The 60948-nt window shown below is 39.3% G+C and overlaps 1 long non-coding RNA gene across 1 annotated transcript; it reads left to right on the top strand.

The window, feature by feature from the left end:
• Positions 1-4082: 4082 nt before the first annotated feature.
• On the top strand, positions 4083-45066 carry LOC139827738 (uncharacterized). Its single transcript, XR_011738658.1, has 3 exons — positions 4083-4207; positions 39185-39288; positions 41276-45066. It is a non-coding gene; the product is annotated as an uncharacterized lncRNA (long non-coding RNA).
• The last annotated feature ends 15882 nt before the right edge of the window (positions 45067-60948 follow it).

Raw genomic sequence — 60948 nt, 5'->3', positions numbered from 1 at the left:
GACTGGAAAGGATTGCTTTTAATGAAGCTGCTAGTTTTTTTTCTAGTTTCCATTTAAGAAAATAATGACTAAATATTTGTGAACATTAACTTAAATTCTGTGAAGCGATGGTACACTTTTGTCTTTTACACAGTGTAGTGAGATTTCTGTACCTAATCAAAGCCATTAAAATGTTACGGGCACTAAATTTGTGTTAATGAGGTGTTCACGAATGCAAGGAAGAACAATAGCTCGTCACTTCTTCATGAACTGATCTGACAATTATGAGGTACTTGGGGTATGAAAAAAAAAGCTGTAGAGATGTTGTCATTAGTAAGATTTATAGCGGTAAAGGCTATGGTGACATAGGCCTGTTAGGATTACAATTAGATGTAAAAGATCATTCAAAAGAGCACAATTGCAGGCAATTTATCTAATCAAGCATGTGGAAGTGACAGTTTTCAGAGACACACCGGGGAAAAATCCTGTTCTCCTGTGATGTTGTTTACACATGGTGCTAGTGGTCTTAGTGTTGCTTCCATAGACATAGATATATTTGTTTCTCTGTAGCATATCATTTCTTTCATGTTGTTTTGGCTTTTTTTTTTTTTCTTCTTTTAGCCTATAAATAAAATGACTGTGTATATGTTGTGTGTGAGAATTAGTCTATGCTGTCACAAAGATATCTTTGTCTCATACTGGCCTTGAGTCCTTGACCAAATAAAGGAGTTCTCATTCAACTAAATGTTTTTTTTTAGAGTAGCTTTGCAGCATGTTTCTTATCTTGCTTTTGTTCATAAAGGATGCTTTATGGCCAAAATTATGGGTTCTAGCATCCTGAGTGACAGTCCACTTCCCTGAGAGCTTTTCAAAAAGGAAATACATTTTGCACTCTAGATGTAGCTCAATCTGAGCATCTGGTTGTCACTGAATATTGAATATTGAAATAAATATTGTAATCCAAGAAGATTAGTTGCTTCTCTGAGTAAACAACTAAAATAGCTAAGTTCATGTTAGAAAAAATAATGGAGATTATCTTCTTTGTGCTTTAGGGTATAGGCTAATCATTTTGGGAAAAAAAAATAATCCAGAGACATATTGATTCATAGTTGGTCTCACTTTGGGTAGTTAATTTTTTTCCTTGGAAACACTTGATAATGATCAATACTAGAAACAATATACTGATTTATACTGGTCTGCTTATGTATTTTTTATACTTATGTTTTTGAAATAACTTTTCTAATAAATAGTCCAATGGATTTATATTCTTCTTACATTAAAAAAAAAGAAAAAAAAAAAAAAAGAAGTCATTTTCTACCAAAATCCAAAGACTGTGCAGTAAGTGACTGGAAAGCATAACATGTGATTATGAGCTAAAACAGTTTAAACTGTAGTGAGTAAAAGTTTTTCACTGTCTTATTGCTATTACCTTCTGTGGTGAAGAAGGAATAAACAGGTACTGAAGATATTTCTGAGTGAAGTACCGTAGATTCCTTTTGCATTCTTAGACTAGGAAAGTGTGAAAAATTAATTTACATTCCACTCAAAACTGGGAAAATGAAGATGTGCAGGTCTGTCTTCTCACCCAGCAATAAAATTCTGAGGACACCATCTATATCCTTTATTCAAAGTACTGTATAAGGTCGTGCATAAAACTGCATCCCTTGAGGGTATAGATTACTCATAATGAGGAAACCTCTTGAGGCATCTACTAGGAGTTCTAGTCTTTGAGAGCTTAAAGTTATCTCAGAAAATGAGTGCAAATGTGATAAAATGTCATTCATCTCCTTTGAGTTGCTCTGCAATTCCTCCCATCTTTCCTTCAGACTTATTTTTTTCCAAAGAGTTATGCCAATATATTTTGATTCCTTGTGTGGATGCCCATACTTTTCTATAAGTGTCTTCTTTTTTGGTGTCATTTAAACTCCTTTCCAAGTTGTATAAGTTATGAATAAAATCACTTGATTATATTTTTGAAAAACTGCCTATACATTCACATCTTAGTTCTTCTGGTTTATGAGCAAACTTACAAATAAGAAATGTATTAGAAACTTTGGCTGCTGGAAAATCTTTTAATCACAGAACATCATATTTCAGAATTAAAGTCATACCAGTAACATTGTGGAACCTGCAGACAATGAGGGCAAGTTTCTTCTCGTCTGCCATCAGCCATTTAAATGTTTGGAGATTAATGATTCTTTTTAAATTTAACTGTGCAGAGGTTGGATGTGCCTTCTTTAAGGTTGTCTTGAGGGTTATTTTTATAAGCAGTGGAGAAAGATTGGGCAATCCCAGATAGATGTTTATCCCACTTACTTTCTGATGAAATGAATCACCCTTGGGAACAGATCAGCTTTCCCCTTTCTAAATTATAGGGAATCCATTAGTGTCAACCATATGCCTACGTTTTAGATTACAAAAGCGAGATGAGAGGAATCTCACATAGAGGGTCTATATACTTCCTAAGGCACTCAGTAGGCATGCTGACTAGATCTTATTTACCTTAGGATTAACACTACTTCAAGACTGTAATTTTAAATAAGGGGTTTGGGTTGCCTAAAAGCAAAGTCAATGCAGCTAAAATTGTTCTCTTAAGGTATAACTTGTCCTCAGTGGAAATTTGTGGAAATCGCTGGCAACATAAACTAGTGCAGATCCTAGTATTTAATTTCAAAATCTAACTTGAACATCTTGCTTTTACGCCCTGCATGGTAATATCCTTTTGAAAGATGTCTTTCTATTATGTGCAATTACCTCTTTTGACAGTGATAATAGACAGTGACCACCAACTTAAATATTTTGCTTCTACCTACATTATTTTATGATTCATGTTGTTACATACGATATTTAAGAGTGCTACAGAGAAGTGATGGGAGAGGGATTCTTCCCTGTTTCCTAGCATCCCCTGTCCTTGTTTTGTTCTTTAGTCCATGTTTCCACTACCTGTCTCATGCCTGTTATCATGGTCAGTTATATCCTAAATCTGTCATAAACACCATATAGTCCTAGGGGTTCATCTGTGTAAAGGTTTGTTTGCAGGATAGGCCATCTAGGACTCAAACTGCTGGGTTCTGTTTGATTTAGAAAGTGATGCCTGAACCCACTGTTATTAAATGTGACAGGGCCTGACAGAGCCTTAATCAGCTCCCCCTCTTGTCTTTTTCCACAGTGATCAGTGACAGAGAAAAAAAAATAATTGAAAACTGTGGTCATAAAACTCATGGAAAGTGGCAAAATGAAATCTAGACTATAAGCAGTACATTAAATTTGTTTTATTCCCTGTTCTTATGTGTAGGAATAATCAAACTTCAGGTCAAAAATGGTCCTTTAGCATTATTTCCACTGCATCAGTAAAAAATAATATCAAAGCCATAGCCCTTAAATGTTCTGTATTATGAAATATAACCCTTTTTATATAATGAGAATTTGATAATAAAATGCACACATAAAAATGTTGTGCTTTGTAAAACAGTTCTTCATCTGTCCAAGTTATTTACTTTATGAAACAAAGTGTTTGAATTTGGAAATAAGTATGTTCTGTAAGGAAATTATCAAGAGTTTCCAGACTAACACTGATTAGGCACATGTGAGAAATTATGACTGACAGGTAGGATTTTTTTTTTTTTTTAACATGAACATATATGTAAGGGTCACAGGTTGTATATTTGCAAAGTACCTGGCTATGGTACCAAGTGGTGAAGCGTCATCCCATGTAAATTTAGTGTGAGAGTCAGCAGAGGCTGATTTTCTCATCTTTGGTCGCTGTGCAGGGTTCAGGATTGCTTCCCCATTGACTAATTTGTGAACTTGTACGCTTTTCTTCTAGGGCAGCATTTGATAGTCCCCAGCTGTCTGCCAGAAAAGGAAGCTCACAGCTCTCAGGGAAGGTTCATGGATTTCTCTGTTTGTCTTTATAGCAGATGCAGTTCTTTACCCTGCCTGAAAGCACCAGAGATTTCTAGATCAATGGACCACTATGGTCATGTACACGCCCCTTGATTGACAGACAGGGCCCTTGACCAATGAAATGCCTTGATTGAGAGATGTGTCTAGATCTCTACCAAAAATGGCCACAGCTCAGCTTCAGCTAGGATATACCTGGAACCTGCTGGATGTCCTTCCTGTGTTGATCTTTCTTAGTGCAACAGGTCTGTAGTTGAAGACTCTCCTTAGACTGAGACACCATCTGAGGAAAGTTCCTTGAGGACTGAGACACTTTGCCTTACTGGTAAGCAACCTTTTGGGTACCCTTGGGAGTCCTCACTTTTTATGAGTGGGAAGATGCACTTTTTGAATAATCATTCAAGAGTTTTGGGATCCCTTGAGTCTGAATTGGCTGTTTACTAATTGAACTCCTTACCGGCATCCGAATTTGTGTTTTATAATGTTGTTGGAGTGCTGAATAATTTTTGATAAACTCAATTTCTAGTTGGTTTTCTGCTAAACAGTTCTGGTTAGAATAAAGTCTGCTTGGAGCTTATTGCCTGCCTAAATTGACTTTTGGGGTGCGTCTCTGACAGCCTTTTCTGCACACATCTGTTCCAGACATGGGCACAGGTGGTTCTTTTTCTGTCTGGAGTATCCTAATTTATGTTTTTACATTCATTGTTGGCTACAGGTCCTTCTTGGAGTACTGGAGTTGTAGACAGAGAATGGTCTGAGGAGACGATCTTACTGTTTCAATGGCATTCACTTATATGTACAGTATATGAATGGGATTGTGATATTTATGAGTTTAATCTAAATTAATACTATGCATTTGACTTGTGCCTCTCTGCCCACAAACGCTTCCCTGCCAGATTTATTGGCACATTCCCTGAGCAGCTTCCAGTGCCTGTGGTAGGACAAGACCATTAACAACGCTGTGGTTGGGATGTTTGGCTGTGAGCTGGCAATGTCAAACCTCAAGACAGAACTGAACTGCAAGATAACTGCTTAAAATAGTAACATTTGTCACAGGAAGGAGCAATTCTAAGAGAGGTATAAACCCACTTTTACCTAGTGCTCCAAACTTCTCTGGGCCAGAAGATCATTAGGTAGGTGAGATTCCCAGCAGATGCTACTTTCAGAACCAGATGGTGCTTGGTTTGAGTTAGGTTCTGGTTTAGAAGTTACAATTTCTCTGTTTTCGTTACCTTTACTCATTCTAAGCTAACAAGTTTTTATCAAAAAAGCAATATCAAATTCATTTTTTTCTGAAGTGCAACATGTCAGCAAGTATAGTCTGTTTCTGTAGCTGGCATATTTTAATATGTCCCCCAGGTGTAACTCAGATGTTTAGTATCCTTTGAGTGTTTCTGTCAGATTGTCTTAGCAGTAGCATCTCGTCTCTCCTCAAATTGGAAAGGCTCCTCCATGGAAATGTGAAAAGGCTGGAAGGCTGATGCTTAAAATAAAGAAGACAGAACAATCTTTTTGTAATGATTGCAGTGCCCATCAGTGCTGTGTGAATGAGAGCAGCATGACTAGCAGCAGTACTGAAAGTTTGCTCTGAGGACACAGTTCGTGGCAGGCAGCTGAGTGAGTCTGCAGATGGATAATGTAAGGTTAGGCACACTTGTTGGTTACTTCTCCCCTCACCTCTTCTTTCATCATAAGGATAATATTTTCCAAAGCTTTCCTGAGAATAATTCAGCTAAGCTTGTGCCATGCCTGAGGCAGAAAGGAGCTCCAGTAAAGCGTGTGTAACGCACTGGTGAAATCAAGTAATTTCTCCTTTGTGCCATAATAAAAGTTAAGCAACTGGTAAGGAAATAGGCAAAGAAAATTTACTGGTAATTATGACTGTTTTTCCGAGCTTTAATTCTGAGGAATGGGTTGGCTGATGTTTACAACTCAGCAGTTAAAACTTTCCTGTCTCTACTGATAATAGCTGCGAATTGTAATAAATGCAGCAGGAAGATGCCCCTCTTTGGCTGCAATAGTTTTGCAAAATTGCTTGTTTGTAGCTGGGCTGTATTCTAAGGCATCAATATCAGCTTTAAAAAAAGGAGGTGTCTCTGATCTTCTTTGAGAAGTCTTTTGTTTTCATTGTTTGAGGAAAATCATCTCAACGTTGCGCATCAAGTCTTCAGCTTTTGTGTAGAGCCTAGCAGTGCAAAACAAAATTTATGTCAGGTACAGCCTCAGTGACAGAAGATGTCTCTGGTTAAGCTTCATAAATATTAGTCTTAAAAGTCTCAATAATAATTATGTCCCCAGCTAACATCAAAGACAAACCCCGTATCTGTGCACTTTCAAATGAAATAGGATAAACCAACTAACTCCTGTTTAAATATTTCAGGATTCATGAGAAGGTGAATGTGTGGTCTGTACTGTTCAGATGGCCTTGGCAGGGTTGCTCAAAATTTGTTCTCAGCTCACCTGGGTGCACATGGACTAATCACTGACAGGAGTGAGTGTAGAATGAAGTGCAGGAGCTATGGATATTTCATTTAAAAATATAGAAAATGAGAAGAAAGAGTAATGGTGCTCTTCTACATAAAACCTTTGAAATCCCTGGAAATGTGAGATATCAGTCAATTCCTTCCACAGCCTTGGAAATGTGAGGTATCAGTCAATTCCTTCCACAGCCTGGCAGTGTGCCATGAGCAGTGGGGTAGGATGGTCACGCGAGAGTTCTCCAAAAGTTGAGTTACTCTTAGAGGTTTCTGTCTCTTTGAATACAAAATGAAGCCTTACTTGGCTGGCATTTGTGTCTGAATTTGTGCACCCATGTTTGCAAGAGCCATGAAGCAAGAGAGAGCAAGCAGAGGGAGCATCCTTCAGCCTGGTGCCAAGCATGCTGAGGGAGGGGAGTGAGTGCAGATCCTGCTCCCACTGCTGCTTCATACTTTACCAGTGACTAGTGCACAGGCTGACTTGGGCTGTGATCTATAGGTGCAGAGCACTGCCACCTTAACACCGTTACTCCTTTTTCTCCTTCCAAGAAAGCAAAGAGGGAAGCATTCATCGCATGTGACAGGGGTGGCTCATAGCAGGAGACTGAGGAAACTGATCCTGGGCAGGTGTTCCCTGAGCTCCTGAGGGCATGTTCCTCCAGCACCAGGGCATGACCAGCTCAGTGGGGATGTGAGCACAGTAGATGGCCATGGCAGCCCATGGGGTGCTAGTGGTGAGATTCATCCCTCCAAATGATTTCTGATACCATGAGATCACTTGAACCACTTTGTAGCAGGAATCATAATTTAATAAGGAAACTATCTCTTGAACTATGAGTCCTTCTCTTTCCAGCCTTGTAGCTCATGCCTGTTTGGATTAACATAGTTTTTTTGTGATAACATAACAATTGCTTACAAGGAAAACAAACATTAGGAAGACAAGACTGATAATACAAGTACTCTGTGCTTACACATTTATGTGCCTGCAGATATGGTCCAGTATTTATGATTTTAGTCCTTTGATTTAATAACCATAATGTTTAAGAAAACAGTTAATACTATGATGTATGCAAGCAATGGGAGCACAGTTTTGGCTGATCACATTTGTCATGTTATGTAATGAAATTTCTTGTTCTTCTAAAGACCTTGTTATCTGCATCAGCATTAAGCATGTGTAACATTATTACTTAATGCTTGTAATGTTAGTTGCTCAGGGGCCCCAGTCAAGATTGGGATCCCCACTGTGCTAAGTGCTGTGTAAACATGCACAATTTAAGGAAAGATGAGACCTTAAAGAGAAACAAAGAAGACAATAAAATAAATCTGTTTTGAGATGATACACATTTGTACTGTTTAATTGTTGTCATAAGTTGGTAGATGGCCTCATTTGTGCCTCAAGCCATCATTAATTATCTGACTCTTCTTCTTAGAGGCAAAACAGCAAAGATGGATTTTGAGCAGTGATTTGGATTAAAGGATATATGTGTTGATATTGATTAGGGCATTCAGTGTTGAAATAGCTTCTGGGCAGGAAACTCAGACTTCTGGAGCATCTGGTAACGTGGTCTGCTGGTAGAACAGGAAAGCGAGGGAGAAGCATGGCAGGATGCAAAAGTCAGGCATCCGCTGGAAATACTAATTTGATTTACTGAACCACTGGGATTCAGTGGAAGATGTAAGAGATTAATTCCAATGTGTTGTAATTAGAATAATAGAATGCTTTGGTTTGAAAGGCACCTTCAGAGGTCATCTAGTTCAAGTCTTCTGCAATGAGAAGGGACATCTTCAACTAGATCAGGTTGCTCAAAGCACCGTCCAGCCTGACCTTGAATGTTTCCAGGGATGGGGCATCTACCACCTCAATTGGGAGGATGGGTTAGAAAAATGAGTTTGAAAGGTGATAATTTCCCTTGATTGGAGAGATACTGCTCAACACCTACAGATCTCTCCCAGGTGAGTGGATGAGAGAAGGACTCACAAGGCTACTCAGTGCTTGTCTGGTAGGAGTGAAGACCCAGTGACACAGGCAGGGACGCTGGACACCTGTAAGTGCAGCCGTGTTAAGAAGATCACTGGGCCTGCTGAGCTCACCTGTATTTCAAGGCTTCAGGCAGGCACGGCCTCCCACTCTTTCTCACAACAAAGCAGGAATCTCAGACATAGTGATAAGGTGCCTCGAGTTTCTCACAGGACTATGTTACCTAACACATAGGTTCTACTCATCAAGCACACAAGGTCAGTAAAACAATTAGTGTGATGTATGTGCTTTCTCTACAGACAGGTGCAAGTCACTTGACCTATTTACATTTAACTAATCTCCTCGCCAAATCTTCTGCTATATTCCCATACACAGTTTTAGATAATGTGGGGACCACTGGGGTTTCTGCTTTGGGTGCTTGTAGCTGATGATGAGTTGTTCAAGGGTAGGTGTGCAGCAGGTAGATAGATGAAAGACAACAAGGTATGGTGATGGTCAGAAACAGCCACCACAGTAATTGGGAGCTGGTATTGTTTCAAAAGGAAAAATGGAAATTACTGACAATTCAAATGCAGACAAAGCCACCAGATTATTGATACCATTTAAGATTTTTTTTTTTTTTCTAATGCTACAAGTGTAAGAAAGCTAACTAAATTTGAGAGGTTATTTTGTTACTTGATTTCAAAACTTGTGATTTATTTAGTTAGATTATGGATACAAATGTACTTGCAGACCCATATTGACTGGAAGCAAGGACCAAAAACTTGAGTCCAGAATTTGGAAGGTTTTTGCAAGAGTGTTTGTCACTACAATAACTGTACTATTACAAAAAGACAGTGGTTGTTTTGTCAGTGTGACATGATTGTCAGTGCTAACACACCCCACAACTTAATTTATCTGTTTTCCGGCAGCAACAGAGACTAGTTAATTTTTTATTTTGTTCCATCTTTCCTTCTGGCAACAAACACATCTCAAAGGGGCTGCCAAAGTTTAAATGATCGTGGCATTTATAGTGATTTCTTATTTATGGATGGTTTTTCTTTTTCATTTGTCTACTCATTTCATTTAACAAATTTGGTTTTGTGACTCATTTGTTCATTTGTCTCAGAGACAGGAGCATAAATAAGGGGAGAACACAAAACTCAGCTCTTTGAAACAGAAATCTGTGGAGTGTCTTTCTGGAATTGTGGGAGAGAGACTGAGAAAGGACACCAAATCTCATCAGTCTGATAGTTGTTCCAACTAAATAAATAAGGCTGACTGACATACAGAAGTTGTAACAGAAGACACACCTCTATTTAATAAGGGTGCATCAGACTGAGATAGGAAAAAGAATAATTTTTTTGTAAAATCTACAATGTTGCTGAAAACTTAGACTAGAAGTAGCAAGGCAGAGAGCCCCTGGTGATGCGAGAGTTGTGCTGTGACCAAGGTATTAATTCTTCCTTTAGCTGATCTGTGGCACCTTGTAGAGTTGATAGTTGGTGTTTTGTATGGAAAGAATAACTTCTTTTCTGGAAAATATTAGGAATTTCATCTTCTGTTATTTTAGATGAGGAAGCAAAGAACATTTCTCTGGCAGTGCGTGTGTGTGAGGAATCAACAGTATGTTTGAAATATTAATAATGACAAATGTATAAACATAGTACTATATCGGTATCAGTTCATATGGATCTCACTCAGTTACCTGTCAGAGTTTAATGTATGGGAAACAACATTCTTTTTGCATTTTAAAAATGTTATTTGAAGTGTTATCTGAAATTTTTAAATGAAAATTAGATGCATAACGAAGTTACTTCACTTTTTAAAATGGTGAGGAAAATTAACTCCTCTTGACCCCTGGATATTAATATAAAGGATTTATTCAGACTTTCAAAGGCCTTTGGCATAGTGTCTCATTAAGCTGTTAAAAAGCTGCTCACCTGAAGTGCCATCATGGCTTGCAAATTAAAGACAAATGAGGATTAAAAGATTGATTTTCAACATGAAAAAACATGATCAATTGTTTGTCCTGGGTGTCTCTGAGGACAAATCAGAAGTGGCCAAAAATAAAATATAAAACATGATGTTCTGAAAAGAGTAGTAAAGAGAATCAATGCAAGTGATAGTAATACATTATCTTTCATTGCTAGTAATACTGTGTTTGGCTCTGGTATCCTTATTTTTATAAAGAAATAGGAATGTGAGAAGGAGGTGATAAGAAGTAGGTGATAAGCTTTACGAGCTATGAGAGAAGACTGTATTTTCTTCTTGTGGTTTAGACATCTAAAACAAGAAAGGAATGTTCTTGTAGTTTAGAAGGGAAACAAACAGTGTGGTAGAAATAGCATTGAAGAAGCATATCCAGTAATTGATGCTACAGGGAAGATAAATTTGAGGCTCAAAATGAAAATCCAGATGGGATTCACTGGTCTAAGTCATCACTGAACAAAATGAACAAAATCCTTCTCTTCCCAGATACATCTTGTGAAGCTTTTGTCTTTTATTTCCTCCATGAGGAGGGACCTCTCTCCAAAGCTGATATTGCTGAAATATGTTTCAAGGCACGGTTGGCTTTTGGAGCTTGTTTATCAGAGAGTCATTTAATCTGCTTTTAGCTGTACGATTTGTCCATCTGATCACAGCAAGTTCTGGCATATTCACCCATACAGGGTGTCTTGTTTCCGTGAAGCATCTGGTATTGGCCACAGCTGGAGGTGAGATCAATGTTTCTCAGACTCAGCTTTGATGCTTTTGAGCTGACAAGGGGTGGTGAAGTGGGGAGCTTGTGGTACCTTAGATGTCAATAGTCAGCAAGAAGTCGGTTGTCCCTGGTTTGGCAGTGTCTCAGCTCCTCCAGGATATTGGGCCAGCTGTGGTGACTGGCTGCACCTGCGCAGGGTAGTCAGCAATTGCAAGATGTACACCAAGCACTGGTGGACATGGACAGCAGGGATGACCTAGTTTTACAGAAGGATAAAAATACAGAGATTTGGGCAGAGAGCTGAAGAAAAGGATTTGTGGTGAGCAGGGAAGATCAGAGAGAAAGTAGTGCATGGAGTAAAATCCAGAGGGGCAAGTTTTAGAGAAAAGGAAAAAGAGAACCACGGAACTGAGGAATTAGGCAGTCCTAAGGAAAGCAGCACAGAAAGGCAGAAGGGCAGACAAGAAGAACATCAGCCACTTTCACAGTAAGTGGTTAACTTTCTGTGAACGCCTTGTTTCCCCAAACTCTCTCCAGTTTCCTAGGACTCGCTGTCTGAGTACTTTGAACATGTTTGTGTAAGGTCAGGAGATGAAAAATGACCCAAGCTTCTGTTCAGATAGACTTTAAAAATGTTAAAACCACTCAGTCTGTTGGGTCTTAATTGATTCATCAATAGCTTGTGGCTCATGCTTAGTTCAGTAACAATCAGTAGTTCAAGATCTAAATCTCAGACAGACTGTTCCTGAGATTAGTTCATGAAATGTTGTACTGTATTTTGTCTGTTACTCAAGAAGCCCCAAGATCCAGCTTCCCTGATGAGAGTCCTCAGTGTCACAAAGCTGTTCTTGAGATAGCGGCTGATCTGCCTACCTTTATGGTGGTGCTTTCAGATAATTTTTCATCTTGTAGGTATGAGTGAATCAAGTGGATAGCTGACCTGGTGTATGCTGTCTCTGAAAATGTGTCTTGCACTATTATTCATTTTGCAGTGATGGCAACTAATGGTGCTCAAAACCTGCAAATGGGTGCATCATACACACCTTTTCAGCTGGCAAAGCGGATAACAGCAGCAGTATTTGATACATACAGATGTCATGGAGGACAATTAGACTGTAATACTTGGTCTGTTTCTCATACTGACAACTCAGTCATAGCTTTGAGGGAGTGTTTCTTGTTTAACCTGGTGCTTACAAGCACTTAAGGTGTAGTTGTTGACTTATTTTTGGTGTTGTTTGGCAGATATATCTGCATAGGAGGATCTGTAGTTGTAACGGGGAAGGAGAGGGACAGAATTTCTGAATAGCTGATATGATGACAGGTGTCTTCTTTCCATTTCTTCAGGATGATGGCTAAGTTTCATCTAAAAGACTGTAGAACAAGAAGCCGTTAGACCATCATTGCAAATTAAAAGTTTACCCTTGCAAAAATGCAGAAGACTATTCAAATTGACAGAGACTGTGAAAATATTTTCCCATTTGCATTATATTTTGCATAATCCCCAGTTTCCTGAGCAAGTGCTTCATCTCTTTGTTTTGACTTTTGTTATAGGAAAAAAAAAATAGAGGTTAAGAAATTTCACTAGTATAAAACCTATAAAAATGCAGGCAGATGTGTTGACTCCTGTGATTGGAATGGAGTGATAGCACAGGCTGGTATCCCCACATGTGGAGGAACAGGGAGGGATATAAACTGACTGCCTCATTAAGTGCAACAAGTCCCTTGTGATGCCTACAGCTCATGAGCAGTTAGTTCACTGCTATAGCAGCACTAGCTCGATTTTTAAAGCTAGCAAGGATTATATGTGCTATATAATCATAGTTCCAATTGCAGGGTAAACCCTCTAGTTTATCAAGACAACTTCTAACTCATATAATTGGTCTTAGAAATTATTCTGTTCACATTGATGGTGTCCTTTCAGATGACCAGCCTCATTTCAGAGTATTGTTTTTTGTGACTTAATGAACTGCATCCATTTGATTCAAATGTTTTCCTCATAAAGTCTGCACTTTATATTGATACTTATCTTTTGATGTATTAAAATGTGCCCTTTTAATTGTTTTCCTCAGAGTCATAAAGAATAGCTTTGTATTGTTTTACATTACAACAAAGGATGTGCGAAGTTTAGACTCCTCTGTATTTCTGCAGCATTAGTAAAAAGGTCTTGAGAACGTTTCAACAGACTCTGAGAACGTGCAGTCTGCTGCTGATCGTGTGTCCCCATTAGTTCTGGTTGTTTGGGTCACCAGCAGTTTACTCATGAGAAGTTTCATATGTTTTCACCTGAGGAGGTTTTCAAGTTACTAGTTTGTACCTGAGGAATGTTTTCTGTTGACTTGCGTTCTCTATGTTGTTGTTTTTCCTGATGCATAAATGGTGTGTAATACAGGCCACCAATCATGACTTTAAGTGAAAAACAAACAATAGTGAATTGTTTTCTGACTGACCAGTACATTGAAATCTGTATTTGAATTTACTAAAGAACTCACTGATAGATCTGCAGTAATCATGACCAATTTGCGAAGGGTTCATGAACAAAAACTGGACTTTTGTCATCAGGAATCTAATAAAGAATGAGTCAATCAGCCCTAGTATTGTGAGGCAACTTGTACTGACTATCATATTGAATAAGAAGTTTGCACTGGTTTGCATGACTTTTTGGCTGCTTAAACATGTGTGAATGAATACTGTCTAGGTAGCTGTAGTTATATTCATACTTTACAAGAACAACTTAGTACAAGGAGAAGCTTAAATAGGAATAATAGGCTAAACTGAGCAAAAGAAAACCAAGGACGAATACCTGCAAGTAATTACCAACAATAATTTCTGAACATTACAGTTAGCTCCAAGAGAAGTAGCTTGCATAGCTTGGGTTAGACTGAACAAGTAATTAATGAGAAGCAAAACTGCATTAGCAGAAGAATAGGGAAGATAGATTGTTCTCATCATTATTCAGGACAATCTTAAACATATATTGCTGGTCTAAACATCATATGCATTTCCTGGTTTTGAATTACTCTTTCTGTACAGGCATTGGTTTCTTCTATAGGTAACTTAAAGGTAAATGTTAGAAATACACATTTCAAGAAAACTAGTTCAAGTATCTAGATGATCATAGAATCATTTTGGTTGGAAGAGACCCTTAAGATCAGCGAGTCCAACCATAACCTAACTCTGACACTAAACCATGTCCCTACGAAACTTGTCTAAATGCCTTTTAAACACCTTCAGGGATGGTGACTCCACTGCTTCCATGGGCAGCCTATTCCCACGTTTCACAACCCTTTCTGTGAAGAAATTTTTCCTAATATCCAATCTGAACCTTCCCTGGTGCAACTTGACACCATTTCCTCTTGTCCTACCACTTGCTACTTGGGAGAAGAGACCAATACCCACCTTGCTACAACCTCCTTTCAGGTATCTGTGGAGAGTGATAAGGTCTCCCCTCCACCTCTTTTTCTCCAAGCTAAACAGCCCCAGTTCCCTCATCTGTTCCTCATCAGACTTGTGCTCCAGACCCCTCACCAGCTTCATTGCCCTTCTCTGAACTCCCTCTGGCACCTCTATGTCTTTCCTGTAGTGAGGGGCTCAAAACTGAACACTATTCAAAGTGGGGCCTCAGCAGCACAGTGGGATGGTCACTTCCCTAGTCCTGCTGGCTGCACTATTCTTGATGCACACCAGGACACTATTGACCTTTTTGGCCACCTCGACACACTGCTGACTGGTGTTCAGCTCATGATAGAACTGTTCAAAGAAGTTTTCTGCTATTATGCTGTCATACAGGAGTAGTTAATGAAATTTTGATTTGCTAAAAGTTGATGATAACTTGCACACATTTTCTAACTGTTTGCTAACATAGCAGGTGAAATGCTATTCTTTGAACTAACAAGTTGCTATAGGGAGGGGTAAGATAATTTTAGAGGACATTAGATACTGGAATAAAAAAGAACTCTTTGGAATATTTTTATGGGTCACTGCAAGAATTATCCTTGCAAAAGCAAATGTGACTCCTTTCGAAAAGAAAGTGTTTCTTCAGAGATTAAAACTGTATTGACAGCCTCTATGATTCAATAAGATTTTTTTTCAAGATAAGGCCTATGTAATTTCAGATATTGCATGATTTCCTCTGGATAAATGAATGTCAGAAAATAGAAAAGGCTCATTTTCTAAGCCTGAGTGGCAATTTTCTTATTATGCTGTCATATGAATAAAGTACTTGCCATTCTGAATTGTGCTGGCTCTTTGAAAGCAAAATTTGGGCCAAGATTAATGAAATCAACCAAAATGATGTTTGTTTTATTGGGCATTCTATTGACATTCCAAAATGGCCTGTCAGGTCTCTTCCCTAAAATCATTAGCTTGTTGATATAGTTTGATCTCTTATTTGAAGAGTCCAACCTTCAAAAGTGCCCTCCTGCTGGCTGTTTCTGTCAGCATCTTCTGAAGGACCTGAATCTCGTCCTTGGAGCCCACTCTCTCAGTAGTACTCCTTTCAGATGATGAACAGCCCTGGACATGTTAAAATATTTTGGAGAATCTGGCAAACTTTACATATAACTTCAGGAGTTGTGGTAGATCTGGTTGCTCACATTGAGGCTCCAACCAGGGATAAGTTGAAGATGTGTGAAAAGTTAGTCTGTCTTGGCAGCTGGATGCTGAATGCAGACATGACCCCACTGTGCTGCCCGGATGTGCAGAAGAATAGGAACTGTATTCAGAAAGGATTGGTGCCTACCAAGTGACTTAAAAACAGTAAAGCAAGGAGGAAATAATGGATTAATTTAAAAAGTGAATTGCCCTAATATCCATTGGCTCTAAAGGGACCTGAGGCAGACCAGGGTCTGCCTTGCTTCAGCAGCAAAGTGTAGCTGAGGTTAAATCAACCTATACTGCTTGCGTGAATTTCATTGTATTTGTTCACTCTGCCATTGAAAGTGACATGGATGTTGTTCAGGTGAACCACATTCATCTCTATACCCTGAGTCTATTTTGAGTGCATGAGGACTGAAGTTGAGAACTTCATCAGAAGTGAAGGACAGGGTCATTGGGATGTAGGGCAGGAGAAGGGAGTATGACTGCAGTTTCAAAGTCACTCATGCTGATGCTGTTAAAAATGTCAGGGTGGGCATAAGGATAAAACTATCAGGGCATCAACTTGTTGTTACAGGTAGAAGTGTGTTGGAATATTGATGTCAAACTGGCATGCAGTTCATAGAATCATAGAATAGTTTGGGTTGGATGTGTACTCTTACGTACATACAAGTGTTTGTGGTAGAGGCATATAATTTTTTTTCAGGAACATCAAATGTCTCTCTGCCCATATGAGGCAAAAATATTTATCTGCAGGGGCTTGTATGATGTATCCAGGACAAGCTCATGAAACATAGGGACAGAAAAGCCAATTGTGTATGGATTCTTGCTCTTATTATCAAGAAAGCTTTTGAGGTCAAGGCAGGGCTCAGCATGGAAGTAAATCATACACTGAAACCAGAAATCATGCATGGCATAATAATTTGAAATAACAGCTCATAAAATAAAATTTGCCATTCGACTGTTGTTGTTTAGCACACTTACAGCATGTGTTTTTAAAGGTATCTCATACTTGTCTTACTGTAGTTCCCCCTAGAGCTATGGCATAATGTGATATGAAACCTTCAGTGTGCTATACCAAAGCAGACCATGACCCAGCATAACAGGATAACTTCAGATGGAAAAGCAGACATCCTGGCGTAACAGTGTGGCTGATAGAAACTGAGGCATGGAATAAAAAAGTGAATCCAGTAATATCTATCTTTTCTGTAAACTCTAATATGATGCCAAAGTTGACTCTTCACTGCACAGAGAGAGCCATGCATTTTGACAGTTTTTTTCTCACATTTCTTATGACAGATACAGGTAACCATGCATATCTCTGTGTTTGCAGTGGCCTAAGGACTTCAGTGACAACCTAATAAAATCTAAGGGTAGGTTTCTTACTAGAAAAGCTCCTCCTTTTTTTTTTTTATTTCAAAATAAGTGTTTTGCATGATGCAAATATTATTTCAAATTTTCTGTGCAAGTTTACAAGCTTCTTTCCCCTGTGATTTTACTCTTTACACTTTTTTGGAATCCTCTGAACTTTTTGATATCTACTGCAGTTTCTCCAGAGTTTGGCTAGCCTTCCAGCAGCAGATATAAGTGCAGCAACTGGTTTATTATCAAAACAGAGGTTGTCATTCTGCAAACAAAGTGTGTAACTTCAGTTACTTAACTACTCTGACAGAAGGTGTGTGGTGTTTTTTGTTCTTTTTTTCTTACAGTAACTCAAAGGAACACGAGAGATTAAAACTCTTCAGGTGCTGCTGAAAAGGAGTCCAGGGGAAGCAGAAGGGAGGGGGAGGCTCTTGCTTTATTTATTTGTTTTGTCCTAAGTTGCATTTGTAGGTGAAGCCTAGATATTTGCATTAAAAAGCTGCTACTTCAGAAGGAGGAGAAAGCTCAATTTTATTAGTCTTTGTGTCACATTACTAAGTCTCTGACAATTAGAAGACGTGTGTGTCATACATATGTTCATGACACCATTCTATACAAGGATTAAGAGTATCTGTGGCCTATATAAACAGCTGTTTTATGACAAGTAAATTGGAAGCTCAAGATGACCAGATTATTTGTCGTTTATTTTCAGAAGGTGGCAGAACGACAGGTAAACCCCATTTTCAGCTGCTTTGAAATGGCAAGGCTCTGTGGACACACATGAGACTCACCGGTGGCATGGTGACCCTCTGTAACATGCTGCAGGGCCTGGCTTCTTACATTTGAGTTTAGTAAATTCGGGGTTGCAGCCTCACATATCGTGCAAGGCTTCCCAGTGCATGCAGAGGGACTGCGTGACTGGTCTCACTGCTACTGTTATTGGCATCCCCTCCCTCTGTATGATGTCTTTATAAAGCTTTTTTATTGTGCCAGTAACTGCAACATATATGGACAACCTGGCTGTAGCGCAAATAATGTGATGATCAAACCCAACTTGGCCAGTAAGAGCAGAGGTTTGGTTAATCACCAACTACAGCCTATATGAGTCTTGGTACTGTCAGACCTCATCAGATGTTTGCTGTGTTTTAGAAAGGTAAGAGCAGTTGTACTGGGTTGGAGCAGAGATCCACCTAGTTTGGCATACTGACTCCAGCACTGGCCAGGACAAGATCTGTGGGGAAGTGTATAAAGAACATAGAAAAATCATTTTCCCTAGTGTTCTCACCAGCTTCTTGTGCTCTGCAGTTTAGGGTTTTCTCAAGCCAGGAATTATATCTTTGTGTGTCAGCTTTCAGTACATCTTCCATAACTTTTTCTAATTACTTTCAGTATGTTTTATGAATATAAAAGATAATTATCACATTATTTCTGATTTTTGAGGTATGTTTCATTTCCTTCAAAACAAAATTTAAAGTTTAGAGCTTATGGGGTGGGGGGAAGAAAAAAAAAAAAGATAATTCCATACTTTTTTCGATTTGGCTGAAACCTAAGTCTGTTTAACCTAAATAAGATAAGCAAATAATTCAGCTACGCTGCTCTGATTTTTATATTGAGACCAGAAATAACTTCTAGAAAGCTATTTCTTATGTGCACTGAGAATAAGACAAAGCATCAGTGTGTTGATTTATCCAGGTTCCCAAGCTGCCCCTGCAGCAGTCTGCAGCGTTACCCATCACTATTACTTTGTGGTGACTAGAGGCAATAGCTACCTTTTGGAAAGGGAAAATGATATATAGAAAAATGTGTGGTTTGAAAAGGATGAAAAAAAGGAATCAGGCAATTATCTAAGAGGAAAATATCCTATTCTCACTAAGTGTATAGGACTGGTCCTTGTTCTGATCTAACTTCTCTGAAGAGTGAGAGCCCACCAGTATACTGACTGCAAAAGGAGTGCAATTGTTTGGTGGAGCAAACACATACACAAACAAGCTGTTGGCCAAGAAAAAACGTGAGGGAATGTGGAAACAATAAAAATAAAGGAAAATCTGCGGAGTAGATTTTCTTCTTTGTCACGTGATATTTTCCTTGTAAGCAATGTTTACCCTTTCCCCATTCTTTTATGGGAAAAATGGGGAGGGATGAGGACAGACTCAGGCATGGCTTCTACTTTTTCTTAGGGCAGTCTGATGCTGCTCCTGGTGGCAGTGATTTCTCCAGCTCTTGCACTGCTGCTTTGATCACCTTCACCCTTCCCTCTTTCTTGCTGGATAGGTGGCCCTTTCTCCTCCAGGCAGCAATCCACTGCCCTCCCCACAGGCTTGGGCAGCTCACCTGAACTTGTGTCCCAGTCCTGAGCCGAGATTACAAAGCTGGCTTGGAGGGTGGTGAGAGGTGGTTCTTCCCAAAGCACTGGGCAAGCTGACAGGAGCTGAGCATCTGGCTCTGTCTTAATGTTTTTACATGTGCCCCATCCCCCTTCTTGCCCTGTCCTTCCCCAAGCATCGCTTTTGTCACTGCACACTGTCATTGGTAATTGAAACTGTTGTTTTACTTGACACAGTCTTTGACTAATAAAGAGTTATAGAAGAAAAATGAAATGCTCAGGTGTTAATGTGGTGAATGTCACTGAAGAGCTTCAACTGAGGATTTGCTGTTTAATTAAAAAAAACCCCAAACAGTCTGTATTATTCAACACCAGAGCATTCCTCAGGTTTCTTGTCTGCCTGCAAGCCCCAGGCATGTCTTAATTTCATATTAAGATGAGTTGTTTGTCTCGCAAGCTTCCACTCTATATTCCTGTCTTCCCTTATCTTATTTCCTTTCTTGCCTCCTCTCACTTATTTTTTTCAGGCAGAAAATTCAATGTGTGCCCTGGCTGGGAGCTCTTGCTCTCTAGGTAACTGTCAGTTGGAGTGACCAGGGAAACAGCTGCTGGATGCACTGGACATCAAAAGAAGTGTGTGCATGCATGAAAAAGCAACTTCCCCCAAAAAAGCCCACCAAAGTTAATGCATTTTCCTCCGGCAATTGTAAATTCATTTTGCTCTCCTCTTCCCCCTCCTCCCAACTTGTGCCATTTTAATCAAGTTTCTGTAAAATAGTGTTCTGAATTATTATATGCTGTGAGACTGATTATTGGTTACATGTAGAACGTGAGAAAGGAGTAGGGAAGCTGATTTTTGCTGTTGCTACAGGAGACTGCGTCACTTTGTCTTAATCCTTGGCACATAAGGTCACTAAGCAGAGTGTTATCATTTGATAAGAAAAGTAGGTACACTATTACCTTTGAAATGGCTAAGTGATTGGAACCTAAAGCACAACCATCTCATAACTATAATAGATTGGCCTCAAAGATGCAGTGTTTAAGGGAGGGGCAAGCCCTCTTCTGTACTAATCTGGGCATAAATTCCGTTATTACTTAAGATGCCTAATTTTTGAATGCCAGAACGTCTTACTGTGTATATTCATTAAAGCTGTATTGGTACGCCAGTCAGCCTCTAAATATCCTCAAACATCTTAGCAATCACACTTGTACACTGCCTCTGTGTACTGATGTGCTAATATAAGCTTTTAGCTGTCATTTTGATGTTTTAATGTTAGTCACTACACAACTCACAAATATTTAGAGAAAATCCTCAGTGTCAAACCCTTCTTCCACATAACAAAGCTCATTCAATATTTCTCATTATATACTTGTTGTTCATTCTTTTAACTCTCTATAAATCCTTATCCTGATTTTGAAATGATATCATACATTTGTAACAAATTCCTGTTGATCTCACTTTTGAGTAGTTTCTTTCACAATGGCAAAGGTAATAATCATATTTATTTTGCCACGTACATTCAGTGTTTACTCTCCCCGCTGTGTAAACACAGAGAGAACTAGCATTAGGAACATCCTGTTTTTCTTGTGTATGTGCCTGAAAAATGCCAGGTCATAACAAGTTGAAACACCATTATGAGTGTTTACTGAAGTAATTGATGGGGACAGAAATTCTCCCTGCAGGGCGTAAGCATGCAGGTCTGATACAAAATACACACCCCTGCATAAGGCAGAACCCATCAGCAGTTTGCCTCTGAAGTTTTCCTGCCTCAGTGCAGAGAAAGGTTGTGAAAAGCTGTGACCCATGGTCTGGCAGCACACACAGACCCTGCAGACTCCTAATGAGCAGTTCACCTGAGTGAAGGTTCCTCTCCAGTGCACCAGGCTTTGGTGCAGGGCAGCTCAGCGATGCCCCAGCAGCAGCTGCCTTGGTCCCTTGAATCTTAATTAAGAGGGTTCAGGCCACAGGTGAGAGGTCGAGGAGATGAACGTGCTAATGCAATGAAACCCATGAGGTTTCACTTTGCACAGATTTGAAGGGAAATGTATGTGTTGATCGCAAGACAGTCCAGGTTTTTAAGAACTGCACAAGGAGCCAGAATGTCCTGCCTTTAAATTCAGTCTCTGACATTTTCTCTGTAGATACAGGCAGCCCATTTAGCCTTTTCTGTGTTACTCACCCTGTGTGCAGCATGGGAATAGTATCTGGTTGGTATTGTTACAGGGTGTGTTGGTTAGCATGAGTGAAGATGAGAAAAGCCAAGTAATAGTAGCTTAATTTTATGAAGCTGTCCTCCTTCTTTCTCTATCCACCTGAGATTTGTTTCATGTGCACCTACCTAGATGCTTTTTCATGCATATTATCAATTTATATAACAGAAATTTACAGTCTGTTCAAGTTACAGTCTATTAAAGAACAAAGAGAAACATCTTGGTGTAAATTTTCCATGCTGTTGTGGCAGCATATTTGTTTGTGCAGGTATATACCAAAAAAAAAGCTTTGTTTTTTGTATAGTGTTTTATAGTGTTGTAAGAAACAACTGGAGTCCAACACCTATAATTTAATTAAAATATTTTGTTGCCAATTCATAATATGATTTTTATTTTTCTGTCTAAGTGGAACAATCCATTAAACATTTTCCTCATGACATGTCAGTTTTAATCTTGTAGTGGTATTATTTAACAACATGCATGCCTGACTCTCCCCTTGGTTCCTAGTTGCTACCATCTGACATGTCTGTATCATAGCTGCTACCCATTTGAATGGCATACTGGCACTTTATATTTTCAACCCTAATACTGTCCCCTCCACTATGGCTTTTAATAAATGGCTTTTCCTGCTGAATCTTCCAACACCCTTATCAACTGCTGCTTTGCTATTTTTGTTCCTAACACACATCTGGTTGTGAAAAACCTTATTTTCTACCCCACTGCAACCAGGTCAAATCCTGCTGAAATGCACAGTGCAGCAATAGGAATGGAGATGCTTGTTATAAGCATTAAGGCAATAAAGTTGCTTTAAAATATTAGATAATACTGAATTTCAAACCTCTGTGGACTTTCAATTTGATTAAAGCTTGTTTGATAAGACTTTAGTTTACTTCAGTTGCTTCTTTCGAAAAGTTTGAGCCATTGCTTATTGGAATCAGTCTTTCTTTTTACTCCAGTGTACTTTGGAAACTGACTTTAAGTGAGGTACAGAGTCTGATGTAGTCAGGTGAAGTGTTAGTATTTTTGACCTTTAGTGGAAAGAGAGGAAACTCCATAGTGGAATTTCCTATATAGTATTAGCAACAGGTGGCTAAAGAAATGTTTTTTTCAGATTTGCTGTGCATTAACTCATCATCTTGTGAGGCTAATGGACAGGTCAGTAAGTTCTGGTTTCACTGAATGGTTGTGGGTTGACAACAAGTTTCAAAGCAGAAACTGTAAAGCCAAAGATCTCGGTGCCTGGTCTTTTTTGTAAGAATAATTATTTTTGGGCTTTCCCAGTTCCTCAGTGCTGACTTTCTCACATGTGATTCCTTGACTTTCAATGACTGTTTTCAATATGGATGAGGGCATATTATTACTAATAAATTTCTTTCAAGCTATTTTAAATCTACTTTTGTTTGTAATCATCTTGGATGAGTTTCACTGTATGTTTTCTTGTTTGTATATGATCTGTTGTAAATTACAGCTGTAAAACGACATAAGTTATTGGAAAGTGTTTCAATCCCAGCCAAAAATTCTCTGCAGCTGCACATGGTAATTGGAAATGTTTATCTTATAAGAAAAGTGTGAGATGGGGGAATGACTGAGAACAGATAACAGCATACCTTTTTTTTTTTTTTTTTAATATAAGGTGATATGAGTGACATGTTATGTTAGGCACCAATAGTTCTGAAAAATATGGTTTGGAGTTCTTTATCATTTAGTTGTGTAATAACACAATATGTAGAGGTGATACTGCTGTGATAAAAAGATGAAGGAACAAATTCTGCAAGCTATTCTGATGAAAAAGGAACTACATATTTCATCCTAGTATTCATCCTAGTATCCACTCAGATGGGAGCAAAATGTATAATTTGAGTCTTTGATTAAAAGTTAAGGTAAACCAAAATATTTAGGAGCGAGGGAAATGTATAAAGGTCAAAGTCTGAGTTATGTGAATTTGAAAGAGCAGACCTTGAGAAAAACATCAGTCTTTTCCTTAGGATTTATATCCTGGATGAAGCTAGAAAAGACACTGTCTTCTGAAATTTCAAGAGCAAAAGGATAAACTTCCAATATAAATTTGCATACCTCTCAACTTCTTAACTGAATTTTTACAGGTTTTCCTTGTGAGCAAAGTTAGGTTTCCTAAGTGGGTGTATGAAGAAAGGCAAAAAGGTACCAACATGCTTAAAAGCCCAAATGGCAGAGGCCCAAGTTCAGGGATTTGTGGTATTTAACATGATATGCTCTGAAATAATGATGAATCCATGTTAGATGTCCAGTTGTTGTGTAGTGTTCATCTTTCTTGTCAACTTCTGCAGGCAACCAATTTGTACCTTGAAGCCCAAGATTTAATTAGGTATCTTACTGGTTACTGCTAAAGTTAAAATGTCATTATGTCTTCATAAGATTATTGAACCAGAGTACTTGGCTCTTTGCCTTCAGATTAATATTACATTAAAAATTAAATACAGTTGTTCAGGCAATTTAAGGTAAATAACACACCACCATGTTTTTTGAAAGTATATAATGCAAGCAAGACAAAGGATCAAAGATGAAAAAAGCTTTTTTGGACAATTACTGATAATGATGCTCTAGTGTTTCTACACTTCTAAATTGCTAATCTCTCTAAAGTAAGGACTGATGCTTTTCTTGCTTTCCTTGTTATGATGTATGTGTGCATGAATGGTGGCAGCAGCGATGTGAGTGCACCACATATAACTAACTGTGGAGCCTGCTTTTCAGTGGGCTGAATTCCTTGGAAGAGGCAATCAACATCCTCACTACCACCTGTAGCTCAAGGTCTTCAGCTTTCCAAGGGAAATGATGTTAAATTTTCTGTTTCTGTGGAGCAGCCTCCTTGGATAACGTAGAAGTGCAGGCCTCAGAGGAGATTCAGAAGATTAATAGCACGTTTACCAACCAGGAGGCAGGATCAGCTAGCTGCATGCCAGTAATTTTCCTTTTTATTTTTTCTTTTTTTTTTTTTTTTTTCCTGAGGTCTAATCTGAATCCTTCTTGCTGCAATTTGCATATTATTATTGCTTGCTTTATCTACCGCTGGCACAGAGATTTTCTCTTTCGCTTTGCAGAAACTTTTTACATACTTGAGGCTACTCAGTCACTTTTTCTTTAGCTTAGGTAACCTTAGCTCTTTCAGGCTTTCCAGCCTTGTGGTTACTTTTGTTGCTATTCTTTAGATCCAGTTACTCAACAGCTTTCCTCTGGTATGACCCCTGAAACTGGATACAGTGTTCCAATGGGAGCTTTTGCAGAATTAAAGAGAGGAACTCGACTATTTCATGTATCTTCTGGGCTACATTGGTGTAATCTGATCCCAGGTTGGTATTGGGTTCTTTCACAGTGGCATGGTGGTGTTGGTGCATTTTCAATCTGAAACCCAAAAGCACCGAGACTAGAAAAAGTTAGAGAACACAGCAGAGGCAGAAGAGGCAGAAACTGTCTGAAGAACCACACCTGAAGCACAACTTTCTGAGATCCAAAGCTAGGTGTGTGGTCAAGCTGAATCTGGGTAGAGAAGGAAAAGCAAATGCATTCCTAAATTGAGATTCACAAGTGTCATTTCTGAAAGGAAATGCCTCTTTTCTGCAGCTGAAAAAGACCCATGTGACAGTGACACCTGGCAATGTACCAGAATCCAAAATCCAAATGTTAATCATTTTTTACTGAGACTGATCTGTTGAGTAAAGAAATCTTTCTACTTTTTTCCTACAGGCTGTAAACTTAGCTAGGAGATGGGATGTTGTGGTGACATCTGTGCTTTGTGCAAAGGAACAATGTAATCCATGCTCAGAATGTAATGAGCCCAGGTCAAATAAGCAATCATGGCACTGCTTTTCAGGTCTAGGTGTCCTGAATCCTGAGCCTATTAGCATGGCTCAGAGCTCCAAGAAATTAAGAAGAACACATTTGATTGTACCAGTAGCATTATTTGTGTGTGATTTTCTATTTTGGTGGTGTTTTGCTTTGTGTTATTTTGTGCATGGCAGGCTTAGGCAGCTACTGTTTCATACGCCTCCCTTAACTCCATCTTTAACTCACCGACTTCAGAGCTTCTGAAACAGACCAGTTCAGCTGCAAGACAGGCACTAACTTGGTGTTTCCTTCTGAAAAGTACAGGGAAGCTCAGAGCAGCCCCTAGTCATGGTGATACTGATGAAGTTGTAAAGCCAAAGTTAGATTTTGACTGCTACTATGTCAGATTATTCCCTCAGGTGAGATTGGGACAATTGTCCTTCAGACAAGACTTGAGTTATATTTAAATTAGCATTAACAGTGTCATTATGGCAACAGAAAACTTAGTGTGGGATGCTAAACCTGTTCAAGTGTATGCTAAGTTTTCCACAGAGGTTTTATAACCTGCATTGAGTGAGAAACACGGTGCTGTATCTCTGCTGCTGACAGTTATGTGAGAAAGTGATGTAGGATATTCTGGTTATACTGGATGGTAACTGCAGTATAGACATATTGTCAGGTCCTGTAGGAAAGTGATGTCTCCTACCATAGGTTCCTACCTAGGGGGAGAAATATCTCTTTTTTCCTTTACTTGTCTTGGATAGGAATCTCTGAAAATATCCAATATATTTATTGGTTCCTCTGCAGAGGAGTGACTGGAAAGGAACTGGTTTTTAAGCTCTGTTCCATTCATTGCTGTTGGTACCTGGAGATGATAATGTCTCCGTTCACATCTCAACAGTGAGCTTACCCAGGTACGCCTAATACCTGGTAGCTTGCTTGGGCTTTATCACTACTGTTCCATAGTTTCTGTTACTTTTTATGAGAACACTGATAAATGCTGTGAGAAAGACTTCAGTTGCCCACAAGGAACTTCTACATAATCGATGTCATCATTGCTGATCATGTTAGCGTAGAAAGCTGCAGACTGCAGCATGCTCGATGGTGAGATCCCACCTCTCGGGCACAGTGATTTGCAATTAGTTTCTGAGCGTGCCAGGTGAGATGGCTGGCCCTCGAGGGCTGTTTCACCTAGACAGCAAAAAGCTATTCAGGAAATTAGTGCAACACATTGATTCCACCCCCCCCCCCCCCCCAGTAAGGTGTTAGACATAAAATAAATGTCTTTCATTTCACCTGTATTGGGTGGTCATTACAGCTCTAGATAATAACAATATTAATAAAAAGAGACAGTTATGGCCAGTTGAATTGCCAAAAGTGAGAAGGGGTCAATATGGTCCTTTTTATATCACTATAGGCTGCTTTCTCAAGGGTATCAGTACAAAGAAAATAATTCTAAATAAAATTTCTAATTGTTTTTACCTTTATTGTGTATGATGTCAGGCATTATCAATGAAAAGGCACTGCATATCTGTGAATGTTTACCTGTGAACATCTAACTGTAAAGTCTTTTAACCATGATTCTGTAGGGTATTGTCTCCTACAGTCCTAAAACCCAGCAGTATTTTAGTTTTACGTAGATTTCTACATATTAGTTTTAGATGTGTTTTTCCTTTTGCACTTATGCTGTTAAGAGTGTTAAGAAAGCCTTGTGCAGGGATTCTCACAGTAGCTTGGGGAGTTGGATAAATAAGTATCAATGTGATCTGAAGACAAAAGTAATGTTAAAATTGTCACAGTCAACTTTCATGATGAAAGAACCAAAGAAAAGTGAAGTACAACTTCTAAGCTGCTGAGATTGTCACTTGTTGTGTATTAAAAAAAAAAAAAAAAAAAAGAGAAGACACACCTATAATATATGCCAGTAGTGGCTTCCTCCTCTTTCCCTCCTCCTTCCTCCTCTTTCCCTCCTCCTTCCTCCTCTTTCCCTCCTCCTTCCTCCTCTTTTCCTCCTCTTCCAGTTTTTGCAGTTTTCTCAAGTGTTTACCATTATGAGTAGTGCTGGTGGAGGAACAGATGTGCTAGAGAACAATTAATGAAAAACAGAGGGTTTCACTTTAAGTTATTTCTCTGAGTATGTTTCATCTGGATAGTCATGATAGGTTATCATCTGATGAATATTTGTCTGCTTCTTTGAAAACAGATGGGAGATATAGCCCTGTTCCTTGGGGAAAAGGGTTCTCACTTCAGAAACTTCACTTGGCACTTTGTATGGAAATGAATGAGTCTTCTAGATGATATCAGAAAAATATGCTATAGCACTGGCCTTGTGAGGCTGGAGGATCTGAGCCAGAGGAAAACTATGAGGAAAATCTTGCAGGATAAAAATCAGATTTACTTTTTTCCATTGGTTAATGGTAGACAAAAGCTTTGCCGATGAATCATGCCTGTGAGAGGAATGGAAATATCCCCAGGTGTCAGCACCTCATCTTGTCCACCCCTCACCAGGACTCACTTTGAATGGGAAATTTTGCCTTTGATTCTTGGTTCTCAGCTATGGTGTACTTTTGCATGTGGATCACCCTTTGCCAATAGCACAACTGTGAGCTTTGAGTGTTTTACCAGTGAAAGTTTAAGTTTTCACTATAGCTTTTAGCCCAAATTTTATTCCATTTGTTCTTCTTTTGCTGCAGATCTCCTAGAATCCTGGAGCAGAGACTTTTACACAATACCTGACAATTTTTCCTCTTTCAAAAAGCCCCATCATGAGGGAGCTCAAGCCATTTACCATATAATCAATAAGCCATGCTTCTAAATGTTTTTATACAATAGCACATAACTACTTTGATATCCTTTCCTTCAGGAAATTACTCTACAAGAATTATTCCTTTACTGAGTAACTGTGCTCAGTCCAATACAGCAGATAATTTTGCATTCAGTTGTTTTCTGTGTGTGCACACAGAGATCTACTTGTAAGCTGTATATATAATGCTTCATGAGTTTTTATTCCATAACTTCTGAAATCATTCTTGTAAATGTTGTCTCTCTCGGGAGATTTAGAAAGAATGGTAATTCCTGGGCTACATAGACCAGTCTATTGCATTATGAAATGTCAGATCTCTTAATCTCTTTTCTATGTGTGGCAAGGTCCACGTTAGAGTTGCTAAGTTTTCTTCTTCTGTGTTTCTATGGGAGAACTGTTATTGACCCTCAGGTCTTTAATGAGTGAGAAACCTTCATCTGACTTCCAGTTGAAACAAAATCCTGACTACCTGACATTTTTTTTCTTAGCAGTTGACCTTCATCTTGTGTGGCTCTTTTGCACTTATCCACCTTATGATAGCTCTGAGATTTTTGTACTGACCTGTTGTACTCAGGAGTAAAGATGGATATCAACACAGTTTTTCAGAGACTCTGAATCTCTGAATCAAAACCATAGAAGGTATTTTGTGTAACTTCTTATTTGACACCCCACTCTCCCTTAAAAGTTTAATTTGGCCCAGAATGAAATGGCTTTCCCCTCCCCACCCCCCCCCCCTTTCCAGTTGAAACTACTTTGGCAAAACTCTCAGGTTTTTAAAGCAAGAAGCCAAAATTTTGGTGCTTTTCAAAACATCAAACCAAAATGTTCCAACATTTCATTTTAAGAGTGGCATGACATTCCATCTTTATGGAGAGATCAAATCTATAATTAGTTAATTTAGTACAAGTTATAAAATGCCCATCTGTGTTTAGAAATCTGCCACAGCCAGAACTCCATCTTCAGTGTGTGATGTCAGTGAGTCTGAAAGTTAACTGGCTGGTGTTTCACAATATATTTGTAGATAATCTACTATTACCTGCAAATGCTACATTAGCAGCTGAGAAATCCTGGCTGCACCAGCCAGCTCCATAGGTTATTTGAGCTACATTTTGGTAGATTTTACTGAGCAGAGAACTACAGAAAATGTAAAGTCTTGAAAAATCTTTTGAGTAAGCAGCTCTTAGTATTTTTTCTGGTGCTCATGTGGACATTCAGGCTGAAGGCATGGAAGGAAGTAAAGAAGCTAAATGTGCCCTAGCCTGCTCCAGGTTCTGCAGTAGATCAAGAGTCTCATGTGGAAGGGAAGATAGTGCTGGCAAACCTCTATCAAAGTACTGTACACCTCAGGGAATTTTATGTATGCATGTGAATAAAAGGATGACTTCAGAGCTTTTCTTCAGAAAATGGCTTTGTAGGGCTTGCTGAGATTTGATAATGTTCCATCTTTTTTCCTAACATCTGTGGGCTCCAGTTTATTCTGGCAGAGTACTAATGTGAAGAGTTTTGCATGTTTGTTAGCAGGATATGGGATAGATTTGCTCTTGGTAGGTCTAAGGTGGAATTTAATGGTGTTATTTTGTACCTTCTGCTTTTGGGTTATGTGATATCAGAGGTGACACTGAAAAAATAATCCAAGGGTTTCCTTTTTGTAGAGAGGATTGTGGTGATTACAAAAAAATTTTTTAAAGGAGGAAAAAAAATTCAATATCTTGATAAGAACACAGCTGATGTAGAAAATAAGGACTTCAGGAGCTTTGTGTTTTCCTTTGGAAATGCTTGTTACTGCAAAGCCTCTGTGTATGGAGACTAACATGGCAATTAACCTTGCTTGGGTCAAGTACAATCTGCAGGAGTGATGTGATCACTCCTGAGTACATGCTGGTAATTTGTTTCATCGATATGTGCTGTGTTGTAGGGCCATTGAGGAAACCTCACAGTGACTTTAATACTCTCCAGCCTAGTGTAGGCAAGACCTTGGTCCTTGGTGCAGTGCCAGGTAACTTGCTCCTACTCCCTGAAAGAAAACAGGACTGACCACAATAAATTAATATGCATCTGGCAAGTGACTAGATCCACTTCTCCACTGTTAGAAGCCTGGCTTTTGTATTGTATAATACTTGTGACAGCAGGAAGATCAAACTTACAGAAGAGAGATTTGTTAGGACTGATGAGGAGCAGCCACTTAGTACTGACTGAAAAGCAGTACAGATAAAGATGCTGAATTTGAAAAACTCTGATAAAAACCTCACTGAACAGTAGGAAGCATTTAGCAATCACTGTGCTTAACTGCCCTGTCATCATTTACACAGAGAGTTGTTCAAAAGGGAAGACAGAATTACAATAGGGGGAACCTGGCAAAATCCTGAAAGCTGCTGCTCTTTTAGCTTCCAAGCAGAAATGCATCTGGAATGTATATTTCCACATTGTTCTCTATAAGGCTTTAATTCTGAATTCACATATGGTACTTAATTTGCGTTTTTCATACAGTCATTAGTGCCTGGTGAACTTGAAAGGTCTAGAAAAGTGTTCAAAGGCTTGGATACTTCCCAGAAATGTGTTCATGCTGTATTGGCCTGGAAATCTGGCATGAAATCTGCAGCTTGGATGCTGACCTGGGATTTAGTTTTTTTTCTTTGTGAGGTATTTTAATAACAGAAGGCTTCTCAGGCTTGTTGTATGTTTTAGGCTGTTTCTTATACCTGTGAATCATTTTTCTGCTCATACCATTTTGATCACATTTCTAGAAGAGGCCAAATATAAAGGAATGTCAAGAACAGGGAACTCCAGGGAACCAGAGATCAATGCACCTTGAAAGCTAGGAAGCAGATTTAGGGCTTGAAACTCCCCTGGAAAAAAACCTGCTTTCTTGATTCTTGATCTAAGCCAGAAGAAGCAGGTCCTGGACCTGATAGGGTTGACAGCAGACTCCCATCCACATACAGGAACTGCAGTGGTGGCCGCAAGGCTTGCAAGGAAGAAGGTATGAGAGCAAAAATGCTCTAATGCAAGATGATATATTGTTTTCAGAGGAACACACAAGATCATTGGGTTTAATTCTTTTATTGTGGGATATATTCTCAACTGAACAGCCTTCTGGTACTAGGCATAGTGCAGCAACCTTGACCAGCAGCAAGAAACTGCTAGATAACATGGGAAGCTGCCTCTGCCAAGGGGAGACAATGACCTGCTAGGAAGATGTGACTGTCTGAAAACAAGTCTTACAGTGTGTATCTTGGAAATAGGGTGTAATCTTAGTTTCAGAAACTAAAACAAATCAGAAAATATAATAAGGAAACTCATTCTTCTTTTTCTTCTCTTCTTTTATGACTTCCTCCCCTCCTCCTGTCATAGACCCCAGCCAGTGGCACTGAAGTTCAGAGAGTCTATTGTTCTGCTCCTTCTCTTTTCTTTCATCTGTGCAGCTGTGTTCTCCATCAGATACCATGATGCTGCCACAGCTACTCTTTGGAGTGGGGGTAGGTGATTTGTTAACTGTTTGTCTTGGAGTAAACTACTTGGTCATGTGAGTTAGTCTGACAAAAGAAATAAAGTAATTGGTAATTATTCCCTCTATGCCTTCCCTCGTCTCAATTTTTTAAAAAGGGATACTTTTACAGCAGTTTTGTGTACCTATTTAATCACTTACACCAGCTGATGAAAGAAAAGCTCTTGTCCCTTGGCCCCTTGCAAATTATTCTTGTTAATTATTTTTTAATTATCCTTCCATCATTGCTCCTGGTGCCACTTTCATAATTTCTACATCAGTGGGTGCAGACATGACAACTCTAAAATGTTATCACAGAGAAATATTGCTGCTGCTGTACCACCTCCAGAGGAGGGACAAGAGGTGGAGTGTGACCCATGAGGACTCTCTCCTGTCTTACCTCCCCATTGGTGATTCCTCTGCTTTGCTGTTGGTGAGAATCCCTGTTTGGAACACACACTTACTCACGTGTACGGACACACTTGAATGAGTGTCTACACACACTCATTAATTAGCTCAAGTTTCGCATTAGCAAGTTAATATCTGACTGTTTTCAGGATGCTGACAGCATATTAATCAGAACCACATTTAAACAGATGGGCACATTATAGCTCTCCCTAATCCAGACAGGGAAGAAAAGATTCCCAGTGTGGAAGAAGAGATTGCAGATTGCAAGGCTTTGCAATTAGTTTCTAAGGGATAAAGAGGATGAATTAATTTTTTGCATCTGGAAGAGTATACTGAAGAAGTCAACATTTTGCTGTGCTATATACATGCAAGTTTACAGAACCTCTGTTTACAGAATATAGGTCCTGTCAGAATTTCTCCATCTTCCTCACCTTTCCATTTAAAAAAAATAGTGACAGAAATGGCTAGAAGATAAACCTAAAGCAGAAATGAAACCCTAAATGTGGATGTACAATTGAGGGAAAAGGAAGGAAATGGAAAAGAATAAGTGTCTTTCCCAGGGGCTAGAGATATTAAAACCAAAATATTTTCAGCATGCGTGACAAAAGCAAGTCGTGAGGCAAAGAAATAACTAGGCACAGTATTTGCATCAAAATACATACTTATTCCCTGACCTGCATTTTTTTTTTTACCCTAGGCAAATTACTTATAAACAGATGTTATATTCTAGTGTTGTTCCTCAGAATTAGTTGACAGGTGGCTTATGCAAGGAAGTTCACTCCCTAGTCTGCCTGCAGTGATTTACCATCACTGTCTACCTGAGGACTGGGATAGCTGTATGTGAGACATACTTTATATAGAGTTTGATGGTTTTGGTCTTTGATAGGAATTTCCATAATTTAGCTCATGATGACCACGTGGTGCTATCCCCTTCTGTTTGCATGGCGATTGCCTAAACCACCAAATTTTAAATCAGTGTATTTCCTATGTTGTCTTTTATCGAATAGTCTTGCGGAGATGTTTCACCTCCTGCATTTTCCCAACTCCAGTCTCTAGAGGACACTTTGTGTGACATTTTTCGTAGCCACAATAATTACTTTCCTTGGTACCTTATAAACACAAACCAACATAAACCAAAACACTATTACTCTTATAGCTGACATTTTTGTATTGAGTTTTCATGGAGGTCACAGGTTATTTACATTGTCCCTACAATGGCTTTGGAGGCCATGAAAGCATCACATCAGTTGTTTTTAGCTGGAAGAGTAAGATCACAGAGGTAACTGAAGTGAGCAGGGCTCCCTGCTGACTGCTCACCTTCACATGGTGCACAGCTGTGAAGGTCTGGCTAACTTAGGGTCACACAAAGAACACTTTCATAGTGTGATATGAGGTGGACTGGATGCTATGTTTTTGGTCATCTCACATTATTTTCCTGCTTAATTTTTTCGTTAATAAGGTTTCTCTCTATTCGAATAGCTGGTGCCCCCATAAAATGGGATGTGTGGCCTAAAATTTATCCATACTATTTCCAAATGCCTGTAGCTTGGAGATCTGTACCTAGATCTGCCTATTAAATGGGTAAAATATTTCTTAAATATTAGCAACCAGACAGAGTTTACAACTGTCTGGATTTTCTTGCTGCTACAAAGTACAAAGAGTTCCCTTTGTTCTTTCAAATTTGTCCTCTCATAGCTCACATTCATCAAAAAACTTAGTCACAAAGTAATTTCTCTCAAGAAAATCCTGGGGGCAAGTCCTAGCATTAAAAAATACAATGAAGAGGAATTGGCAATGATTAGACTTTCAGGTGGGAACTGGTTTGAAGATTCAAAGTTGGTTAGAGTCATGGCTAGTTTCCAGAAAGGAAAAGAGAACAGTGACTATGAAGAGCAGACAGGAGATGAGAAAAAGGTGAGGAGGTGAGCACAATACAGGAGTTAGAGGAAAACCTATTACTTAATTCTGAAATGGTGTAATAAACCAGTCTCTCATGGATTGAAGGTAATAAGAGGAGGTGGTAAGAGCACACAAAGTATAAAAGAAACAGAAGAGTCAAATGTGTGATAAAGAAAGACTGTAATTATAAATTACTTCAAATTCTTATGATTTTTGTTGCCTTTGTAACAATAGGTAATGAAAGAAATGCAGATCAGGGATTTAGCTAACAAATGTTACTTCATAGCTACTATGCCAGCAATTCAACCTACCTGTGATTCAAAACCAGATCTGATCTAGTTTCATGATCATAGTATTTTAAATCCAATTAACTAACTCACAGATCATGATGTAATTACTGTTGATATCTCATGACACTAAAGGATGTGTACAAGACCAAGATGCATGGCTCAATATAGACCTTAACTCTCTTGAGGAGAAACAAGAGATATGGAAACAACTGAGTAATTTTGGAATTCATTATTTATTCTGAATGTGCACAGTCATTTTTTTTTTTTTCTTGGGATAAAGCCACTGCTGTCACTTTAATTACATTGGGAGTAAATGTGACCTGTCCCCCCACCAAGCCTTCTGTAAGTGTACAGTTTCTAATAAAGTTGTAACAGATCAATCATGAAAAGGTCTTGGCAGAAAAATCAGTAAGCAATAAAAAAGATAAAGGACACTGAAATGAATAGAGTGACATGCTTGGGATATTGGCTTTATGAAGACAACTTTGTCCAATAAGAAAAGTTAGATAGTGGCACAAGACAGGAATAAGTGGAGGACTCCTACTGCTTGCCAAAGAGGCTTGGTGCTGTTTCTGAGTACAAGATGTTGTGGTGGGAACAGCAAATGCTTTCAGTGAGAGATGCTGTCTTAGCATTAGAGTTATTTAAACCAAATTGAATGGACATGTCGATTATGCAAAATTTAAGGATTATCCATCCATCAAAAAGGTGATGGTTGGACTTGCATTTAAAGTGCTAAACTGAGGCCCACATACTGTATTTCCTGTTGGGATCTGGAGCAGAGACCAGCCAGTGCTCTGTGCTCTCCACAGCAGAACCTACCTGCCTTATGCCTCCCGTTGTGCAGTGAGCAGAGCAGTATTGTACTGTGATTTGAATATGCTGAGCACTGTGGAATTGCTAAATAAAGTCAAGATCAGCTTAACTGTATGAACTGCTAGGTTTGCTTTGAAAGCACTTAATCTGCATGAATTTGTGTGCACTCTGCTGGGTTGTGGAAGAGCATGTTGCCGTTGTGATGCCACACACACCATTTTATTCTAGCTGGGCTGTGTGTGTGGGCGAGGGGAAATACATGCCACTTTCCTGGAGGAGAGCTGAGCAAGTTTTTCTTACAGCAATACTTACTTCATTTGTTTGCAGCTGCGCTTGTCTGCAATTCACCACATTTGTTCTGTCCCCTGCATCTCCCTGCTCCTTTCCTCTCTAGCTCCTGTGGATTTTTCTTCCTGTGGATTACCTTTCCCTCTCACCACTGCTGTCATCGCTGTCCTCTTGCACTGCCTTCTTTGGCCTTGTGCCCATCTGGTTTCCTTCTCTTGCACTCTCCAGAAATTGCCTTGCTCTCATTCAAAACAGATTAATTCCCTCTATCACCTCCTGACTGCTGCTTTGTTGATCTGAGATCCAAGATTACCCAATTGCTTTTACACCTCCTTGCTTAGTTTTCCCTTATATTAGACCATGGCAGGGGATGCTCAGCTTGCTCCATTCCAATCTTCACTCTGAAGTACTGCTGCTTCCTTTTCCTGGTCCTGCTCTTTCTCTGAGCAGTACCACTGGTGCTACCTGGTACTACCAACAGTTTGCCTCCTAATCAGTTTTCTGTCCTAAATTCAGTTTTGGCCTCTTCCTCTCCATACTGTTGTCATAACTATAATAGCCTCAAGGCACTGGTGAGGCTGCATTGCTGATGAGACTCCTGTCTCACTGCATTTGCTTTCCAAATTTGGTTCAAAGCTGTGTCTAAGTCATCAGAAAGAATGCATAATACTTATGAAGATCTGTTTCATTCTTTTTCTACAGAACAAGTGCAGGGTGAAGCTTTAAAAAAATCAGGGGAGAACAATATCCTTAAAAACCTGCATACAGAAAGAAAAATCTGGTCAACAACGGTTATATTTCCAATGTTTTGGGCATAATACTAAGTGATGTTGTTATTTCTATTTGTTGGATCTGCCTTGCCAAGGTGTCTAGACTCTTATTATTACTGTAATCTGAAATACAGACTGGTTACTGTGATGGTCATGCTTTTTACTTCAAACAATGCATTCTGACATAGTACATTCTGCCTGCTGTGCTGCTGCTGTTTGATAATTTAAAAATGATCTTTCTGATATTATGATAAGTGAATATGGGAAGTGTTGGGAGGACCATAGCTTGGCTATCAAGGAAATTAACTTGCTTTTAGGAAAGATGGGGGTACCACCTAATGGTAAAAGTCATCTTTAGGAACCACACAAATGAAGAAAATTCCTTCTTCCTTTTGAACACCCAATACTCAATTTTTTAAAAAAGTATTTTCCTACTCAGACCTTTCTTTTCACTAAATTCCTAACAACATTGATAAGATGCCCAAATATGTGCAACAGGTATCATTACTATTACCTAGGAAAAATAAATGGAAACATAAAAGCTGAATTCTGATCTTCCTTACATGGATGTAAATTGAGAATAGCCCTGTTGGTTCAAACTAAGTGGTTTTGTATTGCATTGAAATAAATGAGTTATATTGAAATCCTTATTTGCTGAAGAGAAAAGGAGGGTACCCAGAACTTCCAGTTGGGCAATTGTGTTTTGCTTGGTTTTTAATTAGGAGTTTTCTTCCCTCCATAGCTCATTTTTATGGTTGATATTGCTCTTTCAGTGCCATCTTCATGATGAGTTTGTAACATTTATGTTCATTTGCATGATGGGGAGCTGAACTGCCACAAGAAAGCATTGTATTTTTGGAGGAGGGTTAACAGGAGAAGAAACTGGGTCATAGGAAAGGAAACCACTTATGCAAACTGCCTCAAATATCAGAAAATGAGATTAAAAAACTGTGGTGAACACATTACTCTTTGTAAAAGTGTTCTCTTTCTGCACCTCAGTTTTGTTTGTTTGTTTGTTTGTTTGTTTGTTTGTTTTTTCCTGCTATCAATCTCTTATTTCAGAATAATGCAATAAAGACTTTGCAGATTTATATACTGACTTAATCCGTCAGAAGTGAATTACAACACACAAATAGAACTTGATTGTAAAGAAAAAAGCCTATTTACATCCTGATTTAGCAGTTAATTTAAGTGTGGGCTTACTACATTGTCTGAGACCTTAAAAAAACCATATTGCTGACCAATAAATAGAACTTTTTTGAGGGTAAGATACATTCCCCAGCCCATTTTCACCCATTACATAATGACTGAGTGAAAAATATAAGTATAGGTCTAATTTTAAATGTATGTTTGCATTCAATTAAACTTATAATGACCTTTGTAACCTAGATGAATCGAGGCTAAATACAGAACTCCTGTTTTCCTTAAAATTATGTGTTTGACTTGTAAGACAAATGGAGAGCTTTGGACCGATGTCACCTTTGCAGCCAGGTGCCCGTTCTCATGTTTATTATGTAATTTTTCTTGACTCAATTGCTTTGGCTACATTGGGCTTTTGAACATTGTTTTTGTTTGTAAGGGGAAGGGAAAGTCAGGTGATTTTGTGATAGAACCGTAATTTACAAAACTCTGATCCTCCTCATGCAGTAGAAATGGATAACAAAATAGTTCCCCAGTTTAATAATCCAAGATTTCTTTTTTTTCCTTCTACCACTTTCCTCCCGATTTGTTTCTGGACCCCATAAGTCTGTATCTGCCTGTCAGACTACCTGCCACCCTTTGTGTTTATGCATTTGACATTTTAGGCTTTGGTTGTGTAATGACAGCTTCTGCAAACAGTAATCAGATCTCTGAATTTGCAGTATGTCCACGGTGAATATACTTGTTCTTCCTCCACGTAGCTCAGTTTCTTACTGGCATTATGTGTGTCTGGCTTTATGGGCAGTAGCAACTGCTGCTTCCATTCACTTTGAGATAAACTTAATTGCATCTCACATTTCTCCCAAAAAATAGCTAATCTTTCCAAGAACAGAAGTACATGACCCATCTTAGGTATAAAAATACATGTCTTCAATGTATCTATTAATTACAAATGTGAAAGCTTTGTACCCAGACTGTAAAATGATATAATAATGATAAATATGGCTGGAAGGGTTCTTGAGAAGTCCTATGGTCCATCCTTCTTTTGAGACAGATTCAGTTATACTGAGAGCCTTTCTCATACATATTTGCATACTCTGTTCCTGAAAGCATCCCAGTCAAGTGGGTCTATCACCTTCCTAAATGTTCCTCTATTCTATTGCCTAATTATGCTTCCAATTATAGAGGTCTTTCCTCCATCATGCTTACCTTACATGTTCTTTTCTTAATTTAAACCCATTACTTATTTTCCTTTCACTAGTGAACACAAATAACATTTTATTCCTTTCCATTTTATATATCTGGAAATTGTTACTATGTATTTTGTAATCCCCAGTTCAGTAAACTGAACTTCAGCTTTTCCCATATTTCTTCAGGGCATCTATTCTCTCAACTTTTTCTTTTGTTTTGCTTTCTCTTTGGACACGTTCTGGTTAGTCTCTTTCTTGAACATTGGTACCCAAAAGGACACAATGTGAATGTTGACTGTGGACAGTTCCTGAACTTTTTAATTCTCTTGGCCCTTTTTGGAGGCCTGATTGTACCTGATTTTTCCTGTGTAAGAGTAACAGTTTGCACTTGTCTTTATTGAACTGCGTGCTATGTATTTTTACTCCAATGACTTTACATTTGAAAGTATTTACAATTCCCCCTCCTCCATTATTTTTCTAAGCAAGTATGTGAACTCAAAAGCACAGGATGAATTGAGCAAGAGGCTTGAGAGATTCTAAGTTTTATATGAGATCAGTCTATTAAATTATCAATGCAGAGTCATGATTTCTTTGGGATGATGTATACTGTTCTTGCAAAAAAAACACTTGGCTTGTGGAAATATTTGACTAGATGCAAACCAAAACCTTATTCAGCACACCAAGGCACCTGGTCATTAGTGAGGGATGGAATGACTCATGATTTACTGTATGAGCTGAGTTTCTTAATCTCACAGAAAGTCATTTTTCGTGTTTGTCCTTGCCTAGATTCATCAGTTTTCACCTCTAAGGAAGCAATACTCTCTTTCCATATCCTTGTTTTCTCTTCCTCTGAATGGCAGTGAAGTTACATCTTCCAGCAAGGTGGAACTGTAAGTACAGCTTTCCTGGTAGGTGGTTCACTTGAGACCTTGGATATTGTTGACCATTTTGACACAAACCACTCTTCACTACCCAGCAGATGCTGTTGTGCTTTTCAGAAACCTGCTACTGTGCATGGCAGTGTCACATGCTTGTGATCAGAATCTGTCCTTTCTCCTCTGTTTACTGGAAAGCCGCAGTCTCTCTTTGTTTTCTAGGACCACTTTGTACCAGTTCTTTGTTCAACCCTACTGTTATGAAGTGGAAAATTCCATCTCAGGGCTGTCAGTGGTATAGAAGAATTAATAAAAGGCTTAGTTTCCATGTGATCAGTGGGAAAATATTTTATTATTTTGGCTATGAGTTTTATGTGTGTCTAGAAAACAGCTTTTATCTCATTTCCTTCATACTGGAGGTTTTTTCATCTGTATTTCAACTCCTCTTCCAGCCACAAAGCTTCTAGTAGTTCCTATAGGGGTGCTTACAATTTTTGGAGATAATTTTCAGTGATGTCAGGTATATTTAAACATCTGTGGAATCTTGAGATCTCAGCTGCTCTATTTTGCTTCCCGTTTGGCTTTTTTTTGTTAGCAAAACCGACAGACTTGTCAGAGATCAAAGTTCTGAAGACTATTTACTGGAACAGGTTTAGAAAAAAATGCAGTAAATCTTGAATTTTCTCTTTTGCTATCTAAGTTGATCATGTATTTCAGCAGAAATATTGTCTTTGTTCTTGAAGGTTGAAGGAACTGGTTATAAAACAAAACCCAAAAGAGCTTATTGTAACAACAAAAAAATCTTATTGTAATAACAGAAGAGCTTAGTGTAACAACATAAAGCAAATCAAACCAGGAAAACCTTGCTCCCTTTCAGGGATTTGATGTAGATGCTGACACCTCAGTCCCCATACAGAGGTCGTAATGAATTAAACTTATCTATTGTGAATCAGATACTGCTGATCAGATTCTCTCTTCTGTGCTACACAGCACTACTGTATTTGTGTATGGTGTGTAGTTTATATTTTGGAATAGTACCTGTCTGATTGACACGACTTTGTGTATTTATACTACACTATATTTTATAATATATATCTCTCTATATAGCTATATATTTATATATATATAGTAATATATATTTATATTACACCATATTTTATAATAAGATCAACAATGCCAGAGTGGAAGATGTTTCCCCTGGGGCAGCATCACTACTCCCACTGCTCAGAACATGTAACATCAAGCACCTGGAAACAACTTCTCTTCTAATAAATAGAGTTTGGATCTAAAAAGTCAGGTAGCATTTTGCCTTGAAGCCTTTTCATAGATGGATTTTTCTTCCTTTTTAAAAGATAAAGATTTATTATAACTTCTCTCAAGAGATCTCCTACTTCTGTAACTCACCTCCTTAAAGAGGCAGTCACAGAAATAATAGCTGTATTCTATACAGGAGATTTGGAAAATGGTTGCCAATTTCTAAATTATTATCATTCATTGGATTTGAATGTATCTTTAGATACTAACCCCTTTACTGCCACATTACTTTTTATGCCAGAGGTGACCTCTAACATTTTCAGTAAGCTAATGATTTTGTCTTAAGGAAAATCTTCGGGGGGTTTTATAGTCACTGTCTAAATTCAATTGCTCATAGCAGTGCATTTATGTAAAGCAGAGCTTTAGTAGGAGATGATACAGGGCACACAGAAAGAGAAGGCTATGAAAATTTTGTAGATACGGGATTGAATGGGAACTTTCCAGGGAGAACAGAAACACATTCTGGTACCTGCAGTCCAAGATGCCCTGGGGAACTTTCCAGGGAAAAGAGAAACATGTTCTGGTACCTGCAGTCCTATATGCCCTGTCAGGCAGAACTTGGTAAAAAAGGCAGAAAGAACTGACTGCTCCCTGCTGTGGGGCAGTGAACAGATGCTGCTTCAATCAACCTTTTTATTGGAGCAAGATGCTTGAATATACTGACAGTTTTCATCTTTTCTTTCCTTAGGTTTCTGCATGAGACACGCAAGCATTTACCTGCAAGGAGAAGAACTGCTTCTCCATTCTCTCTAGGCTATAGAAAGAGCATGAAGACACTCCTCATGCATCACATGAAGGCTTGCACTCCATTCATGTCTTGGGACCACTGACTTTTTACAGTTAGCATGTTTTACAGTATGTAAGAGTTTCTACAGGACGGTCTCAGTGCAGATGTCAGTGCAGTGGCTGCCGTTGTGTGAAAGTCCAAGTGAAAGAAATCATCTTGTGTTTTTCCTCCTCTTTAGGCACTTTCTGCATTCAAACCTGTTTGTCATGGATAGTTCATCTTGTATCTCTGTTCTTACTTTATCCTATGACCTTCTAGTCTTTACAGGCATCTATCTAAACGACTGCATCTTTAGACTAAAAAATTCAGTCTTTTAAAAAATTTTTGTGGTAGACTTTTATGTAGATGAGGACAACAATGGTTTTATAGTCATGAATGTCAATGACATAACTGAACAGTGTACTGTTGGTGCACCAGAAGCATGCTTTAAATTTCATTAATACTCTTTTCCATTTTCTATTGCATAGTTTTTATTCTTAGACTTCTAGCTTCCTTCCAGAACTATTTCTGCTCATCTCCTGTTATGTCTTGCCCCTTGCCATATCCAATGAAACCTTTAAGGAACTACAGGCCATCCACAGGGACTCTAACTGGTATTAGTATCTGCATGGAGGAGAGGCTGCTGGCGGTTTGCATCTCCTTCTGCCTCTTCTCCAGCTCAGCATGGACAGACAAATGTCATGCTCTGCCATGAGTGGTGAGAGTCAGGTGCAAGAGCTGGTGAGGGATGTGGAGCTGGGGCTGGAGGGAGTCACAGCACTTTCTTTTAAAAGAGCATTCAACAAGGACTTGTGTTGGGATGACTAGGGCACCAGTGTCTCCCTTGTAAACTGGTAAATGGGAAAGGCCTGTAGTCATAATAGTCAAGGGGAGAGAGTTGGAGCTTAAAATGATTGTCAGATTTTCCTAACTATTAATGAATCGATTAAGATAGTGTTGCTTAAATGGTAGTTCACATTTCTATAAATCATTTTTATCCTAAAGGTTGTTGGCCATCATGCTATCTTTCCTTCTGTAGGATACCTGTGTATGCAGTATGTACTTACAAACTGTTTATAGTTAACGGACTTTTTGAGAGGAAGTAAACATGACATTCACTAGAATTTACAAAATATTCAGAGTCAGCCCTAAATGTGCAAAGGCTTTGGTGAATAATTATGGTCATCTCCAACCTTGTTTGAAAGATACAAAGTAAGGAAAGAGCATCTTGAGCAAGTCATACACTGTTGTGACAACTTGACTCAGAGCTGAGATGTCAAGATGTGGAGGAGGAAAGGTTTTCTTAAGCAGAAGCTGTGTTGTAGCCTTAGGAGTATTCACTTATGTCTCTTTCTGACTTACCTCTTACCCACCCTGTGCTGCAAGCCATGAAACTTGGCTTGCAGGCAGTATTAGCAACACCTCTTGCCTGGAGATTGTGTTGTAGTCTTGTCTGAACAGATACACGTCTCCATAGAAAAGTCATCTGAGAACAAGGGGTCTGCTTGCTCCAAATTGCTCCTAAGGAGTGTTTAATTCTCCCTAAGGAGAAGGACATTGATCAACATACGGGTTGCAAAGAAGAAAAGAACTTCATTTATACTGACAGCTGTCCTCTATACACACATCTGTGAAAGATATCTATGCATGTTCTGCTTCCTCATGTCTGAGTGATGTCATTATCTTTACTGCATTTGTCCTTACAAAAGCCTTTTAGGATACTAGTGTCTTGCAGTCCCTAAGAAATGGAGAATTACAGCTCGTATATGATTTATCAAATGCTATATGAGGTATGTCTGTGCAGCAGAGTGCGGTGCTCTACAGGAAGGCACACACCCAGTTCTGGTATGTCTTTGGTTTAGATGCCCACAGTTAGGCTTTTGAGCTTGAAAGTGACTTTTGTGTCCTCTGTGTGTGGGGCTCTTTCCAACAGAACTAGTAGATGTTCCCAGTGGTTATGGCTCTACAAATCATCCTAGCATGGATGTCCACAACCTCTTGAATCCTTCAAACTGAAAGTGTTTAAATTAGCATTGATGCGTGCTGCCTGTTTTTGCGTTTTCCAAACTAGTTCACACTAACTGCTTTGTGCTGTCTTTCCTGTACCAGTCTGCACTGTTTTACCAGTTCCCACTGGTGCAGTGGAAAATACTAGCCTTCAGGACATTCTGCTACATTTCTCTATTGATTTATTTAAAATAAAACTTTTACTACTGTGGCTGTTGACATTTGACTGTGGCACACCCAGCATTGGCATATATGCTATCCGGTCAAATAAATCATGTTTTACCCTTTACAACTAGCTGTAGGCTCCAGGACTCCTTGTGCCTCTTGCACAGACTGTTTTCTAGTTAGCTGTACTTGAGGTTTGGTTCTGATAATTTTTAAACAAGTACAAATAAAATGGGCCAGCAGTAGTAATTTCTATATGCCCAGCAATGGATGTGCTTACAATGCGAATAATGAAATATTACTTGGAGAGAAGGATATTGTTCATCAGGAAAGTTCACTGAGAAATGTGTTGAGTGATGGGCTGAGTGATGAATGTATTGGAAGTATTGCATGTGGGCAAATGTTATGACAGTGGCTTAAATCAGGGAAAATATGGCATGGTGCAGCATAACCTCAGTCTTTGAATCCAGCATTATGGATTGGCTCCAAAAAAGCTGACTCATTCTTTGCGCCTCTGGCAGATTGATGCTGCTTGACTGTGTGTACCTCTTGCTCATGAGGCAGGATTTGGTCTGCGGGTTGGTGAGTAAAATTTACGGCATTTCCAGAAACCTGAAACTGAGGGATGAATCTTTGAACAGGCATACGTTGCACATCTTACGAACAGCAACTGTTTGCTAAGGCTGCAAAACCAGTGCATTGCAGATGTTTCTCAGTCTCACCTGATAAACCTGGCAAACTGCAGAAATATTTATACCTGTGTACCAAAAGAATAAACAGACTGGCTCTTGCAAGCTTATAGGCTATTCTGGAGTGTAAACCAAAGCTGGTTCACTGCACAGTAATATCGCTTTAATTACAAAGGTAATGTAACTTTAGAGTCCAGAAGATCATTGCCACATTTTATAATTTCTTCTTTCACGTAACTGGAGGCAGTTGAGATTAAGTGGGGGGTTACAATAAAAGTTAAGGCTACTGGATTTCCCTCATCACTTTAAGTTTAAAACAACACTCAGCTGAATTGGTATAGCATTCTCCTGTGACATAAATAATATAGTATTCAACTGGTAGCAAGATAACTTATAAAAAAGAAAATAAAAACCAATTATTGAAGGGTTCATTCTTAGATCAGCACTGCATGCACAAAACCTGTTTGTGCTAATAGACTTGCAGGCACAAACCTTATTCCTTACACTGAATAGTGTATAAGCCTGGTCAGGTTTCTTCATACTCAATATCTGCAACTTTTCCAAAGTCACTAGAAGATGTACTTTACACACATGGTACATATTACACATATACATACATACATTCAGGAAGAATCAGACCCCATGTCCCCCTCCTGGAGGTGCTGAATACTCATAACCTTTGTGTGCAATGGAAACTGAGGTTGCTTGTTTTTTACCTGAATGGAGTTAATAAGCAATGAAAGGAGGTATTTTTAGCTCTGTAACCTTTGCTCATTAAATGTAAAGATGGGTGCCATGAATTGAAGTATAAAATGTTAACCTTGCAGAAAGTGAATTGCTTTGGACTTTACACAAAGAATTTAATAGAAAATAATATTTTAAGTATTTATATATACATATATAGATTTATATCTCTGTATCTATATAGAAAAATTTATATCCCTGTATGTAACGTGAAATAATTCTCATCTAAATTGTTTTGTTTCATGAGCAACTTCTGTATCTATATTTTTTTTTTTTTTCTTCCTTTTTATTGCCTGTTATTTGTACTGTAGGCTCCATTAAGAGGTACCTTTCTTGCACTGGTGCATCCTCAGATGTATAGTAAGGGATCATTTCTGTTTTCCAGAGACTTATTGTGTATGCATCCTGCTGAATTCTCCAGGATTTACTGTAGAGAGGTGAGCTGTGTTTGTTTTTAGAGGAACTAGTTTGATAAAAATCTAAGTCTCTGTTGAGGCAGCAACTGTTTTATGATATAATCAAGCACGAGATTCAGAGCAAGAGGAGCTAGTGCCTTCTCGTAACACTTTTTAATTTGTGCTGACTAATTATGATTCAAATCCTTTTTTCATGTCAAAAGTAACCCCGATGTACTGTACTGAAATGTACAATATGTGCTAAATGAGCAAGTTGTCATCGTGTGGACTGGAATATGTAGCATTATCTTCCTGACCTGCAACCAGTGATGCACGTAAGTAAATTTACATTCCTGAGTAACTCTATTAACTTTACACATGAATGTGTATTTCCAGCAAATTCTATGGCATACTTTTGCATATGGAATTATTCATACGTGCAAATTTCTACAAGACTCCTAATGTTTGTAGCACAAGGGATATGGATCACAGCCCTTCTAAAGAGCAAGCATATCAATTCTTAGTAGAAGTTTTAGGTCACATCTGCTCTAAATTATAAATAATAATTCTTAATTTCATCTTTTGCTGACTCATTTAGATCTATAAACTTGTTGTTACATGGAGTGTAGGGTTGTTTTTTCATTTTTCAGTGGAAGGAAATTTATTTTAGAGCTATAAGGACCTATGAAAAAATTAGTAGAGCTTAGAAAAACAACAGTCAAATATGTAATACAAACCAATAAAAATTTATTGGCACAGAACACCAATCTGAACTGTTTTTTCCAGACCAGGACAGGTGATGTCAATTAAGTATCAACAGATATAAAAAATAATTTAGGAAGCATGTTTTCAAGCTGAGAATAATAAAAGTATGAAATATCCCAGCAGGCACTAGGCTCGAGTAAAAAACATTGGGATCATCCAAAGGAGCAATAGATACCTTCCTGTGTGACAAAGCAACTCCGAAAGAATGAACCACAGTAGATTGTGGACAAACTCATGAATGATGACCATTTTAACACTGTTAAGAATTAAGAGGCCCTTTAAGAGTTAAGCAGGCCCTTTGGATGGGGTGGACTCAGACTGTGCTATCAGAAGCTTTTAGTATCCAGGGATTTTTTTATTAATTGAAGGCAACTTGTGGTCAGCAGTGAGAACGACCCTTAAATACATCATGCTCTTGGAAAGGTGCAAGTGATTTGAGTGTTTGGTGGGAACAGCTTTAGCCCATGTACAGGAACAATCATAAAGGGTTTCTCTCCCGGTGGGAGTTTTGCCCTCTGGCTGTCTGCACCTCTCCACTTTCCCTACTTATCACCTTTCCCTGCATCTGGATATAGTGAGTGAGAGGCAGCCAGTCAGAAGCAGCTTGGAAACCGCATAATGGGAAAGCTAAACATAATTTCTTAATTATTTATTATTCTTGATTCCTAGTGTAATAACATTAAGCCAGTACTCAGGCATTTCTGAATGTGGGCCATTTGAATCTGGATCTGGAAAGAAATGTTTTCGGTTTGCCTTTATTTATTTTTTTTTCCTCTGGGATCACACGTAATTTGCAAGTTGTTCAGATAATCAAAATAGTTTTTCTAAGACTGTAACTATTTGCATCCAGCATTGGCAATTTGTTCTTCCTCAGCTGATTGGATCAGTAGTTTTAAAGTGCTTGTGCTCACCCTCATTCATTCATCCTGCTTTATAGGCCTGTTCCTGAAGGACACTGAGTACCTGTGGTTTGATTGAAAGTTATTGCATCTCTCGGGAGTAAATTTAATTTGAGCGATACCCCCTATAATCCGGTGTGATGTGATGCATTAGAAAATAAAGCAATAACAGAGTATCTACAAGCCATATTTTCAATCTTATTTGAGGAAAAGAAATCTTAGCAGAGAAAGCCATGAAAATAAACTGGTTTTTATTCTTTAACTAATACAGAAGTTCCTTGAATCTTGAAATAAAAAAAAGAAATAAAAAAATGAGGCATTGATCATAAACAGCCTTCTGTCAACTCTTAACAACTGGGATTGGTGGTTTGGTGCCGACATTATTTCAGGTAAATGAGAGAGCAGAATTGTAAACAAAGGAAAATGTTCAATCCCCCAAGTGAAAAGTGGGCTGAAGCCTAGTGTTTATAGCTTAGTACATCCTCATTAATGCATTCTGTTAATTCTTTTTTCTTTAACACTGACTAGGAAGAATACTAATACAACGTTTCTCTGCTGTTTCTAACTGTTCTGTTGTATTTGAGAGCTCACTTGCTAACATATATTTTTCTTTCCAAGGAGCTCATGCAGTTTTTACTTGAATCATGCCATGGAAAAGAGTCACTGTATTTCTTAACTATTAACAAATACTTTAAATGATGAAAACCTACTGAAGTCAGCAGGAGACACAATCCAGCAATTACACAACAGCAGCAACCTGGATTTTTTCTTATTCGAATTCAGTTTAAGAGTGGTGGTTATTGTAATTATGTCTTTAAAGAAATACTTGATAATGTTTGCCTGATTCTGACATACCTGAAGATTTGTCCACGGAGTTAATCACCTGATGCTAAAAAAACCCCCTGTGTACTCCAATCACATTTATTCTCAGCCTCAGGTTCATATCAAATTATTTTTAATGATATACTGGTGTTTTGGCCACAGAGTCTTTAGCAAAAAAGTCATATTGGCTATGAAAAGATGAAGCAGAAAGACTTATAGTGGTGTCCACGATTTTGGAGATTTATGACTCGACTCACTCAAGTTGAAGCACTGACAGAAATTCCTTTGTTCTCAACATGATCCAGCCCACGTGTCTCCTTTCGGTTTATGTCTGGACTAGTTAAAAATAACCATTATGAGTTTTTTATTGCAAAGCAATTGTATACATGATGTTTACTGCAAAATCTGAGTGTCGTAAGAAAATGCGATTTAAAAGGTTCAACCCTAGGTTTTCAACTGTTATTTCAGGGCCACATTTTCAAAAGAATTCAGAAGTCAGCAGTGCAGAATTGTGTGGAAATAGGGCCTTGGTTTGGCACACTGAGGTCTATGGTGTCCTGCTGAAGGCAACTGACGGACAAGCACCAGTTAGAGGGTGGGTCTGTCTGCAGGGTGGACATACCGGCACCACAGTTGTTCACCAGATTATGTTTAACATTGAACTGAGCCTTAATGAAACACTGCGAAAGGCTGCTTGTTCATTTCAGTGTGAGGTTTTCTTAATGTTTTTGGGAACAGGGACACCTTTAAAATTTCATAATTAAGTGAAAACTTCATTTTTACTTGAAATGTAGTTTTGCTGCAAAACTTTTACCTGCTTTTAGTAGAGACCTCACTGGACACTTCGGGAATAATGTTGACTGTGCCTGTAGGATAAGTCATACTCCCTCAGAAAAACAAACCCAAAACCTCAATATGTCTTATGTCCCTAGAGAAATCCGTATTCCTTAAGTGTTTTGCAAGTACCACAAATACACACCAATTAAACCGATATTCTGTAACACTATTTTAAACCTTTTGTCCTAAACCACAATATTTTTCTGTGGTACCTGTGTTTCTTCTATTCTTTGAAGGCCATCAAGAAGACTTGTCAGTGACTTAGTTCATAAGTGGAGGATAGTTAAACCAGGAATTTTGTCTGATACTTAGATGGGGTTAATATCTACTGAGCTAGGAGGTAGAGATGCAGATCTGTGATTATCAGGACTGCGTGATGTTGCATCTAGAGGTGCATTACTTAAAAGTACGTTGTCATGTAATTGCTGATGGTTAGTAAAAGGAGTTGTCTTCTTCCTCATACTACAACAACAATAATAATAAGAGTAATAATAATAATTACTATTGTTAATATTAATTTTGGGAAGGTCGAGCCAGTAACTAAGAAAAAACAGCTTTTCCAAAACTCAAAGTTTCAGAAAATTTAGAATATTGATTTTGTGCTGTGGGATTTTGGCTAGGCCCAAAATACACATTAATGTACAGGAGTTTGAAAGATAACCTTAGTTTTAGCTTTCTCAATCAGGATACATGGTTAGATAGCTATAACTGTTAATGTTTGTTATGCCTTTTTTTTTTTTTTTTTAATTGCTAACAACCAGTAGAGATGGAAATAAGACTCTGGAAAGCAATTTCTAATTTGGATTCACTTACATTATCCTGCAAAAAAACTCTTAGTTCTGTTAACTGTACAAAGAAGACAAAGGAGACTGAAATTCTAATCGATACACAAAGGTGAGAAGGCCAAAGCTAGTGTCAGGGCAGGGTCTGTTTGTTCTCTCCCCCTGTTTGGGAGTTGGTCTAGAGGTATTGCCACATTATTTTAACCATTACTATTACTTTCGCATCTGGTGAGGATGTTTTACTGATATTTTTAGGTTCATGGAGCCCATCTGTATATTAAACTGAAATGTTGAAAATATTCCCCCTTAAGTTAGGACACATTAATGTTGAAGGTAAGTATGCTATAATTCTGACTATAGTCCTTGCAAACCAAAGGTTTTCGAAAATACAGCCTGCTATTTTCTCAGTAAATATTCATGACCTACCTGTTATCATTGCTTATAATCCACATTCTGAGAAGGCTCTGAATGTCATAGGAGGTGCATGCTGTTCACAAGTGGAGAAATGCAAATGGAAAGCTGGGGACAGTTCCTGAGAAGTTGAACATGACCTGAGGAGTTGGCATGAAGAGGTCAGTTTTTGCCTGCCCATGGATTTCTTTGCTGGAATGTTGATTGCTGGAGAGTTATTTGAATTATTTAAAATTACTAGCAGCAAAAACCTAGAAAAATGGCTCTCAGTTGTGTCTGTGAGCTATAAACGGTAATGTCACTCATTAGCTACCTTCTGTGATGATGATGACAGGATTTAAATAAAAGTACTGAGAAAGCGAAGAACAAAAAGTGATTGCGTAACATGATTGTGCTGAGCATTTCTATCTGTTCCATCAGGAAAACTTAAAAGTTTAAAGAAATTTAAAATGTATATTTTTAAAAAAGATGAACGAAGCTTTTTCTCCTGGAACCTTCAGTGTCTTCAAGTTCTACCCAAAGTCCCCTTGAGATTATTGGATGATTTAGAGAGAAACGCAAGGAGACCTAATACAGGGAAATGTAGCTTTAAAGAGAGGGGAAAAAAAGCGGGGTGTGTGTGTGTGGAAAGTCATTAGAATTTATGCCCAGAAATTTACAATTACTTTTTTTTTTTTTTTTTTCTTTTTCCACATTTTGCCTTATTTTGGTAAGCAGGGTTAGCTGACCATTTCAAGTTCACTGCATGATATTTGCTTTTACTTTGAATACAGATGTCCCTGAAAGTTACCATTCATGCTCTAATTGTCTATTTAGCAACTACATATGACCTTTTAATATGGAGGCTCTGATCACAGCCCTGAGAGTTAAATTTGTTTCTGGATCTTCCTTTAACATTATCTTTCCAATTGTATCATTGTTTGAGTTAAATATTCAGTAACAAGCTTTATTTTTCTGTATTCTACTTTTCATATTTTTGAAAGCTTTGTTTCCCTGTAGTAGTTGCAAGACTTTTATTTCCCCTACACTTGCAGTCACGCTGTCCATCACATGCTCAAGATGTTATATGTAACTGGAATCAGACAGCCTGTCTGAGTAAAATACACGACAGTGACCAGCCCAAAACAGGCCTGTTGGAGCAGACAGAGCAATCACCTCCTCAGGGTGTTGGATGAGTTTTGTGCTGTGAACTAGATACGCTCCAAGGTGGGTAGCAGGGCTGGCACGATGCTGGAGGGAGCCCTAGTAGAGGCAAAGGGCTGGGGCACCACTGGGCAGTTGGCACTTCTCTCTAATTCAATTAGTTCAGCCCCAGCTGCTCAGGTCTTCCTGCTGGGGTGCTGGCTCCAGCTGTCCCATCCCAACAGCGTAAGGCTTCGAAAAAAGCAGCAGTGTGAACCAGGAGCTGGAATTACCTACTGGAGCTGCTGGTGCTCTGCCGTTCTGCAAGTGCCCCTTGAGCATGTGGCGGTTTGTTGGGATTAAACAAGGGACAGACAGCTCAGGTGTTCAGTACTTTCATTTTCCAAGGATTTATGCTCCTTCCAAGTGGGAGGGTCAGCCAGTGAAGAGACATGGAGGTATCTGTAGCTGGCAGATTTAGCAGGGACTTTGTGATGGCTGTTTGTGCTATGTGCAGAACAGAGTCTGTATTTCAGTGCTCACTGAGATATAATACATGGACAGTGATGGCTGGGAACAGGGCTGTGAAAGATTAAGGTAATTGGGTGATGCTCAGTGTGCCAGAAAAGGAGGGAGGACCAAAGAAGAGAGGCATGATAAAATTGGGGAGGTCAAACAGTGAAGTCCTGTAGGTAAGATTAGACAGAAAATTGTTACTCCAGTTGAGGTAGGAGAGGTTATATTTTTGGCAGTGTAAAATGAAAAAAATTTTTGAAATGGAAGAAACCCAGAAGTTAGAAACATTATGCAGAGAACTGTGGTACTTACACATAGTTGGGAGCTGGAGGGACATCTTCAAACATTTTTAAAAGCGAAGATCTAGCAGGATACCTGGATAGAAAGTGGTTTTGAAGTGCAAGCTTTTATGACAGGTAGGATGCATTACACTCTGCACAGAAAAAAGAGATAGTGCTGTTAGCTTTGGGAAATATTATTTTATCCATATTGAGCTTGGATTATACTGTTAATTTAGGCTGAATGTCTGTGTTCAGATGGTTTAAAGCTGAGCACCATTATTGCTAATTTCCCCCAGAACCTACACTTTTCCTGCCAAAACACAAACTCAGATGTGCTGACACAGCGGATTTCTATGCTTTGGGCTGAAGCCACCCAATATAATACATTTGGTGACTGCAAGGACAGCCTATTTGTTACTGAAAGGTAACCGTTTTCAGATTTCCACAGGGTTTCACAGAAGACAGTCTAGCAGACACAGCTTGGAAATGGCTTTGTCTGCTTCAGCAGACTTTCTGTTATCTGTTTTGAGCCAAGGGTGACTCCATTGCATATCAGAGACTAGTTTCGAGGGCAGGGTGCTCCCTAACACCAGGAGATTTTGCATATTGCACTTTGCATGGGCTTAAACTGACTGCTGGGGAGAAATAAGCGTGATTTTTCCTGGTGCCCTTTGGTGCTCTGCTGTGTTGTGTGCTGTGCTAGCTCATTTTCCTGCCTGTTGAAAAAGGGGGATGAGGTGGAAAGCTGAGTGTTGGACTGTGGGCGGTAACAGAGGAGGTAGATCTGGCTGGGTCAGGAACTGCTGCAAACACTGCTAGACACCTCAAAAATATATTAAAACCAGAATTATACTGGAACCATGTAGTTGGTTGTCAGATTTCAAAGCACGTTGGTGTCTTTTGCCTACCTGAGGATATGGCAGATATAAACCACTGAAAGGGAAAGCTGACAGTTATAGTGGCTGCTGTGCTTTTGGCAGGGTCGTGATCTGTTTTGCTGCAACATGGTGCCATTTGGCATGAAACGCAGTAGCAGCCTGGTGGTGATTATTTAGAAAGGGAAAGCTGCTCACTGCTGTGGTGCAGTCGGGCTCTGCCAGAATTGCCCCTAAGCTCCATGAGGGTTAGGCTGGAGCTTGAACTGCATGAAATGTTGATGCAGAAGGGTGGGATGTCATCGTGCCTACTAGTAGCCCTGTCCGCAGGTAATATGGGCAGCTGGAGGGTCGTGTTCTGCAGAGCTGAACTGCCTTCCTCATATTCAACTATTTTCCCTCAAATGCTTGCTTTGAATGGATTTTTAGCCTGGCAAGTGCTGCCATCGCTGACAAGCGTGTTTACTCCCGCGTGAGGAAACACGCAGAGGCTGGCAGTCACCAAAACGAGCAAATACTTCTGTGCAGCTACTGAAAGTGAGAGTGTATGAGTCCTAGGAGCAGCAGGACAGAGCAGGACAGAGGGAACCTTGGGAGCTAATAATGTGCACTTCACAATGTGTTGCATGGAAAAGAAAAGCAAGTCAACAGTGACAGCAAAGCCACCCAACACCTGTCTTCTCCTGTCAGCTGCTTCTCACTTGGATCCTGAATATGATTTCATTTTGGTTGAGTTAGTAACTGAGAGCCTCTGCCAATTGTATGAAAGAGGAGAACAACTTTGATTTTGGGACATAAGCAGCATAAAAGACAATCTTGCACAAAGTTTCTCAGTCTTTACGGAAGGAACTAGGTCTAACTGTTGCCATTGTCCATGCGGTATACCCATAATGACCAACAGTTATCTCCTGCTCTTTTGAGGATAACAGCTTTGCCTGGTAGGATAATTCTGGATGTTAAATTGTAATGGGTAGTAGGAGCTGGCAGAGCACAACACCTCTTGGTGTGGTCAGAATTTCTGTATCTGAGATACCAATGGCATCTTTAGCACAAGTGCTTCCTTATAGCACCAGTCCTGCATCAGGTCTCAGGGGTTACTTAGAATGCCCCACATATGACAATTAAAAGGGGGAATAGGGAATGCTTTTAGGCATTATCTGCTCCATCACTGCCATGTGCTATATGCCTCTGACTTTGATGGTGTACCTGTTAATGACCTCTGCAGAGGAATCACTGGGATATAAGATGTGAGAGGTGATGGTGTGTTGTCCTGCTCACTGTTAGCTGAGGACTAAATCCAGAAATTTGAAGGCAACAGCTTTATCAGCTCCAGCACAGCCCTGGCACAGCTCTGCCTGCTCAGTCCCCCAGCACTCCCAGAGATCCAGAGTTGAATTCTGAGCTGGTTGTAGATTGAAAGCCCTGCTGTGCCAGGTACTGGACTTTTATGCTCATGCCTCTCACTATAGTTTACTCTTCCCTAGCTTCCTGTGCTTGAATTCTGGTTAATCTCACCCTGTCTTTCATTTAACTGAAAAATAACGCTCATTTATTTTTTTATATGCTCCTTTTCACATGTTATTTATCCACCAAATCTAATTCCCAAGTCCATACATTTCATTCAGATAGGGAAGCATTCTGTACCTAAATTGGTGCAATCATGGGTGAATAACACACAGGTAAGCTTCTCAAAAAATATCAGTGTAGATGTATTGTGGCTACATGAATGTTGACAGGCTAATAAACGGGAAAGGCTGTGGACTGAGCTTCATACATTAATGTGATGGTAGTATTCATCCTGCCCTGCTCTTAGGGTATGCATGTATATTCCTATTCTACCTTTTACAGTACTGATAGTTCATCTTTAATAAATCAAAGGCAGCTTTTGCTTGCTTGCATGCTCTCTGAAGGAGAGAATATCAAGTCATACCTTAAACAGTTTTGACACACAGATAATGTCTGATGAAAAGTGTTAATGGTAGTCTTTTATTTACAGATGTGTTGAGAAATATGCAAGGTAATGAGTTTATCTTCTGTCTTCCTCAGAGAAGGAGAATGAGAGGTACATTCTCCTTTTGTCCTTTAGAACCAAAGAAGGCTGGTTTCCTGTCATCCCTCGAAGCAACTCCTTTACACTTGTCTAGCCAGGACAGTTTCTAACATAACTCTTTCGTTATGCCTGGGCACCCTGGTGACTCGGCTGACATTGATATGAGTGTTTCTCTTTCCCATCCACCCCTGCACGCCTGCCGTATGGGCTGACGCCTGTCAACTGCCCGGAGTGCTGCTGCTGGAGCACCTCTTGGATCAGTGGGCTCCTTATCATGCAGCAAGGGCTCGTCAGGAGCTGCAGGCTCTTGGCACACTCCTGGTCTTGATCTGAAGTTAACTGACACAACTTGAATCTTTGGAGATGATGCCAGAAGGGAGAACAGAAGACCTGTGACATAGCAAAGAGTAAATATGATGTAAAGTTGTCCTCTACCATTCTTCAAACCGGGAGGTTTGAATTTTCTTTTACAACTTGGTTGCTGTGCCTTGCAGCCATACAAGCTACCATTTGCTGCTTTTGAGACTTGCTGTTGTCTCAACAGCTCTGTGGGTTTCTTTAGCCAGGAGAGGTTCAGTACTGTCTGTGATGATAAAAGGCTCTTCATGCTGTCGTGCAGCCTCATTTGTGAGACTGGCAAAACAGCATTGTCGCAATTGTGGAAACTACTGACACTGGTGCAGGGTTTTGGAAAAGGAGCAAAAGTGGAGGAGTAATTTTTTTTGGAATTAGGTTCCTGAGTGTAATTCCTTTGAAGGAGACTTTGGAGTATTACATGAATATAGTACCTACTTTTGTAAGGGCATACTTGTGTAAGCTGCTCTCATCTAAAAACCTGTAGCTTGTTTCAGAGATCAAGTAATTCATATGTCTATTTGCCCTCCTCCTTTCATTTATGAAACCAGTTCTGTAAAGCTCCTTTTTTTCTTGTTCTTGGTGCTGCATTCTTCAGGTCACACTAAATAGATTACATTACTCTAAATTGTTCCAAAAGTCTCTGAGTTCTTCTGTGCCTCACCGAAAGCTTTACAAATAAAGACAGCTAAAGACATAAATAGTGTCTATAGAGCGCATATCTGAGATTTGCATATATTCAGAAATGTACCAGTCTTGTTTGCAAGAAAGTGGGGATGAATCATCCTCTGGAGGGGTCTTTTTCTCTCTGCTGACTATAGAGGAACTTCAGCTTGATGTCAGGTGGCTGAAGTTATAGGTAGCATTCATCTGACTCAGGAAAGAAGAGTGCTCTTCTGAAGGAGAGATCAAGCTGGTACCCAAACACAAAGTAATGGGAAAGTGAAATATGTGCAGATACCATGTGAAGTGCAGGCACAGGGACAAGGAGCATGCCTTACCAAATAGCATGGGGAGGTGTGGTAAGGTTCCACAGGATTATGAAACCAGTCATTTGCTAAGAGGATGATGTCTTTGTCATCACAGGTAATGTTTAGAAGTGGAAATGATGAGTTATCTCTCTTAATCAAGAACATAATTGATGCTTGTTCCCTGTAGATTGTGTCTGTGCAGACAGATGCAGACACCTACCTGCTAGCTTTGCCCATTTTCTGGGCATCTGGGGCTTTCTGCCCAGCTGATGAGATGTGTGCCAGCTCCAGTCCAGAAGCCATTTAAACTTGTGTACACAAGCGTGACAAGGTGATTGAGTCCTTTTTTGTGCATATACAAGTGCAGTATGCAGCTGTCTGTACTTAATAGACCCACAGGTTAGTCTAAGTTGGAAGGGACTTCTGGGGATCACCTAGTCAAAGCCCTGTGCAAAGCAGGCCCAGATAAATTGGGTTGCTCAAGTTTGTGTCTAGTCAAGTTCTGAATATCTTCAGGGATGGAGATTCCTTAATTTCTCTGAACAGCAACTTCCAGTGTTTGATTACCCTCAGTGGTTGTGAAGAATTGAAATGTTCTGCTATCTAGTCGGAATTTTCCTTGTTCGAGCTTGTGTCCGTTGCCTCTCATCCTGTTGCTGTGCACTTTCGAAAGGAATCTGAGTTTGCCTTGTCTGTCTCTTCCTATTAGGTAACTGTAGACAGCAATAAGATCCCTTCCTGAAGCCTTTTCCTCTTAATGCTGAACAAGCCCAACTTCCCCAGCAACTCCCTGGCTGTCCTGTGTTCCAGCTCCCTGACCAACTCAGTGGCCTTCACTGGACTTGTGCTGGTATGCTGATGTCTGCCTTGTATTGAACCCCAAGCTGCAGACAACAGTCCAGAAGTGATCTCACATAGTCACTTCTCTGGACCTGCTGGTTAATGCAACCCAGTATGCGGCAAACTTTTGCTGCAAGGATACCCTGCTGATACATTTAAGTTGCAAATGTTCATCCTATAGCTATACCTTCTATTCACTTAGAAGAGAAGAAGCACAGGGAAGAGACATACCAGTATACAGCCAGAACTGGAATTAAACACACAATCCTAATGAACAAACCTCATATGAATCAGAACTATGCTATATGAAAAAGTCTGAGCAGGGTTACCATCACACAACTTGCAGTTCTTATTGCTTATTTAGAAGTACCTTTTCCATGGTCAGCTTTGAAAAGGAATTTCTTATGTTCCTTACAAATTCACCATAAATAAAGATGCATGACAGGTGAACTTTTAAACAGCTTCCCTGAACCATGGGTGCTAGAAACATAGTAGGAATCGTTGGTGTCTTTAGCTTATGCTATTTCTGTTTGTGAAAAGCAATTTAAATAACATCACACAAAAGAGGTCCATCGGGAAGAAGAGAGGTGATACTAAAAAGGTGTAGGACAACTTTTATCCATTTTTTCATTTCAATTTTTTACTGCATGTCCTCTACCTGTGAAAGACCTCAGCCCCTAAGTGGGCATTTTGGAAATGCCAGCATATAACGCAAAGGGAAAGTGTACTACTTTCATAGATAAGTGCTGAGCAATAAAAGAACTCTAATTTGTTCAACAAAATAGCATATGAAGTGAAGAAAGCTAAAGATTCCCAGGGCACTTTTAAATGATGCCCACAGAAAATGTTGAGAAACATTAATTTATGAAACAAGTATTTAAGAATTTCTTGAGTATTGTCAAGAAAACTAAGCTATTCTTGTCCCTAAGACTGAAGGTATCCAATTGCAAATATGTATCTATGTGCTCTATTAGGAGAGGGTTGTACATCAAGATTTTGGCTACCCTGCTTCCAAGGTGATCAAAATATTTCATAGCAGTTCCAGGTTGCAAGATAGGCAATAGCTTTCCTTTATTAATAATACAGTGGTAATGATAAATTGCTGTAATAGCTATAGACCTGGCCAAAGCTTTTGATTTACTGAGGCATGATCACATTATATATGCTGATAAAAACATTGAATTAGGGACTTACAGAAAAATTTCAAGATCTATATCAGATTTTTTCTCGTTTAGAAACTAAACTGGAACTGATAGTGACAATTATTCGAGTTTTTAGTAGTTTTATATAGGGATATCCGTAAGTCCAGATTTCATTTAATATTACCTTCTATCTTCTCCTTTGTTAATTGAGGAACAGAATAATGAATTTCATAGTAATTGGTGGGCAAATAACAGCTTTGAGTCTTGCAAATACATCTGCAATTGACAGGAATTAATATCCTCTTATGATAAAAATTTAGATTTGCAAAAACAGTTTTGTTCTTGTAGTAGGTCTAAAATAAACACAAAGAATATACATAAGTATTACCTAGTATAAAATATATTGCTATCTTAAATAAATACTGAAAAATTGAATGAAGTTAAACTGATAATATAGGGGAAGGTTCATTTGAAATATATTTGGGAGTCTAAATTGGTTCTTGAGAGAGTATAATATATTTGTCACCTTCAATTAAACTAATTTGACGGTTCAATAAACTAAGTGAAGCTGTAATTAAAGCACCAGCAATAGAAAGTCCTTAATGCTTATCCTCTTTCTGGATTATTTTACAGTTTAACACACTTTGTGTCTATTGGTATCTATGCTGTTATACAGATTTACTTGTGAGAAGAACAACCAAAGCATCATTCATCTATCACAATGGACCACTGACAAGGTAATATACAGCAGAGCAGAAAGAGTCTAGGAGGTTCCTGAAGTGTGTGAAAGACAACATCCTGACACAGCTGGTCAGCGAGCCAACTAGGGAAAGTGTCCCACTGGACTTGTTGTTTGTGAACAGAGAAGGACTTGTGGGTGATGTGAGTCAGAGGCTGTATTGGGCATAGTGATCAGAAAATGATTGAGCTTTCGATTTTTGGAGAAGTAAGTGGCATGGTTAGCAGAACTACTACCCTGGACTTCTGAAGGACAGACTTTGACCAGTTTAGGAGGCTGGTTGACAGAGTCCCTTGGGAGGCAGTCCTGAAGGGCAGAGGAGTCCAGGAAGGCTAGACATTCTTCGAGAAGGAAATCTTAGAGGTGCAGGAGTGGGCTGTTCCTGAAAGACAAGCCAGCAGGGAAGAAGACCAGCCTGGCTGAACAGAGAGCATTGGCCGGTACTCAGGAAAGAAAAGAGAATTTATGACCTTTTGAAGAAGGGGCAGGCAACCCAGGAGGACTACAATGATCTTGTGAGGTTATATAGGAAGAAAATTAGAGCCAAAGCCCAACTAAAACTTAATCTGGGTATTGCCATAAATGAGAAAAAAAAGTTTCTATATATACATCAGTAACAAAAGGAGAGCCAAGGAGAATCTCTATTCTTCATTGGGTGCAGGAAGAAACATATTAACAAAGGGTGAGGAAAAGGCTGGGTTACTAAATGTCTTCTTTGCTTCAGCCTTTAGTGATGAGTTTTTCTCAAGGTACTCAGCCACCTGAGCTGTAAGGCAGGGACAGGAAACAGACTCAAGCCCCAATAATCCAAGGGGAAATGGTTAGCAATCTGCTACACCACTTAGACATGCACAAGTTTATGGCACTGGATGGGATCCACCCAAGGGTTCTGAGTGAGCTGGCAGAGGTGCTCACCAAGCCACTTTCAATTATGTATCACCAGTCCTGTCGAACGGGGAGGTCACAGTTGACTAGAGGTTAGCAAATGTGACGCCTGTCTACAAGAAGAGCCAGAGATGGATCTGGGGAACTACAGGCCTCTCAGTCTGACCTTTGTGCCAGGGAAGGTTATGGAGCAGATCATCTTGAGTGCCATCACATGGCACATACAGGACAACCAGATGATCATACCCAGTCAGCATGGGTTTATGAAAGATAGGTCCTGCTTGAATAACCTGATATCATTCTGTGACAAGGTGACCAGCTTAGTGGATGAGGGAAAGGCTATGGATGTTGTCTACCTAGACTTTAGTAAAGCCTTTGACATTGTTTCCTACAGCATTCTCGTGGATAAACTGGCTGCCCATGGATTGGATGGGAATACTCTTCACTAGGTAAAGAACTGTCTGGATGGCCAGGCCTAAAGTTTTGTGGGGTATGGAGTCAAATCCAGTTGGTGGCTGATCATGAGTGATATTCCACAGGGCTTGGTACTGAGGCTACTTCTGTTTAATATATTTATCAATGATCTGGATGAGGGTATTGAGTGCACCCTCAGTAAGTTTGCAGATGACACCAGCTTGGGTGGGAGTGTTAATCTGCTTGAGGGTAGGATGGGACCTGGGATCTGGAGGGATCTGGACTGGCTGGATCATTGGGCTGAGACCAATTGTATGAGGTTTAACAAGGCCAAGTGCCGGGTCCTGTACTTGTGTCATAACAACCCCAGGGAGCACTACAGGCTCAGGGCAAAGTGGCTGGAAAGCTACCTGACAGAGAGGGATCTGGGGGTGTTGATTGACAGCTGGCTGAATATGAGCCAGCAGTGTGCCCAGGTGGCCAAGAAGGCCAAGATGATTCTGGCTTGTATCAGGAATAGTGTGACCAGCAGGACTAGAGAAGTGATACTACCCCTGTACTTGACACTGGTGAGGCCCCACCTCGAATATTGTGTTCAGTTTTGGGCCCCTCACTGTAGAAAAGACATTGAGGTGCTGGAGAGAGTTCAGAGAACGGCAACAAAGCTGGTGAGGGGTCTGGAGCACAAGTCTTATGAGGAGTGGCTGAAGGAACTGATGTTGTTTAGCCTGAAGAAAAGAAGGCTGAGGGGAGACTTTATCGCTGTCTACAACTACCTGAGAAGAGGTTGTCGTGAGGTGCATGTTGATCTGTTCTCCCAAGTAACAAGTGATAAGACAAGAAGAAATAGCCTCAAGTTGCACTAAGGGAAGTTTGGATTGGATACTAGG

Source organism: Patagioenas fasciata, chromosome 3 (assembly GCF_037038585.1).
Source record: "Patagioenas fasciata isolate bPatFas1 chromosome 3, bPatFas1.hap1, whole genome shotgun sequence".
Lineage (NCBI taxonomy): Eukaryota > Metazoa > Chordata > Aves > Columbiformes > Columbidae > Patagioenas > Patagioenas fasciata.
This window is presented reverse-complemented; position numbering and strand designations above follow the sequence as displayed.